Here is a 72,089-nt window from a genome sequence, read left to right on the forward strand (position 1 = left end):
GGTCCTAGCCTACCAGCAGTCAGAGAGGGCTCTCTCTTTAGGATTTAGCTTTGTTGATGATGATTTTAGGCTAGTTATTGAGTTCAAGGGGTTTTGTTTAAGTTTTGGTGGGAAGGATGATGCTTTCAAGTAAAGAGGCAGATATAATATGAGAGGTTTAAACCATTGGGCATGGAGCAAGCTAGCTGCACATGAAACAATGATACAAGCTACAAAGATGGAATGAAAGCTAAGGAATGAGAGGAAAATAAGAATCTCTCGTTCAGCTTAACAGAGGGAAGGCGAATGAGCTCTATCTAGGAGCAGTAAAGAATCCCTAGATAACTGTCAAACATGGGTGAATTAGGGTAAATATGAGCCAAAGGGAAATCATATTCATTACCAATTCAGTTCAGATGAAAACATAAAGAAACAACAGAAATTGAGCCTAGAGTGCAGTTAAACAAGTTCTAAGCTAATCTTTCTTTCTGCTATTTAGATGGTAATACATGTATGATATGAGCATACATCAATGAAAACAGAGGTAAGAGGCACTTATTGAGTCATGTTGCAACACAAGAATTCCATATTCATCCTTCAACCATTAAACACACAGCAAACAGTCATTCCTCCAAGCTTTTTAGCAGTCTTTGATTAAGTAAAACATCAAGTATACAGAGCGAGTCTCTCTTGGAGCTATACAACCAACCAACCCTCTAAACAGTAAATTAGGGTGGTTTTATAAGTAAAATATCTACAAAAATCAGATCATAGACAGATCTGCTGTAATAAGTGTCTTTAACCTAACATATGTCTGAAATAAATGCAACAAATATCTATCTAATGCGCTGGGGGCAACCGCCTCAAAAAACGAGTAACTATGGTGTCCTTTGGAGCTCTGTGCTGGCATTTGGCCATAACTGTGCTTTGATCTCTGATCCATTGCTGTTCGGTGGCTTTAAATGCTTTAACTGTGATCGGAGAGCCTTGATGGGCTTTCACCGCTTTCTTTGACTTTGTTGGAGGCCATTCAATGTTCACCTGCTTTGGGAAATAAAGATTTCCATTAAAAACATTTAACTGATACTCTTTGCCGCTTCCTTGATATGCTTTGGCACTGAATGTGCGCCTTTTCTCACCGCTGATACTCTTTAAACTGTCCCATCGACCTCTTATGGCTGCTGTTCGGCCCTCTGTTGCTTTAAAAACTATCTTTCCCACTTTTATGAATCCTGTGCGAAGAAATTCTTGTCATTTTGTGAATTTCGGGCCTGCTGGTGGCCGAGCCATGAAAGGGCTTTCCATTTTGGCCTATTTCCCTTAGCGATGCGCGATTAGTGCTTAGCGCTAATTGCGCATCAAAAATTGCCTCGGTTTTTCATTCCGGGCATCTGTTGGTGCAGATTTCGCACTTCGCGCCCTTTTTGATGATGACGTCAGCAGTGGGTCCCAGTGCGGCGGTGACGTGGCCGGGTGACATCAGCAGGGTGATGTCAGGAGTACAGCCGGGTGATGTGGTGGTACGGTAGGGATGATGACGTGGCAGTACGATGGCAGCTACGTGGCAATGACGTGGCGAGGACACGGTGGCAGGAGGCCGACGCAGGATGATGACGTCATGAAGACGTGGCAGTGACGTCACATAGGGGAAGCGGTTTGTGGTTTCATATCGCACCGCTTTTGCGCAGAAGCGGTTTCGGAGGAGGGGGCTCTGCCACAGCCGGGAGGGTGACGCATGGCGGGAGTACGACGGGAAAACCGCCCATCTCCCGGATGTTAACCCTCGGCATATCGGCGTATGAAAAGACCCGCCCACCGTTGATCTGTGGCGCGGTCAATCGGACGGATGACGGGACAGACAAGGCAGCGGAGGGTTAGGGACGGGGCCCACGCGCTTTTATTAATTGTTTTAATCTGGTGGGGGGAAAACTTTAGGAAAGTGGGTTTTGGGTTATATACAAGCGGGGTGAAATATATTTACATGCATGACCTTAGGATAAGGGCAGGAAATGAGTATTGTAGGGTTAGGACTTAGGGGAAATGGTTATTAGTGTGACCAGATGTTAGACTAACTCCAGGTTAGGACATGGAAGGGTTAGTAGGAGCCCCAGATGGACTACTATTTCCCGGACTTGATAAATATGGCTATAATGCCAAGGGGAGGGGAATATGTAATATTTTTGGGATTTTATATAGTTTTCGTACAATAGGGGATAAGGAAATGATATAGGGAGCTAGATAATAGAGTTAGTAGTTAATATGAAAATGACAAGAAAGTGCTAAGGTAAGGGATCTTAGGCTAGTTTTTGGAGGGGAAAATGACTCAAAGAGTGAATCAATAGTACTCCTAAGCAAAGTGGACCTTTACTTAGGCAAATATAGTGGAAGATGATGAATTCAAGAGTTTTCAAGCAGATCTTGACCTCTTTGGGGAGGTTAGTGAATGATTTGGGAAATAAGAAGAAGGGTAGTTAGAAATGTCTAGCTTGAGCTCCTCCAAAGGAAAATTGCCTTATAATTGTGATCTGAGTAAATATAACATTTGAAAACATGAAATGGATCACATAGCTTGATTCTGCAACCACAAAACTACTTACCCAACCTACTTACCTAACATTTTTTCTTCTTTTTGGTTCGGGTGCACTTGAACTTGCAAACCGTGATTATCCTTTTTTCTTTTGACTGCCCTCCTATCTAAATCAATCCTTATTTCTGTCGGGGCTCAGATTAAGCTGATGAGCGCCCAAGATTCTCTACCTATCTACAAATCTGCCAAGATTAAGTTGTTTGGACAGATATTCATTCTCTATATTCTAAAACAGACAATTGAAACCTAGGGAGGCCAAGATTGAGCTGTTTGGCCTTCCCTTAACTGAAAAAAGTCTTCAAAAAGTGGAATAACTCATCAAAATTGGGATACAGCAATGGCATTTAGACTAGCACACTTTCATGGCCTCTTCTTTGGCCTCTTAAGGAAATATGGAACATTGCAGCCTGCAAAGTATGACATATTTGGCATGTACAAATGTCAATCATGAAAGATGAACACCTGTTGCAACAAGAGGCTAACAAGCGCGATCAAAGATCCTTGCGATATTGCAATCTGCGATCCTTGCGATAGAACAACACGATGAGATTGCGGTAATGCGATACAACGAAATGCGATACTGCGATGCAGATCGCAGAAACATTCCATCGTAGATTTTCCTGGCTCAATATTCAAGAAAAAGTTTTCCATGAACCAAGGACTGGATACGCACTTTAATGATAATTAATGAATTATATGCCAGTTGTTACTAAACTATGGTTTTGTGTTGTTCGAAGAGCCAGTTCACGTAAGGTGGCATGTTTTTGCATATCCGTAGCATTTAAAGCTTTCCTGTCGTTATTTATTATTATTACTCTCTCCTCACTTGTGAACTGCAGGAACGAAAAACAAAAGTTACGCAAAGCAATGTGGAGGAAGCTATGAGGAAAAAGGGTAGAGCTCCAATATTCAAAGACAGAGAAAAGACGCCCTCGTAAACAGATACTGCATGTAACAGAGCCACAGATTCACTGAATGCTGCTGAGCCATCCATTACAGGTCTCTCATATACAACCATGATTAAATGGGTATTAAGCGATGTTGACATCAATAGGCAGTTTAATGCTCAGGGTCAAGAGCTCACGAGGTCATTATTTTTACAAATTTTTAAGCTTTATACCCGATAAAGATGAAGAGGCGCAAAAGGCAAAAGACACATCAGACAAGCCCGGATCAAAGAATGGAGGTAGTTTCCGATGCGCGATTCGCGCTAGGCTGAGAAAATTGCTCGAGAAGGAAAGCCTCTAACTGCTCAGTCACCTGTAAGCTCGAAAAATGCAAGAAGCAATGGTAAAAAACAAACTGGAAACAAAAAGCTAAAGAAAAGGCAGAAGCAATCCAAAAGGTTAACCAAGTTGAACAGAGATTATTACTGGGCATATGCGGTAAAGCCACATAGTCAGAGGATGACTCTCAAGTATATCATCGATTTTGATGAGAAGATGGTGCCAGCTCTTACCAATTTTGTTTGCTTAGCTCAACCAAAAGCGAAAGACAGTCAGCCGACTCTACTCAGGCAAATACTGAATGCTTGCAACATTAAGGAGCAAATGCAGAAATAGTTAGATATTAGATTTAATTTTTAGAAATAGTTTTGTTTTATTTTTGCTTAGAAAAAGGGCGGTCATTTAAACCATATCCTGAATCTGTGTAATTAAGTTATTTAGTTAGTAGTATTTAAACCCTTCTCATGCATTTAGAGAAGGGTCTAGAAATTTATCAAAAACTTGTCCTCAGAACATGCACTTTTGCACCCTCAGAGGAGGTTTTGGTGAATGAATGGAACAAGATTTGTTGATGTTTGCATTTGATATCTGTTACTGATGTTGCACTTTTGTACTCTTAGTGGATGTTAGAGAAAAGAGAGATAAATCATTGTCGCTTGAAGCTCATGAGTAGGACTAGTCATAAATGGTACTTTTATCTCTTGACCATTTCTGCTTATGTGTTAAAGTGATATACAGTTTTTAGTTGTTTATGTATTACTGCATGAATGCCTGAGTTATCATTTGGCACTTTTGTACGATGATAGCTATTTATTTATGCTTAATGTATGAATAGCTCATTATGCGATATGTTTTTCACAACTGTTTCGTCTAACTTTTTATACGAAGTGGTTCATCCTTATTGATTTCTTTTCTCATAATAGCTGAATGATCTTTATTACCAGTTGTTATTTGAAATATTTTTAAATCGCATAAAAGAAAAATTACATCCCGGGTTAGTATAGACTTAGATGTTGTTGCTTATTAGATTACAATAGCATAGCATTAGATTAAATTTAGAATTAGAATATCTTAATTAGGAACTGTTAGATCAGGAACATCAAAATCTACACACACACACACTCATAGATTGGGAAACTGGTCCCATATCCCCAGTCGGACCCGCTATACCAAACGGATAAGGAGCTGCCAACCAAGGTCCGGACCGGGCGGGTATCCCCCTTGTTGTAGACCCGAATGTCAAGGGCCACCCCACCCTTTGTTATAAATAGTCCCTCATAACTCATTGTATAGGATTTTGGTTAGCCAACCTTCCGACAAGACTATCTTGGAGAGAGCTTGGACAATATTTTAATGAGCCTTGGCTTCTCCACTGCATAGAGCTAGTACATCTCTTTGGAGGATCAGGCGGTTTTGGTTGTAACATTAAGTATTGGGAACTGGTGGTGGACATGGATGTATTGTATGACTGGAACTTACACTTCTTAATATAAAAAGATCCATCATGTTTCATGCATATGTTGTATTGTATTCTATGCTATCTAGTTTACTCTAAATGATATATGTATATGTTTACTTACGCATGCATGTATATCTATCTGTGTATGTATGTATGAATCTTTCTAAAATGTGTTGTTGGTTTAACCTGTTAGAGTCGGTCTTTACATCCCTCTGTTAAAGATCATTTCTCTTATTGCATTTCATTTTTTAGGTGTCTCATACAGTTCATTCATCTGCATTTCGTTAGGGGGCATGCCATAGTCTGACGGAAGGGCCTTGTCACTTATTCCCCTCATGTTATCTGCCTACTGGTTCATGTGTGTGTTCATTTAAAAAAAAAAAAACATATACAGTCTTTTTATTTTGAAAATTGCAAAAGTTGTCTTTAGGGTTTCATGGTCATTTAGGTCTAGGGTTTATTAGGGTTTCGTAAAAAAAATGTGTCAGAGTGTTCAAAAATTGCCAGCAGGCCATGAGGATGTTTCAACATCAATAAATTTCATCAACAAGTGTTCGAAAATGTGTTTTTCCTCAAAACTCTGTTTTGAGGAAAAAACAGAGTATTCAACTTTTATTGTACTAAAATCATGTAAATTTTGTTTTCTTCATTGCAAATTTCTTCATCTACACCCTGGTTTCTTTCCTTAGCCTAAGAAGCTCCGACACCTGCAAAATCAAGCAAAGATTAGGTTATTAAGTTCATCAAAAAGTCCAAAAGCAATAAAAAGTCCAAAAACAGAGGTTGAAATAAAAGCTATTTCCAAAACTTTATGAAAGTGGGTTTTGGAAAAATGAATTTGAAAAGCTCATGTATAAAATATGTCTCCAAGCGTTGAAGGCTCATTTTCATTCCAAGAGCAAAGAGGAGGCAATTCAAATCAGTTTTTGTGAACAAGTAAGGATATTGGGCAAAAAATCGTTGCACGTTGGAAGCGCGGCGCACTGAGCAGGAGGCGCGGCGCACTGGTGAGGCGCGGCGCACTGGGCGCAACCATTCAGTGCATTTTTACATAGGCACGACGCACTGGGGAGGCGCGACGCATTGGGCGTGCTGCGCGGCGCACATAGCAAAAGGCCCGAAATTGCTAAGAATTGTTCCCAATTGCCAATAATTCACACGGATTTGCCAGGTAGAGCCTCCATCTTGGTGTTTCATCCAATTTTGTGATAGGCTATGGTGGTTTATGGATGATAATGGTTAAAACAAAAACATCAAAACCAACCTCTTAAATTACCTCAAGGAAACTTGCTAGGGTTTCAAAATCACTGTTTTGTCACCAAAATTCACTCCCTCATCCCATTGGTCCCTTGTTTTCATCATTTCCTAAGTTTCCCTATCCCCCTAAGCTCATTAATTCCTTCTCCCAAATTCCCTTTCCCAAATTCTCAAATCCAAAACCTCAAACCCTAACCCTATGAAAAAATTCCCAACCCTATACATAAATTCCCAAACTCTCCCATATTTCCCTAACTGAGTTTATCCCAATAGTCCCTAACCCCTCACTGTTTTCCCCTCCCTTTGCAGTCCCTTGTTTCACCATTTTCCCCTTGGTGGCAGAGGTTAAGCACATCACTAAAGAGCAGTCCAACACAGTTTCATACACCAGCATCTATTTCTCTAAGGAATTTGTATAGCAGTAGTTATGTCATCCGGTCATTCATCTGATTATGGAGTGGAGACCCAAAGTGACTCACCCATGGAGGAACATGCACCCCGGAGGCCTCATAGAGGTGGCAGACATATCAGAGAAGAACCAACCACCCTTATTGAATTACAAGTCTTCCCTCTTGCCATCTCCTGTTTTCAGCATCAGTCATGTTATGAGTTTTGTGAGAAGGTTGCTAATGTTCAATTTCATCATGAGTTGGCTCGTCTATTTGTATTGCATTTACATGGTGATCAGGCCACTTTAGCTGGTGTCACTTTCACACTAACACCAGATTCCATTTCATTAGCAACCGGCATACCAAACATTGGAGAACCATGGAACAAGGGGTAGAAGATTGACCGGCAACATTATGAGCCATATATTAAACCCGGTTTCTTGAGGCAGCTCAAGAGAGTGTTTCCATTCCGATATCTTAAAGATGAATATGCTCCACTAATGAAATTAATCATGAAGTATTTCAACTGTGAGGGACGGTTCTCCCCCTTGTAATCTTATCACATCAGGTTGCTGACGTGTTTCACTCAGGTACGGATGATGAACATTCCTTATTTCATATGCCGAAACATAGAAAGGATGACCACCCTTGTGTAGCACAAGACAACATTGTGCCTCACCCAGACTCTGCCTCACCAAGACAACATTGTGTAATCCTGAGAGGGAAGGATCTATCTTCCTCTCAGGAAATGTGCATTTCTACCCAGTGACTATCCTCTAGTATTGCATTGCGCGATTCTAAGGGATAGTGATTGTTGGCCCAGAAAATTACGTAATGTAGTCACTGAGCCTGTAACCATTACCAGCTAATATTGTGCATTGAGAAATTCCAGCAGTCAGTAGCCCGACTGGACTGTGCATTGTGCAGTTCTAGCAGTCAGTCAACCTCCCGATTGCCTGGACTATGCCTTGCATAGTCTTGGCAGTGAGTCTCCCGGCGGAAATTGTACAACCTTCATGATTAGTTAAACAGGTATGTTGCAAGCTAGTTCTCAAGTTCATTTTGGCTTTCAACTGACAAATTACTTGCGATGAGTGTTTCCATGTATCCAGGCATCGCAGGTGTTCATATGCCTCTCAACAGCACAGGTACAATGGTTTCCAGGAGAGAAGGGTCGAAGACATCGTTCTAAGCACACTTGGGGATGCACTCGATCAAGTTTCTATGGACTTTCCTACCCACGAAGACATCAAGTTGTTTGTAGACAAGGACATCAAGATATGAGAAACATCATGAACAATAGTTGAAGGCAGCCTACCAGATGCAATGAATGCAAGAGGAAGGTTGTTCACAACATAGAGGCAGAATAAAGTTGCAAGCTGAAGCAAATCCACTTGTGGTGAAAGCAACTTTGGAGACATAGGCTATGAGATGGAAGCACGACATGAAGATCATGCGAAGGTAGAGAATGAAACATAGAAGGAGTTGCATGTGCTCAAGAAACAACTCAAGAAAGAATAGGAGATGCACAAATGAGAGAATGAGTTACACCAGGAATAGGTACAGTAGGGGGTGAAACATGCACAAACAAATGAAACTTCACCCATACAAGTTATAGATTCATCCCAACAACTGGCACAGAACAGACATGGTGGGAAGTGTTGTTGATCACATGTAAGGGAATTTAGCAGCATGCATGTCATTGTGCACACACATGCGATCTAACCCATTTGGCACACTCACCGAGGCAAAGACAAGAGGCAAGTCCAACTAGAGCGGAGCATGTAGTTAACAGTTGATGCACATGACCATTAGCACACACTGGAAGATCAGCACAGATACTATGCATCAGTATGTTGCTGGTTTGTTAGCACCTAGGAAGATTATGCGCATGCTAGTAGATGAGTTGGATGGAGGAACCATACCAATTCACCTAGATGTAACGGAGGCAAGAGTTCGCTTCAGCAAGATGTCACGCATGGAGTGCTTGCACACCATCATGGATGACCAAGTTTGGCATTAGCTCACCACCTTCACCATCACAAGCGTGTCAAAGAGTTGGTATCATCACAACAGACCATGTGTTAGTGATGTCTTGCATGGCTTGCTTAAGCCATTTTGTCTCACATGGGCACATGTGCATTGTAATGTAATGTCTTGTCAAGTGGAAGTTCAAGTCTCAATAGTTGGATGCAACAATCATAGAGTAGGTGAAGAGTCATGAGGGTAGATGTATTGTCACAAAGGGGAATGTCAAGGGTCACCCCACCCTTTGCTATAAATAGAACCTCATAACTCATTGTAAAGTCTTTCGATCAGCCAAGCTTCCGATAAGACTATCTTGGAGAGAGCTTGGATAGTATTGTAACAAGCTTTTTCTTCTCCACTGCATACAACTATTACATCTCTTTGGAGGAGCAGGCGGTTGTGGTTGTAATGTTCCGTTGTGAGAACTAGTGGTTGGACATGGATGTATTGTATGACTGGAACTTACACTTCTTAATATAACGAGAGCCAAGGTGTCTCATGCATATCTTGTATTGTGTTCTATGCGATCTGGTTTATTCTAAATAATATATGTATATGTTTACTTACACATGCATGTATAGCTATCTGTGTATGTATGTATGAATCTTTTCGAAATGTGTTGCTGGTTTAACCATCACTTTGGATTGCTTGTTAAGTTGCCTTCCATGTTGTGATGCATCTTTTCTCGTGTGTTCCCTTCTTAACTGCGTGCTATCATAGGTTTCCAAGGGGTGCACTCATCTCAACCCCCGTGTGTTATAACCTCTCATGCACCTTCCTTGGCTCACTGCAGTTGTCACAACCTTACTACTAGCATAATTATCTTACTTTCCTCTGTGCGAAATTGTGGTCAAGGCATTACCGTACGACCCACTGTTGGGACTCCTACACCAAACGGTCTAAGGTCTAATTGGGACTTCTTATCGGGGAGATCCCCTTACATGTTGGCGGGTTCAACACTGTCAACACATACTATGAACCAAACTCTATCAAATGTGATAATACAAGTGTAATAAGCATATTACAGAAACCAGTCTTTCACTCTAAAACTAAACACATTCCCATCAAGTATCATTTCCTTAAAGATTGGGTTGTTGAGCAGATTGTAAAGTTGGAGTATATATCAACTAAAAAACAAATAGTGTATATATTCACCAATCCTTTGGCAAGGGAGTCCTTTGAATATCTAAGGAAAAAATCGGGAATATCACCTTTTCCTTCTCCTCATTAATTTATTTTCAAAAAGGGCATCTAAATATAGTTGAATGATCTAAAAAGTAAAGAATAATCTAAGGGGGAGCTTCTATAGACAGTAGCAAGGACTTGTATATTTACACAAAAGCATATTAGTAATAACAACAATAAGTCATATTTAGTCACAGTGGGAGCATGAAAAATTCAAAGATAGATACAAAGGGAAGTAATGAACAACAACAATGAGCCGTATATATGTATCCATAGGAGTATTAAATTCAGTCATCATTTATGTATATATAAAAAGCTTGTACTATCACTTGATGAATCCGACGTGAATTTTCACACGAATAGCAACATCAACCACTACATGTGTATATAGCGCCAATAATTTGTGTATATATTTGTAGAGGGGCTTATATCATTCTTGTATATAGAACTCATATAGTCATACGGTCAACCTAAGCCTATAAAGTCATAATAACAATAGCCAATAAACAAATGAACAACAACAATGGCAAGGAATGCTACGAAAAGGAGAAAAAATCAATTAATAATAGCTATAATTCATACATAGCTTATAACAGTAAAATGAATCAGGGTAACCACAATGAATGAATACCAAAGGAAGAGATGTTTCCTCCACACAAAGTGACAAAATGAAAAACCAGGGAAACATCAAGTCTCTTTCCTTGTTTTATAGGTAGTATGTTTCTTCCTTTCATCATGCTTGAGGGCTCTTTGGTCGGCATTGAAACAAAGGATCCTTCCCCCGCGTTCAATAATTTCAAGAAATATTTGAAACTATAAAAGAAATTAGAAAAATGTGGCTCCTTCCAAGTCATTACCTTCTACCCATGTAGCATGAACCTCATCCTACGTTTATGTGCATGGATGACATCATTACATAGTCTGGTGGTTGTCATCACCTGTGTTCACGTGAGAATTATGACATCATGGCTGACTTATGGTAGACCTTTAGTTGTGACAGTAGTATGTGTTAGAAGGATATACATAGACCTCTTGCCAAGTTAGGGAATCAAGTGTGGATGTCGAAGTAGTTACAAGTCAAAGGAAATCTGAAGCAATTTCAAGTTAGAGGGAAACCAAATTTAAGTCCTAGACATGTAAAGCCATATTAACATCAACCTTTTTCTCATCACCAATTTTATTGGAAACCAACCCCTTGCTAATGATATAAAAGGGGGAGATAATAAATAAACATTGCAAACATTACAAACCATACGTAAGCATTGAAATTAAGATACATATGCAATGTTATAAGGAACAATAAGGAGAAATAATTCTTAGGATCAAATCAACAAAACAAGCAAGAAAAATTAAATGAAATTTCTTATCCAATGAAATTAAAAGAAGGATATATGACTAAGAAATGAAGAATCAATGTTTAGTGTTGACATCAATGCCAAAGGGGTAGATTGATGGAAAAGTTGTCATTGATGCCAAAGGTGTTTTCCTTGTATGAAAGATATTATTAATTTCAAAAGTGGTTTCAAGATGTCTTCATTGATGAGAAAAGTGGTGGGAGTGTTGCTTTAAGACAATTTCTATATTTGGGCCCTTTTAATATGGATAGGTAGCCTTTAATCATTTCTAAGTCTAAATATTCAAAAGGTTTCAATTCTTCTTCATTGTTGAATGTACTTTCCATTTTAATTTTCGATGGTGTTTGTGAACTAGCTGCAACAGGTGAGGATGAAATGAAAATGAGTGTGTGGACCTGAGGGTATGTCTAGAGGTGAAACCCTAGCAAGGTAATTTTTGCAGGATTTTTCCTCATTACATATTGATAAAATGGAATATGAAGCTTTTCAAGCAGTCAATAAATTGAATTCTGGCTTGGAGAAAGAAGTTGTTAACAATTCTTGGCTACAATAGTTCTTCTAGATATCTTAAATCCATTTGAATTTATAATCAGTGCCTTCAAAATGTGAATATTGTCATGGAGAATCATCTATCAATTTGGTAGTAAGAGATGGTATATATAGACATGTTTAAATTTTAATAGAAGGCTTGGAAGCTCTTACTAATTTTTTTTTGGATGGTGGGCTCATTGGAGAATTGTTTGAGGTATTTATTGGAGATGGACGTGTATATATTTCAGCATATCTATATATACATAGAAGTAGGTCGTTTTATGGAGATCCACATCCCAGGAACATTTTTTCCACGCTTAATGTACATATTACATATGTAGACTTTGGAGATTCTCCTACTCTGGTTTCTATATTTTTCTACAACTTCTATCCACCATGGCTCACTCTATACATTGGGGTACTTATGTGGTTGTAATATCCCTGGCCCTAGGCCGGGTGACGCTATGAAGCCAAAAACAAAAATTAACCCATGATACCTATGAAAGCACATAATACACTAGAGCATATAGAATAAACTATACAACAATGTATTATAAATTTTACAATAGAAATAAATATGCAATGCACACATTCATAAATTTACATATACAAATTTAGCCACAATAAACATTAGTATAGTTCGGCCCAACCCCAATCGCACAATCCCTAAGCAGTATAACTAATTTGTATGTAACTGAACATTATTATGGTGGCCAAGCCCTAAATGGGCCAAACCTTAAACAACAAAATCGATATGCATGTGACCAATTCCAAGTAGTTGACCTCTCTTTAGCTCATTTCAAGAAATACCAAGGAAACACACACATACACACACACACACACACTCACTCACACATATATCCGTATATGTGTATCAATAGCTATAGTATATAATTTCTACATACATGATATGTCGTGAAATACATAGTAATCAGATTAACCATTATCATTCATTCATTCACATATAAAATACACAACAAAATAAAAATACCAAACCCTAACTAGGGTTTTTAGTTAAACATCATGTAATTTTAATCATGGCACATAAATGCAATAACTATATAGTAGGCACTTATCTGTAATTGAAAAGTAAATTAGTTGCAGGCTCTCCTTTTCCACCAAGTCATAGATTATGTGGTTCATAATATCAACCCCAACATTAGATAAATTTTGAGGTCTAAAATGGGCCTCCTGAATAATATTATAAAATAATCACGTAAATAATAAAATAAGATTAGATTACGTCATCAAATTTTAGAGGGAAAAAATAAAAAATCTAATTTTTCAACTTATCTCCCTACGATTTTACTCAGATATTAAGTAGGAGCACTTGCTGGATGCAAAATTTAATTATTCATCCAAGGATTACCCATGTTGTATGCTTTTGATGGACCTTACTGGATGAAAAATGTGATTGCAGGTTTTTCATGTATTTCTCATTTTTCATGTAGCAGGGTCCATCGAAAGTATGCAACATGGGTAATGCTTGGATGAGAAATTAAATTTTGTATCCAATGAGTGCTCTCTCTTGAAATTTGAGTAAAATCGTAGGGAGATAAATTGAAAATACGAGTTTAAAAAGTAGTTTTTTTTTCTCTCTTTTTTTTTTTTTTTTACTCCAAAAATGGTGAATCATCTGCCATGGTTGACATCATATCTTGAATCCATTGGTTCTTATAAATTTTATTTTGGTTGCACATTTTTTTAGGCCAATTTTTTACTTTTTCTTTAATGGTCACCCTCAACCTGGGATTACAACTCCATAGGCAACAATTGTAAATTGAACAACCAAAACCCTGGACAACACACCTGTTATCACTCAAGTTTTCCTGAAAGTTGTAAGAAAGGGAAAGGAGGCCGAGGTAACCACAGACCAATCTTTTAGATACATAAATCTAGCCAATCTGTATCCAGAGAGGGCTCTCTCTTTATGATTTAGCTTTGTTTTAAAGGCATTAGGCTAGTTATGAAGTTCAAGGATTTTGTTTGAGTTTGGGTGGTGAGATACAATAGAGAAGAGAGGTAAGGCAGAGTAGTTCAGTCCATTGGGCTAATGGAGTCAAAGAAGATAGCTTTCTGGATTTGGTTTCTTAACAGAGGATGGTTTCACAGAGCAAGATAGTCAAACAGGGAACAAATAAAGACTTGAAACAGATGGAATGGGCTCAAATGGGGTGAAGGGCATCTAAGAATTCTTCAACCTATTTAAAGAGGGAAATTGGATGATTACTAATAAGGAGCAGTTAAGTATTCTTTAACAAATAATCAACATGAAAGAATTAGGAAACAGGAGCAATTAAGATTTCACTGTTTATCCTAATTCTGAAGAAAACATAGAGACCAATAATGATTGAAACAGAGTTTGTGAAACACAGATGATATAATAAACTAAGAAAACTTTAAGACACAAGATATAGAGGACTTATTGATCCAGTGTTTGATTCAAGAAGTCTGTGACAAGTCTTCTGCTTCAATCCTTCATCTAGTAAGCCATACAACAGTTGATTCCAACAGCTCTTTATTCCAAAAATTCAATATTACAGCAAAGTCTGCGAATCCACCCTCAATACTCCAATGGAGTGGGTATTTGTGCAACAAATTATAAAACAAATATCTCATAACAGCTGTGAGATAATATCTAGGACAACTAAAAATAATTTACAAGAAAATAGAAATAGCTAGCCTTGAAAATAGGGAAAAGATGAACTGATGTTGTGCTGGTCCTGTTTTTGTTGAATGTGCTGGAGGCAGGCCCTATAATTCGGTTGACAGTTGTCTTCTTCAGTTACTCTGTGTTGGCTACCTATCTTAACTGATACTCTTTGAATGTGATCTGATACTCTTTGACTGTTTTGACCCCTATTCATCCTGCTCTGGTAAAAAGCTCTGTCTGGTCATCTTTCCTCTGTCAATTTGTGCCTCTGAAGGTCCACTGGTTAGGGTAGCAATCTCCCTGTATCTATCTTTATTTCTCTCTTCTGCGAGCTTGGAAGTCCCTCGGTGTTGGTTCAAACTGTATTAAAGAGGAAGACCGCACAATGTAGGTTGAATGGCAGGCTGCAAAGCTTGCGCTATTGTCTTTCTGGTCAGGAGGTGGTCGAGAAACTGGAGCAGATCGTTTTTTGCACGAGAGCGTGGTATGCAGAAAACTGTAGCAAAAATGGCGTTTTATCGGTTTTATTTGACAAAACAAAGTTTGGCAGGATTTTTTTTCATTGGGCGGATGATGTGAGTAGTACGGTGGATGACGTCAGCGGAGGACAGATGGCATCAACAAACGACCTATGACATCAGCGGATGACGTGATAGGTGATGTCAGCAAAGGGTGGTAAGAATTTTTGCCCGCACCGCTTTTGGGGCTGAGCGGTTTCAGGTGGAGGGCGAGTGAGCACCCCGGATGGGCGACGTGTCGCAGAGTACGGGCACAAAACCGCAGGGCCCCCACGAGTTAACGCTTGGTCGCGAGGTGGGTTGCGATATGAATGTAGGTTGTTGGATGATAACGAGTTGATCGAACGGTGGATGGGCAGGGGACATGGCGGGGAGTTATGCAGCGGGGCCGGCGTGTTTATTAAATGTTTTTAATAGTTTCAAGCGCGTTTGATTGGTGGGGGGGATGGTTTTTAATTAACCCAAGTGGTTAATCAAACCCATTATCGCGCGGCGGGGAGATTTTTAATAAATTTCAAACAAATTTATTAATTCTCATTAAATAGTGTTTATGGTCGTATTTCGACCGGGGTGGGAATATATTGAAATTGGGGTTTTTTTTATGTAGTTAAATAATACGGGAAGGGTTGAGGTTTATATGGGATTTACATAATAATTGTTTAGAAGTTAATATGAATTTTGAAATGGAAAGCGCTAAGTTATAATGTTAAAAAACTTAGGCTAAAGGGGGGAAAAAGGGGTTTTGAGGTGATATTATGTATTTTCCTAAGTAGGAATTTACTTGAGAAATCTTTATAAAATGAGATGAAGTGGTTTATGAGTGATATTAAGAACAGATATTAATACTTTGGGGAAATTAGTGAAATTTTTAGGGAAAAGTATGAAGGGGAGTTAGTTATGTAACCTTGCCTCGCTTGAGCTGCTTCAAGTATATTGTCCGCCTTGCACTTGTGATAGAGATAAAGATTAACACTTTTAGAGATATATCCTATCACAAGTATCATTCTACAACATCAATCTACCTACCCTGCCTACTTTAGTCCTAGCATTTTTTCTTCTTTATTTGGGTGCACTTAGACTGGCAAACCCTTATCAACTTTCCTTTTCTTTTCATGGTAAGCCTACCTAATTCTGTACTTATTACATCCAAGGGCTCAGATTTAACTGTTGAGCTCCTTTTTATTTACTCTACCTATCTACTTATCTGCCAAGATTAAACAGTTTGGTCAGATTTTATTCTCTATCTCTAAAACATGAAATTCAAAATATGAATGAGCCAAGTTTAAGCTGTTTGACTCTTCATCAATTGTGGCATAAATTTAACAAGCTACACACAATTGTTTATTACAGAAAATGAAAAGGTAGTGGCATTTTGGACTTGCACACTTTCTTGGTCTGTTTTTCTTTGGGGTTCATTTATTTCACTTTTTTAATCATTTTATTCTTTTTTTTACCCTTTGATTTTTCTTTTAGGGCATACCCTCTTTACATTTTTTACATTTTTTTTTGAAATTTTTGATAATATGGAAACCTTTGCAACAAGGAAAGGAATGAACATATTACAGAGCTAAACAAGTCAATCACGAAATATGACACCTATTGGTATAGGAGTATAACAGTGGCTCCACTTGGGGATGGCTTTCCCTGGTGGAAAGTCAAGAACAACAGGTCAGATGGCCTTCTGAATAACTTAGATTATGCTCTGAAATCTCCTTTTGTTGGTTGCTTTATTGTATATATGACAACACACTTGTGAAGCTTAGGGCCTTCTCTTCGGGCTTCAACTGCAGTAAGTTACTATCCAATCCAAACTGTGACATTATTAAGGATATAGTATGTACATGTTAGAGTCAGAATACATTAAAAAACTAGATCAAAGTAATGTTTCAGCATTCGACCATTCACTGGTCCTTCTTTTGTTTTTGTACCATCTAGGCTCTTCAGAAAGTAAGTATTGTTCCCTTGCAATGCCTGGATGATAAATGGCCCTTTCCATAGGGAGTCAAACTTCCCATGTTTTCCTTTGTCTTCTCTCCTGGAATCCCATATTAGAAATTTGTCTCTAAGGTAGAAGTCTTTTGCTTTGGTCCTTTTATCAAATATTTTCTTGAGTTTTTCTTGTAACACTTGGGATCTTTGATGTACTTCTTCTCTGGTCTATTGTAAATATGGTCTGATTTATTCTCTTTTGAATGTCATTAGGTTCCACCTAAGCTTCTTGCAGTAATTTCATTACAGGAACTCCTAAAGATGAAGGAAATAAAACTTCCATGCCATAAACTAACTCATAAGGGCTAGTTCCAATAGATCTCTTTGTAGTAAGTCTGTTTGCCCATAGTGCATTTGTAAGTTTCTTGTGCCAGTTTTTCTTGTTCTCTTCCAACAATTTCTTAATAATATTAATCAGGCTTTTATTGGAAGATTCAGCTAGACCATTACCTTGAGGGTAATAGGTTGTGGAATGGCCTAAAGTGATATGGTATTTGTTACAGAAATTTATCATTTTCTTGGACTTGAAGGCAACAACATTATCGGTTATGATCTTTTCAGGATAGCCAAATCTAGACAGTATGTTGGTTTCTAAGAATCCTATAATCACTGTATAATTGGCTTGTCTAGAAGGAATGGCCTCTTTCCATTTGGTGAAATAGTCTGTGGCAGTGAGGATCCATTTATGTTGGCCAGAAGAGGAAGGATGGATTTCTCCAATGAAGTCCAAACCCCATTGTTGAAAGGGATTTTTAGTGGAAATTGGTCTAAGGGGTAGAGGTAAAAGCTTTCTCTTGCCTTCAAAAATTTGGCATTTGTGGCAAGTAGTGACAAACTTCTTTACATCAACGAACAAGGTTGGCCAATAAAATCCAGCCCTTAGGATTTTGTCTGCAGTTGATTTCCAGTAAAGGTGTCCACCGCAGTCCCCTACATGAAATTCTTTGAGAACCTTGTCAGTTTCTTCTTTTATTAAACCCTTCAATAGAATACCTTCATGATTTTTCCAAAAGAGAGCATTATCTAAAATACAGAGTTTTGAAGCTTTCATCTTTAAAAACCTTTTCTTTGTTCTGGATAACCCTGGAGGAGCCTGCAGGTCTAATAATACATGAGTTATATCAGCATACCAAGGTGATTCTAAGAAGGCATGGCTGATTTGTGGAGTCGGCATCTCCTGTTCATTATCCAGTTCATTAATATCCAGGGCTTGAAAGTTTGTTTCAATCATGAGTTTAGCTAATCCCTGTCCTTTTATAAGCTTTGTAGGTTTTATTTCAATATCATACTCCTATATATTAGCTATCCATTTACCTCATTTGCCTTTAATTCCACCCTGAGTCAGGATGTCTTTGACAATAACATTTGGTACATAAGTTGTTACATGGGAGTACAACATATAGACTCTGAAGTCTTTAATAGCTTTCACAAGTGCAAAAGCCTGTTTTTCCATGATTTTGTAATTTAGAGGTGCATCTCTAAGTGCTTTACTAGAAAAGGCTATGGGTTTTTCACATCCTTGATCATCTTTTTGCAGTAAAACAGCTGCTATAGTGTGTTCTGATGCAAATGAAAAAATTATGAAGTCTCTATCGAACTTTGGACTTGTAAGGACTAGTGTTCTGGTCAAAGCCATTTTAATTTCTTCAAATGCTTGTTTGGCTTCTACTGTCCATTTAACCTTTGAACCCTTTTTTAACATATTGTTCAGCAATCTATTTAATTCAGCCAAATTAGATATGAATCTTCTTAAAAATTTAATCTTTCCTAGGAAAGCTTGAAGTTCTTTGAAATTTCTGGGGTGGGGTATTTGCAGAATAGCTTCTATTCTAGTAGGATCAATTTTGATGCCATCTTTGGAGATGATATGGCCTAACAATTTGCCTTCTTCTAGACCAAACAAAGATTTTTTAGGATTTAACGAAATAACATACTTTCTCCATTTTAAAAACACTTGTCTCAGATGATCTAAATGTTGCTGATCTGATTTGGAAAACACAATCAGGTCATCTAGATATATAACTAGAAAATCATGAATTTCTTTTGCAAAATCTATGTCCATTGCTTGTTGAAAGGTTGCCCCTGCATTCTTAAGTCCGAATGGAATTTTAACATATTTGAATGTACCCCATGGTGTTGTAAATGTAGTATTTTACTGGTCATCAGGATGAACCAGAATCTGATTATAACTTGAAAACCCATCCAAAAGTGAAATCCTAGAAGCACCTACTACCCTTTGTAAAATATGATCCATCTTAGGTAAAGGGTAATTGTCTTTCAAAGAAACCTTGTTTACATTTCTTAATTCAACACATAATCTGATTTCTCCTGTTTTCTTCCTTGTAGGCACTAAATTAGACACCCACTCTGAAAATCTGACTGGAGCAATTATCCCTGCATCATGCATTTGTTTGATTTCTTTTTCAATTAAAGGACGCAGTATAGGGTTAATTCTTATGAGCTTTTGTTTGAATGGTTTTTTATTTTCCTTGAGGGGTATTGTATGTTGAATTACAGAGGTGTCATAAGACTTCAAGTCTTCATAGCTCTAGGCAAAAACATCCTGGAATTCTTTGATTAGTTCAACATACTTAAGTTTTTTATCAGGGGGCAAAGATTTGGATAATTTTACCATTTTTGGCATTTCTTTAGTTCCTATGTTATAGTCTTCAATGTCTGTTTTCAGAGGTTCCATCTTGGGTTTCTTTGGAATATCGTTGAAATCAAAGAGATCTTCCAAAGGAGTTAATCCTTTGGGCAAATGATTGTCTTTCAAATTGATAACTTCAGATTCTCCTTCAATAATCTCATCAATGTCTATTTCTTTAAGATCCTGTATTTCCTTTTTGGTAAATTTCGTTGGATGAAGCATTTGAGTTGCATTTTCTACTGAAATGTTTGTTTCTATCTGATTTGTTTGATCAAATTCACTAATTGTATCTACATCTATGTTAGTGCTAGAAAATTCTTCTTCTAGGGTTAAAAAATTGTTGATCTGATTATCATTGTCAAACACTTGCCAGTTCTTTACATTATCAGGTATGGCAGGCCTATGCCTAATTTCAACTGTGAATTGATGATTTGGTTCAAATGGTAATTTACAGGTGTTGGCAAACATTCCTAGGCTATGAGCTTGCAAGTTATGTTTTCTCGGGATTTTGGCAAGCTAAGTTTCTAGAAATGTATTGAGGATCTCTATAATTGTTCCTCTGTACTCTCTTAATCTAGGATCATTTGTTAAGAACTTCCCTTTTATCTGTTGAATGATTAAATCAGAATCTCCTAGGACTGACACTCTAGTTGCTCCCAATTTCTTGACCAGTTTAAGACCTAGCAATAGAGCTTCATATTCAGCCATATTATTAGTGCACCTAAAGTTTAATCTGTAGGCATGGCCTTCAGCATGATTGTTTTCAATATTGTGCACCCAAACTCCTGCTCCTGCTCCTAATTTGTTCACAGAACCATCAAATTCTAAGTACTAAAGGATTTCATTTTCATAATTAGTATTTGGAGTTTTAGGGATCTGTTTAATAGGGAGATCTGGTTTTTTAGTTTCTTCTGGTTTATCTGATGTTTCATGATTCTCATAAATTTCTTGTATTCGAACACTAGACTTTTGATTTGCTAATTCTTTTGTTTCATCTGCTAAAACTTTAATTTCATGTGGGGGATCAATTTCAGAATTGTAAAGGATAAAAGAATCCATATCTGAATGTACTGAGTAGATAGGGAAATTTTGAGGTTTCTCTTGACTACTTACTACATACTTCATTAAGGTTTCTCTATATAGTTTCTTTGGTTGACCAAACACTGAAATGGTAGCGTAAGACATGTCTAACTGTAGAGATCCTTGAAGCTTTGCACCCCAAGATCTAGACAATAACATGCCATACTTTGGTGGAATATCAGCCACTACTATGTCCATTAAGATGGTTTTGCCAGGATATTGGACTAGTGATACACATAAGTCTTTGATTAAACCTAAACATTTGACCTAACTTGAATCAAATGAGAACAGGTCTTTATATGGCCTGGTGATGTCAAGGTCTAGTTTCTCCATTATAGATTTAGGCATTAAGTTATGAGAAGCACCAAAATCAAACATGGCATTATGAATTATTTTATCATGTATGTCTAAAATTACATAGAAAGGAGGAACTTCTCCCTCTATTGCTTTTCCATTTACTCCAAGGCCAAATATCAATTCAGGCTGGTCATCAAAAACATTTACTGAATCTTCGTTCACCGAAATTTTGAGTGACCTGCTGATTTGACTTCTGTAGACGTCATGTTTAGCTAATTCTGATAATGGAACAACTATCTTTAGTTTGCCTACTTCTGTCTCAAGATTAAAAGGTTTTTTAGTCTGAGTTCTTGTATTTCGGACAACTGGATTTTCTGCATTTCTCTCCTCTTCAGGAGTGGGATTATGGGCTGAAGTTGTTTCCAAATCAAGTTCTAGAGGCTCTTCTACGTTTCCTTTAGAAGGAATAGAAGTGGAAGGTTGTCTGTTAGGTGGTTGATTATCTGATACATCTTCAACAATTGGGTTATTTGGGTTAGGACCTGTTCTAGAAAGAATATGTACAGGGGGGGCACTGATCTTACCTTTATTAGACTGCTTGGTATCTTTCTGTTTACTAGTTTCAGGGACATCTATCCTTCTGCTCCTTAGATTGTATTGTTTGTGGACTTCATAAATGGTTGTATCATATCCCTCCCTAAAGTCAAATGATTCACCTGACTGAGTTTGGAATTGTTTAAGAATTTGAGCTTCTTGATCCTCTTGGGTCAAGAAAACTTGTTGTTCATTGTTGAGTCCCGTCAAATTAATTTGAGTGTCTTCTGTTGGTTCATCAAAAGTTGAGGCTTCAGCATAATTTTCTTGAAATGGGGGCCTAATATTTTGGTCAGGCTCTGTCTTTCCAGTGTTAGGATTTTGGTTCTTCCTGAAATTTGGATTTCTCCCAGTATTGCTTGGTTGACCATCCCAATGGGATTTTCTCTCGATTGTTTCTACTTTATCTCCAAGGCTATCCATTCCTTTAATAATAGCATCTAATTTCTGTTCAAAGGAAAAAGATTCTTCTTTGAAACGTGTCCTCCTTTCAGCTCTGACTCTAGATCGTTTAGATATCAGGTTGGCCTCAACACTGACAACTATACTTTGCATCTCTTCTAAGTTTCGAGGAGCTCTTTCCCTAAGTTGGTATGCCATATCAGAATCAAATGCATCAGGGAATTTGATCAAGGCCAAATCTGGAGGAGGTCTAAGATTTTGAGGAATAGCATTGTAGATATTATTGAATCTAGTACAGTAATCTTGGACAGTTTCTTGTGTGCCTCTTCTGAGGTTTTCATATTCTGATAAAATGTGGAGATGATCTTTCTTCTTTTCCCATCTGTTCAAGAAGGTCCGATAAAGATCTTGTGGGTCATTGATACTGTTTGCAAGGAGGGCTCTAAACCATGTTCTAACATCTCCAGTTAAACTTTGAACAAGTACTTTCATTCTAACATCATCAGCATCAACCTCATATATTTCAAAATAGTCAGTCATTTTCTTGGTATGTTGTTGAGTTGTGTAAGTGCCAGTACCTTCAAAAGAATTGATTTTACTTTGATAGTCTTGGGGCATAGCCCCTGGATTGGCAGGTAAGTGCAGGGGAGTATATCAGTTTGCCATGGTTGCAGAAGTAGATGTAACAACTGGAGGAGCAGGGATAACAATGGGAATGTGTGTTGTAGATGGAGGAGTGGAAGGGGTAGCTTGAGGTTTGGAAGTCTGAGGTGCTAATGGTGAACTTGGAGAAGCTGTAGTAATCAGAGAAAGGTTTGGTGTTCTTTCAGAGGTAAGGTCAGATTGAATGGAGTTCTGCAAATGTCTATCAAGATGTGAAGTAACAACTTCCATCTACAAATTTTCAATGAATATTGGATCTTGAACTGTGTGGGTTAACCCAGATTCTAAAAAGGTCACAAATGAAGAGCTTTCCAAATACTCATCAAAAGGTTTGTCCTCAGGGTAGACCCACCTCACAGGACAGGATCTTGATCTGTATAGAGGTTGAGAACTAGCAGAATTTTCTTGGCTCTCTTGTCTTCTAAGAATCCTAGGAATTAGATTAGGATTTTCAAACACAGGTGGGGGATTAGGATCAGGATTTGATCTGGTGTAATGAATCCCTTCTGAAGCCAGGTTTCTAGGTGTGTTTTTGGTTTTTTCTTGAAATAGGTTTGATAATACAACTTTAACAGTCTCTTTAAGAGGTTTTAGATGTGGGAATTTTGAACTTTCTTAAAGACTTATTTGAAAGGAGGAACTGATCAAGTATTTGAAACCAATTGTCCAATCTATAAGCTAGACCGGAGATAGACTGAAGTAACATTCATTTACTTCTGCAATTGCAAAGCAAAAGCATTTCAAAGGCTACCTGGCTAACTTCAGGCTCCGTCTGTAGCTTATACAGAAAACAGTAGTAACAAACAAATTATTCAGTTCCCCAGTGGAGTTGCCATTGATGTTACCACTCAGGTTTTCCCGAAAGTTGTAAGAAAGGGAAAGGAGGCTGAGGTAACCACAGAACAATCTTTTAGATACATAAATATAGCCAATCTGTATCCAAAGAGGGCTCTCTCTTTATGATTTAGCTTTGTTTTAAAGGTATTAGGCTAGTTATGAAGTTCAAGGATTTTGCTTGAGTTTGGGTGGTGAGATTCAATAGAGCAGAGAGGTAAGACAGAGTAGTTCAGTCCATTGGGCTAATGGAGTCAAAGAAGATAGCTTTCTGGATTTGGTTTCTTAACAGAGGATGGTTTCACAGAGTAAGATAGTCAAATAGGGAACAAATAAAGACTTGAAACGGATGGAATGGGCTCAAATGGGGTGAAGGGCAGTTAATAATTCTTCAACCTATTTAAAGAGGGAAATTGGATGATTACTGATAAGGAGCAGTTAAGTATTCTTTAACAAATAATCAACATGAAAAAATTAGGAAACAGGAGCAATTAAGATTTTAGTGTTTATCCTAATTCTGAAGAAAACATAGAGAACAATAATGACTGAAAACAGAGTGCAATCAAGCATATTCTGAAATTAAATCTTTTCTTTATCATTTAGATTGTGAAACACAGATGATATAATAAACTAAGAAAACTTTAAGACACAAGATATAGAGGACTTATTGATCCAGTGTTTGATTCAAGAAGTCTGTGACAAGTCCTTTGCTTCAATCCTTCATCCAATAAGCCATACAATAGTTGATTCCAACAGCTCTTTATTCCAAAAATTCAATATTACAGCAAAGTCTACGAATCCACCCTCAATACTCCAATGGAGGGGGTATTTATGCAGCAAATTATAAAACAAATATCTCATAACAACTGTGAGATAATATCTAGGATAACTAAAAATAGTTTACAATAAAATAGAAACACCTAGCCTTGAAAATAGGGAAAAGATGAACTGTTGTTGTGCTGGTCCTGTTTTTGTTGAATGTGCTGGAGGCAGGCCCTATAATTTGGTTGGCAGTTGCCTTCTTCAGTTACTCTGTGCTGGCTGCCTGTCTTAACTGATACTCTTTGACTGTGATCTGATAATCTTTGACCATTTTGACCCCTGTTCATCCTGCTTTGGTAAAAAGCTCTGTCTGGTCATATTTCCTCTGTCAATTTGTGCCTCTGAAGGTCCACTTGTTAGGGTAGAAATCTCCCTGTATCTATCTTTATTTCTCTCTTCTGCGAGCTTGGAAGTCCCTCGATGTTGGTTCAAACTGTATTAAAGAGGAAGACCGTACAATGCAGGTTGAATGGCAGGTTGCGGAGCTCGCGCTATCGTCTTTCTGGTCAGGAGGTGGTCGAGAAACTGGAGCATATCGTTTTTTGCACGAGACCGCAGTATGCAGCAAACTATAGCAAAAATGGCATTTTATCGGTTTTATTTGACAAAACGAAGTTTGGCGGGATTTTTTTTCATTGGGCGGATGATGTGAGCAGTACGAAGGATGACGTCAGTGGAGGACAGATGATGTCAGCAAAGGACAGATGACGTCAGTGGATGATGTGGCAGGTGACATCAGCAAAGGGTGGTAAGTGGTTTTGCCCGCACCGCTTTTGGGGCTGAGCGGTTTCAGGCAGAGGGCGAGTGAGCACCTCGGATAGGCGACATGTGGCAGAGTACAGGCGCAAAACCGTTGGGCCCCCATGAGTTAACGCTCGGTCGCGAAGTGGGTTGCAATATGAATGTAGGCCGTTGGATGATAACGGGTTTATCGAACAGTGGACGGGCAGGGGACATGGTGGGGAGTTATGCAACGGGGCCGACGTGTTTATTAAATGTTTTTAATAGTTTCGGGCGCGTTTGATTGGTCAGGGGGATGGTTTTTAATTAACCCAAGTGGTTAATCAAACCCATTATCGCGCGGCAGGGAGATTTTTAATAAATTTCAAACAAATTTATTAATTCGCATTAAACAGTGTTTATGGTTGTATTTCGACCGAGGCAGGAATATATTGAAATCGGGGGTTTTTTTATGTAGTTAAATAATATGGGAAGGGTTGAGGTTTAAATGGGATTTACATAATAATAGTTTAAAAGTTAATATGAATTTTGAAATGGAAAGCGCTAAGTTATAATGTTAAAAAACTTAGGCTAAAGGGGGGAAAAAGGGGTTTTGAGGTGATATTATGCATTTTCCTAAATAAAGTAGGAATTTACTTGAGAAATCTTTATAAAATGAGATGAAGTGGTTTATGAGTGATATTAAGAATAGAACTTAATACTTTGGGGAAATTAGTGAAATCTTTAGGGAAAAGTATGAAGGGGAGTTAGTTATGTAACCTTGCCTCGCTTAAACTGCTTCAAGTATACTGTCCGCCTTGCACTTGTGATAGAGATAAAGATTAACACTTTTAGAGATATAACCTATCACAAGTATCATTCTGCAACATCAATCTACCTACCCTGCCTACTTTAGTCCTAGCATTTTTTCTTCTTTATTTGGGTGCACTTAGACTGGAAAACCCTTATCAAATTTCCTTTTCTTTTCATGGTAAGCCTACCTAAGTCTGCACTTATTACATCCAAGGGCGCAGATTTAACTATTGAGCTCCTTTTTATTTACTCTACCTATCTACTTATCTGCCAAGATTAAACAGTTTGGTCAGATTTTATTCTCTATCTCTAAAACATGAAATTCAAAATATGAATGAGCCAAGTTTAAGCTGTTTGACTCTTCATCAATTGTGGCATGAATTTAACAAGCTGCACACAATTGTTTATTACAGAAAATGAAAAGGTAGTGGAATTTTGGACTTGCACACTTTCCTAGTCTGTTTTTCTTTGGGGTTCATTTATTTCACTTTTTTGACCATTTTATTCTTTTTTTTACCCTTTGATTTTTCTTTTAGGGCATACCCTCTTTACATTTTTTACATTTTTTTTGAAATTTTTGATAATATGGAAACCTTTGCAACAAGGAAAGGAATGAACATATTACAGAGCTAAACAAGTAAATCATGAAATATAATACCTATTGGTATAGGAGTATAACAACACCAACCCCAAAAACCTCAATCTCTATCCATAGGCTCACATTCCCTTGAAAAGCACCCAAGTGGTGCAACCTGAGTCCCTAGATGGACCCATCTTTCAAGGCAACTTATGGCTTGTTGTTGGGAAAAGTATCTATTCAGAACGCCCCTATCCCACTCTAAGGTGTGATAGTGCCTTAGCAACAAACAAGGAAAACTACTTGAGTATTCTTCTTTATGAAATGTAAATGGAGAGGAAGGATGTAACTAACCTGTGTCTTTCGCTAGTTTGTTGATCCAATCGCTCCTCTCTTCAATAGCTCCCAGCTCCCTACTCCCTTACCGGCCCAGCTTCACCGAATTCCTGCAAGATCACAAGAGAGAGAAACTACACGAAGATATAGATATACATTCATAATAAGCTCAGGATCAGATTAAGCTAAACATGCAAGTATAGCAAAACATCATTGATACACAGAGTGTAGGAGAAACTCAAATAGTTTATTGATAGAATAAGAAAGTCCAAGAGGAGATACAACCAAGCGAGTCTCGATCCAGCATCTACCTCCCAGCAAAGGAATCCCTTCCTCTCCTCCAACAAAGCATAAATCACCCAATGCACTAATCTCAATCTCAAACCAACAGCAATTCTCTGCAAAGTACAAAATTCCAGCCTCCGGATCTCTGGGATGAGGGATCCATATATAGATGTAAGCAGAGAGGATGAGTCAGCTTATGTTTTGACTTGTGGCTTCTCTCTGTCAGTTCTTGCTTCCACTTGGAGACTGAGAGCCTCTTACTCATCACTTGGTCGAATTCAGTGAGGCAAGTGTCATTGGAGAAGATTCTGGAAGCTTCCATGGTCTTTCCACCTCGTTGAATGAATCTGCCACTTGTCATTTCCCGCTCAACGCACCTGGGTAGTGCATTCAAGTGTGTTGCAACGCACCTTGCTAGTGTACTGGGGTGCTTTGCAACGCAGGCAGCTAGTGGAGCTTCTGAATTGATCCTGATTTGACTAGTTTTGAGTAGTTTTTGGTGGAGAACTTCTGGGAGAAGCTGTCATTGGTTGACCTTGTTCCTTTAGGAGCTGTAACAACATCTTTAGGGACTTTGGATCCCTTGGATTATGGAAATTTCATGCTCAAAGCTGTAAGGCACAAAAATGTCTATAACAGTTGCCCCCTAAAGTATGAGGCTGTTTATCGGGTGAAATGCTTTATTAGGAGGATCCGAAGTTCTTTCAATGCTGGGAGGAGACCTGTAATAAGATACAATACAATACATTATTTTTCATACTGTTTTCATGATCTAGCTGAGGCGGGCATTCCCATGCTCAGCTTTATAAATTCATTTTTATGTACATAGGACAGACAATCGTCTGATGGTAGATCGATGATTCTGATGAAATCATCATCCTTTTGGTAGGATGATCATCTGTTCTGCAATGCTGTACATGTCAATGTCTTTATTTTTCCTGAATATATATCGCAGCCCGAATGGATGGAACTAGATCCGGGGTCTTCAATCTCATCCGATCTTCACTCTAAGTACAAGTCGATCCATGTGAGAAATGTTTTGGAGTCGAACATGGAAAGACATCGCTTGATTACCAGTCAATGATGTAAACTGTTAACAAGCGCGAGAGGAATCACCGATAATGATAATGACCCTCAAGGTACTGCAGTACAATTCACGTGGTGTGAATAAAGGACTTGGCGTTGAACACCACGCAAAATCTTTCGGTCGAAGGTCATTGATGTATACCTGTCGCCGAAAGTGAGAAACCTGCCATTGAGGCATGCAAGCTTCAAAGCACTGAAGGGGTGTTCCTAGATCAACTTCTTGGATAATGAGCTGATGTCGACAAGAAGCGATCCGTCAAAGGAGGGCCTTAATGTATCCCACATCAGTGACACGGAACGGAGCAAATGATGTTGATGGAGGTGAAAACGATCTGATAATATATGGTTCAGGGTGGCGGTCATGAAAGAATGAAGTATAATGTATGGTAGTGGATGGGACACGGTTGACTTCTCTGGATGACTTCTCTTGAACATATCGGCGACACTTATATGATGGATTGGTAGCATTTACCCCGAAGATGGATGGTATGGCGAGACCATGGTGATGTGACCTGTGAATGAAACAACCCAACCCGACTCAGGCACGGAGCGGAAGTGTCATGTTCAAGAGCGACTTGCTACCAATAAAAGTTCTTTGAGTTTCTCCCCAATTTTTCCCCAGTCATTGCTGACCAGTACATCTTTATTTTTGTCAAGCTTGAGGAGGATAACATATGCTTGTTCTATAATTTACCCTTCGGGCAAACCCATCGCTATGTTTTAACGAGCCTAGCGATAGTGAAACTCGTTCTCGTCTAAAGACAAGTTTGTCGCTATTAATCTTTTTAACGAGTCTAACGACAAAGATAACTCGGTCCTTTTCATTTTTAGAGAGTCTGAAAAGGTACGTAAAGATAAATCCAAAAGTCCTTTTTCGTCATCTAATCCCTTAAGTCCGAAAAAGTATAAAACAATACAGAGGGGATGAATTTTCGATAGTTTTAACGAGCTGAACAAAACAAGCGCTCGATCTTTTTGTGCAATAATCCCTCAGGTCCAAAAAGATTAAAATTTAGAGGAGGGATAGCTCTTCCGGTCGCTTTAACGAGCTGGAAGGCCAAAACTCGGCAATCTTTTCATATTTTACGAGTCAGATGAAGAGAGCTTAAAGAAGACTCGTCTTTTGAGGAACGAGTGATAAAATGGGTAGCAGCTGATTCCAGGTAAGGGTTGGAATTTTCCAATCACGGCAGTGTCACAAGGATGGCTAGTGAAATCACTCTTCGCAGCTATTCCTCAAAATGGGTAAACAATCAAATGTAGGTGAATGATCGGCCAATGGAAAAGTGGAGGTGACGGTGCAAACACGACCAAGGCTTTAATGGCTGATAATGTTACATTCACGGTGGTTATTTACCGGAGGATAGTTCATTTTTTTAACGAGCTTAAACGCGGATTGAAACACTTGCTCGATCTTATGTTTATTTTTTAACGAGCATGAACTATGTGCTAAAACTGCTCGATTATCCAGTCATATGATAAGAATGTCTCATGTAAGATGCCATTTTTTATGGAGCTTGCGCCTTACAAAGCTATGCCCCGCATCCTTTCGTTATGCAAGTTCGGAAACGACTAATCCTACGAGTTTAAAGGGTTAGAGGTCCTAAAAATTTAAAAAATAAATAGCCGCCCCTTGCTTGCACTCCAAAAGGTTTGCATGCCCCCAGGTATAAAGTACGATTTCAAGGTTACCCCTCAATTTGCAGATAAAACATTTGTTCTACCAGGAAAGGCCTACCTCTTTCAGGTTACCAAAGATTGTTCTATTAATCTTTCAAACAAAACACTTCTTCGGCGATGTCTACCGAGATAGACAAAGGTGAGTGACAACGAGCGCCAAACACATAACTTTGACAAAAGAATCTTATTCTAGAACAACCCCTCTTCCAATCACGGACGGGGTACGGACTAGTCATATTCTCCCGCGGAAATCTACCTTATACCCAAAGTTTTCCTGCCGAAGCAGACCAGGACGCATGCCCCCTGGGTTCCAGTCATATCCCTCCGAATTACTCGCGCTCATCGGGAGGACGGACCGTGGGTTGAGACATTTCTTGCGTGAAGAGACCATTTAGGGACGGTATATGACTATTTGTGATGCGTGATCTGGGAAATGAAAGCTGGTCCATGAGCTTGACCACTCTTCCTTCGTGTGGAAAACACATTACTCTAAAGAGTGAGGAGACGATGGCTCCCATGCAATAAATATAGTCTCGTCCAAGGAGTAGGTTATAATCCAAGGGTCCTTGAACGACAATCACGTTCATTTGAACGGTCTTCCCTTTCAATGTTATGGGCACATTGGGGAGGATCCCTAAAGGTCGACTGGTTCCTTTATCGAAGCCTGTTAGATTTCTCATCTCAGGAAAAAGCAATGGCGAACCAAGCGCTTTCCAAGCAATAGAGGAAAGGATACTCACAGATGCCCCTTCATCAATGATGGTGCCAGCCATGACCATTCTGTATATTTGGACGATAATTCTGAATGGTATGCTTGCTGGTAAACGGGGTCTGCCTAGTTGATTCCAGTCGAAGGATACAACTAGGTTACTTGGTGGTGGGACCGAGTAGACGGCCGGGTACGGCTCTGACGAACTTCCTTCCTGCGATAAAGGAATGGGTGGATTGCCCCCGTGTTCGTCGGAGTCTGTGTTGATGAAGAGAATTTGGATGGTGTCATCCTTATCCTCTTCAGTGACTGTATCATTCGAAGATAAAACCTCTGAAGGCAAGACCGGGTCAACTGCCGCCTCGACCTTTTGACTTTCGTCGGGTATGGATTCAGCTGGTTCATCTTCAATGACCGGCGCTTCAGCTGACCACTTGAGCGGGCCAGCTGGATTTTCAACTAACGAAGGACTCGGCAAGAGTTTTTTATATCCAGGAGGAAGTCGTAACGGTGAAACCAGACGATCATCCAAAACTCTTTTAGCTTCATCTAAGAAGGGACAACGGTGGATGGCGTGATTTCCTTCGCACAGTTTACAAGGAGATCTAGCTCTCCCTTTTTGTCCTGGGACTTCACTTTCGCTAGTTGACGGTGTGCTTTCAACATGGCTATCAGAGGTTGACGCCACCGGATTGTGCAAACGGGGAGACCAGTCCCTTAGTATCCGAGGGATGCAGGGACAATCTCTGTGAAAGTGGTCTACCTTGCAAATGACACATGGCGATTTAGGCCTGGTCAGTGTTGTGTGTGGATTTTCATTAGACGACACTTGTTTTCCCTTATTTGCCTTTGACTCCTTCTTCTTTTTCTCTTTCTTCTTCTTTTCCTTCTTCTCCTTAGGAACTTGGTTTTTAGTTTTACCAGTTCCGTCAAGCGAAGAGGAAGGGAGAGAGGAAGAATTAGAGGAAGTAGAAGGTTGATGGGAAACTCTGGACTCGTCTAACTGCTGATTTGACTGTTCAGGAATAGTGGTGTTCTGAACGACATTGGTTGAGAAGAGCCAGACCGGCAAGCCAATTGTCAGTCCTGGAAGCGACAATGTGGCCATATGGGGCGCACCAACATCTCCCCAAGAGGAGAAGGGACTAGGATTTCCACCAAGGGGAATTCCTTGGTTGGTAGGCTCCATTTTCTCAACCTAAAGATCAACGCAGGAAAAAGGGTATGAATATTCCGTTTAAAATAAATTTTAACGACGCTTGGACACAACTTGCTTTTTCAATTTTAAAGAGTCGAGAAAAAGCAAAAGATGACTCTAGTCTCCTTCGATTTTTAATGAGCCAGAAGTGACAAGTGCTCAGATGGACCTTTTTTGTTAAGGAGTCTAAAAAGGAATGAAAGGGACTGCTTTGGAGTTCTAGGTAGAGGGTGTGCCAAACCAATCGCAAAACCGCAGAATACTTTTTAAGGTACGGGCGGTCAATCTTCCCGAATGCTGTGTTCAGTGCATTGCGATCAGTAGGGCGGCCGACACGGCTTCCTATGGATAAAGGTTTTATGCCTATAGGGGTCTCCCAATATATACTCGACGGTACGTGGGAGCACAATTCGTACTGGTGCTTATCGTCTCTCAGGAGGAATCACCCAACCATCAGTGAGGCCGACAGTCACCAGGTTTTACGACGTCGGAACACGTCTCTAGCCTAGACCTCTCTGTTGTGCGTTAAGTTACAAAGAGTTGTTAAGTTCATTCAATTTATTTTAGGTTGATCTTTCTTAGAAGTTTGCCTTTTTGGATCACCATGAGATGTAGATACAATTCCTAAATGCAGTCTAAAGATGATAAGCAAGCTTTTATCTCTTTTCAACAATGAAAATCCTAGCTACAAGGGGAAAAGAAAGACACAATCTTTTCTCAAAGAGCATAGAGCACACTGTAAATGCACTTTTCCTAAATCAAACCATACAAACTATCAATATGAAAATGCACAAATGCATGTATTTGTTTTCACTTTCTTAATATTGATGCCTAAAAAGAAAGTTGTTGTACAAATTTGAATTCGATTTCAAGTGAAAACACAAACAAGTTTGTTTTTGAAATAAAAAAGATGATTACGACACTTTATGATTTTGAAGTAAACACTTGTTTCGACACTAGAAATTCACAAATTCAAACCAAAAGACAAAATTAAAAGCGCAACCAACTGTCAACAACAAACAAACTTACTCCTAAGATCAAAACGACACTTACGACAGGTCTAGATCTAAGGGCGACAATATGACTAGTTTACTTTGTAATGGGAAACTGCAAATGATGTAACAAATACACAAAAACAAATACAGTTTCTTTTATACAACTGAGGCGGAATTAAGGCAAAGAAAAGGGGTTTCCAGACAGGTACACACACTGATAACAGGCTGCAAAAATCAGAGATAAAACTGAACACAAGGAGGAAAAGAACCACAGCTGCACAGGGCAAAGGCTGATCAGCGCACCTGTTGCACAGAGAAACTGAATTGCAGCGTAGGTAGCCCTCTCGGGACCTGCGTTGTGTTGGCTACCTATACCAATAGGTTTCATATTTCATGATTGGAAATGGAAAGGTCCAAATATGCTCTGCTTTGATGATGCAAAGATCACATATTTTCAAGAGAATACAATTTGTGCTTATAGCTTGTTGTGGACTCAATTTTGATGGATGGTCCAACAGCCTAATCTGGATCATGCCATGTTTTATATTTTCAGTTGTAGAATAGAGAAAGAAGTCTGTCCAAACTGTTTAATCTTGGCAGACAAGTAGTTTAGGCAGAGAAGAAAGGCTCCCAACAGCTTAATCTGGGACCTTGGAAGAAATAAGGGTAGAAGTAGATAGACCATCAAAAAAATAAAAGCCAAAGAAAAGAAAAGGCAGGTAAGGGTCTGCAAGCCTAAGTGCACCCTCCAAGAAGAAATAAAAAATGCTAGGCAAGTAGATGGGTAGACAGATGGGGTTGCAGAAGTATCATTCCTTATAATTGAGGGTATGCTAAACTATTTCACAAAAGCAGAATCAATGGATTGAAAAGTCCTTCTGCTCTATCAGGTTGCAGCAAAGCAAAGAAGCATGTCTAACTTCCCACTTATCCCCTTTCCATTCATTACTAATATCCCCTCATCAGTTGTGATTCATGGAAGAATCGATGGTTTTATGGTGGTTTTTAGTCCCTTAAAAGCCACATTTCTTGTCTAAAACTCTTTTCATTTTGCTCTACTCCCTAAGCTAAGTTATTTTCAAACAAACTTAGTGGTATCTCCCCTCATCCACTCCTTTCATCCATATTAACCCTAACTCTATTATATAATTCCCCTATATTACCCTGTCCCTAGTATTATAACACCATGGTGTATAAACCCCAAACATTGTATAAATATCCCTCCCCTTGGCATTATAGCCATATGTTCTCTGTCAGGGATCAAAATGACATCTGGTCACTTTGATAAACCTAAGTCTAACCCCCCTCCTCTCTTCTGAATCCATTTGGCCCATTAAAACCTTCATTTGCTAAGAAAACCTTGGAAAAAACCCTTTACCCATAACCCGCTTTGTATTATGAAATAACACAAAAACCCACTTTTTGCCATTTATCCAAAGTCTCCGCCCGCATTATTTCATTCCGAAAAAATACATTGAAAAACATTACAAAACACCATATCCCTAAGTTTTTCCACCGGGCGCAAACTCCAAAAAATATGTTATTTTAATCCTTCCCCCGCGTCCGTATCATCCGATCAAATCATCAACCCGTCAACCATCCGATCGGGCACTTTTGATCGGACGGCTATTATGAATATCGGGTTGGGCCCGAGGTCCGACGTTTAGCACCCGAGAAACTGTCAGAGGGTGACGTCAGGCCTCTGCCACGCGTCGCCCTCACAGCTTCTCGGGTCGGCCTTTGACAAAACCGTCGCCGTATTGTAAGCGGTCCGAGAAAACCATTACCGCTATTCCGCTTACCACCTGTTTTGCCGGGCTTGCGTCATCCCCACGTCAGAGCCACGTCACTGCCACCTCGCCGTCGCATCAACTCCTTCGTCCGCCCCCGCGCTGATATGGCCACCACCTCACTATCCCCGTGGACCAATCGCAGCCTGCCACATCACCCGGTGACGTCATGCTGACGTCATCCGACTCCGACCCCACCCGATGACGTCATGCTGACGTCATCCCAAAAACGCGCCAATATTGCCAAAAATCCATATTTAGGCCAAAATGTCATGTTTTTTCCACTTTTGGCAAAAGAAACTCTAGCTATTTTTGCATGCTGCTCACGTTCAAACCAGCGCCAACCTGCTAAAGCTGATTCCAAGACCGTCGGCGCCTCCATTGCACTTGCATTTGCAACTCTTACCGGTGAAATTACCAGGTATTCCTCAAAATCATTCCATGAGCCTAGTTTTATCCGTATTTCCTCAAGCAAACTGTTAAGAGACTGTAAAACACTGTTTTCACCATCAAATACACAGTGACTTGCACCCATTTTCAACCAGTGAAGCCATAAACCTCCTGCAGAGCCGCATTTGACAAATTAAGCTGAATTCACAGCTAGTTCGTGCAGTCGTGAACTAGAAATTTCAATTGACCAGATTCACCACAGAAAATACTCCTGGTCAGTCCTGCTACTGTTTTATCAATCCTTTAGACAGTATTTCAACTGTTGTTTATTCAATTTGCCTTCTGTTTCTTACAATTCACTTCCATTGCAAGAAAACATTCCTCTCTGTTGTTCTGCTCGATTGAAACCGGTTCACCTACAGTTCAAAAGCTTCAGTAGCCATGGAGACACCAATAGCCCTGAATGTCCAGCCTCTGAATGCCCCTCATAGGGAAATAGCATGGAAAGCCCTGGGAGATGTGGATTATCAGATGTTAGATTGGTTTCCAATGGGTTCCAAGTTCAATATTCACATGCTCAATGAACTAAAAGCCCAACACCTTGGTGGAGCTGATATTTTAGGGATTTGGGACTCAAATTTGCCCATTTACAACCTCCCTCAAGTAAATGCCCTCCCAGATTTGATCCACAAATGCCAGGAATGCTATGATCCTTGCCAGAGAGCTGTTCTCAGTCCTACAGGCTCAGTTTTGTTCTTCATCACCCCAGAAACCATAAATGAGATGCTACATTTCCATACTGCAAGGCCATTAACCCCTCTTTCCATGTTGGATTTAATAAAGAAGGGAAATAATCTGTCAAGTTCCCAGATTACCAAAATTAACCAATTATTTGTGCAGCCAAGCTCTGAAACTATAAGGACTCCTCCTATTGGATATCACTACCTGAATGACCTGGGCAGAATGCTAGTAGATTTGATCAGCTATGTCCTGGGATACAAGGGAATTGAGGATGTTGATGGCACTATAATGGCAATGTTGTCCATGTTTTCTCCTGGAAAGCCTCCAGCTGTACACTATGACTATGCCACCTATATTGCAGAAAAGATCCATGAACAGCTGACGAATCTACCAAGGGAAAGGGTGTTCAGATACACCACATACATCTACCACCTGTTCTTGTTTTATCAGCCAGACAGTTTCTCCATTCCCCTCAAGAAACTTAATGCCTAGGGAAATCCAAGGTCAGTTGTGTTTTGGACTTCAGTTTTCCATGATGTTTCTCAATCACCATACACATACTGTGAGTTTATAGACCTGTTCATTCACCCAGCTATGACATTGTTGTATGGTGTCCCTCCTCCAAGGTTAACCGATGACATGCAGAGAATTCTCCATCTCTCCAAATCCTACAGCATTGGTGATTGGTACTTTTACCAACACCACACAGTGATAAGAGTATATGGCTGTGAATTGGACCCTTACAGGCTGCCAAGATATGTCCCTATGAGACTGTTTGCCCTAGAATACTTCAGGCAATTTGGATATACTGACTACTTCCATTTCCAAAGCAAAAACAAGAAGGTACAACTGAAGGTAAGGAGCCAACTAGGCCCTTTTTTGTACAACAAAAGAGAGGAGGGATGGAAGGAGGCAGATATGATCTTAGAGGGTTTCAAATTGCAAACCAGTTTCAAATGGTCACCTTATGACCGTAATCATTTTATTTCCCTCAGGAGGATAAAACACAAATTGGGTAACTATTCACATGTTAGGCTGCCTCATATTGAAAAGTATGCTAATGCTTTAGGCTGGAAAGAGGGCACTCTAGAAGAGCCAATCTCTAGAGAGCAGATACTAGAGAGAGAGGCTAGGAATATGCAAAAAGAGGCTGACTTGGAAACTTGTGGGCAGGTTTCCTTATCATATCAAAGGCAACTTGGAGCAGCTGCCTCTTCTTCAACAACACATCAGCAAGCTGCCATGGACACTCAACAAACAAGCAGCAAAGGCAAAGAAAAACAGGTGGAGAAGGAACAGCCACCTCCCATGACTGAAGGGGAAGCAGAAAAAGAGACGGAGCAGCAAGAAGAAGTGCAGCAGCAGGTAGAGCAACAGCAACAACAGGAATCATAGCAAAGAGAAGGGTAGCATGACAGAGAGCAGCCCACACAGCAAGAAGGGGCAGTTGAGGCCCCAATTCTCACTGAGCAGCAGGCTCAAAACATAGTGCCTCCTAGGCAAGAGGCTGTTAGTGAAACCGCAGTCCTCCAAACTCCCCAAAAGGAGGATGTAAGCAGGAAAAGGGATAGAGAGACTCCCTTGACTACATCAACAAGTCATGGTGAGAAGAGGCACAGGATGAATCCCCTTTCAGAGGAAGAGATGCCTATAGGGCAATCTTTGGGTATGGGCCCGCCCAGTTTGGAGGCATCTGCAAGTTCCTTCCAACAGGAACAAGAGAGGACAGTGGGAGGAGAAGTCAGCTCCTCTAGCCAGCAGAGAGAGGGTGAACTGAGCATTAAACAGCAGTTCATCGAAATAAAGAAAAGGAATGAGCCCATAAAGATACAGCTGTATAACCATTTGTTGAAAATGGCTCCCACCAACCAGCAGCGACTAATGTCTGCATATGATGTCCAGGAGGGCAAGATGATAATGAGTCACCTCATACCAACTACATTGCAGCCACAGTCCCCTTCAGATTACTTAAGGACCAATCTTGAGGTCCTGGCCAAGGACATCCACCCGATGGATAAAATTGAATTGCATAAACAAACAGGTGAGATGGTCTATGCTTCCTTGGCAGACAAGACATTAGATAACTACAGGCTAGAAAATAGCCTTAATAATATAGCTGCCCAGCTTGAGTTGGAAAGGGCTTCCTCACAAGCAAAGGACAACAGAATAAGGTCCTTAGAAGACATAATTATTGAGATTGGGCATGATCCCAAATATATCAAGGGCATACAAGAAATATTAAAATTGAGGGATGCAGATATGGCAGCTTTGAGGAGAAAGATCAAACTCCCAGCCACAATTCACCCTCAAACAGATGAAGTAGCTCAACAAAGGCATGATAAAGATGCCACAGCTTTGCTGGTGCCTCTCTACAAGCAGCTTATCCAGACACAAGAAAAGCTGGGAGAATCAGAGGCTGCACAGGCAGCATTACAAGCAACTCTGAAACAAAAAGAAGAAGGTCAGACCTCCCAGCCTCCTCCTCAAATCATTAACCTTGAGGAAGCTGCTCCAATTACTGTTCCTCCTCCTCAACAAACAGAAAAAGCAGCACCATCTACTTCAGCACCACCAACAACAGAGTAGGCCCCTAGCTTGGATATGCAAAAGCTAAGAAATGAGATTCAGGCCCTGGAAGCTCAAATGACAGAATTGAATGAGACCAGGGAGAAATTGGCCAAAGTAAATGATAGATATGACAAATACAAGCAGTCTGTGGAAGAAAAGGGCAGGGAGATAAAAGCCCTCAAAGACAGGATCAAAGAGCTAGAGAATGAGCTCAAATTAGATAAGGTTGTGGTTGAGCTTAAAATAGTGATGTGGGCTAACATTGGCCAATCTATTAATGAACAATGGCAATATATTGAAACAATCCATGAGCAGTTAGAGCTCATTCCAAAAGCACAGACTGAAATTCAAAGATCAAGAGCTGCTCTAAGCAACATGCCTGAAATTGCCACCAGGATGATTAATGTGCTTAACAATAGAACAAGTACTCAGTTGGCTGCCATGGGAATTTCAAACAGAACTGAGCACATTTAGTTAATCAAGAGGGTTCTTACACTGAGAAACTTGGTGCAGACATTAGAGAGAAGAACCCAGGACATGCAGACTGAGGTAAACAGGTTTATGGAGAAGTTTCAGGTATTAGAAAACAGAGGGCTCCCTAGCTTACTGAACAGCGCAGGGAGACTGTTCACTCATGAGCAGTATGCCAAAAGGGTTAATACATTTGCCACAAGTCAAATCAATGAGAAGCCCAGCACCTCAGAGGAAACAGGGCCAGCCACAGGACAGACTCTCTACAATAGAGTAGAAAGTTTATTTTTTATAATGAATGAAATAAAACACCTGTTTGAGGTGCCTCCCAATTTTTACAAATATAAAGAGGCAGAGGAGACTATGGATGCAATTCTCAGGCATCAACTACCTACACTAGAATGGTGGACTAAGGCCATACAGATGATTTTATAAACAAGAAGCCATTCAATAAATTTTGTTCATGGAAAATGCAAATGGTCATACACAGGACAGTTTAAAAGAATCAGCATGCATTAAAGATTAAATCTGAGCCAACTCAGCAGAATTTGCGGCCAACAAAGCAAGATGAAAAGCTACAGGTGTCCAGGTCGAGAAGCTACAGCAGAGCAGCTCCAAAAGTGCATTTCTCAGCATTAATGCAGATCACTACAACCGACTCAGTGGCCTCCAAAGGCCAAAATATCTTCTGACAAGCATAAAGATGCATTTACTTTGTATTCAATGACTTTCTGATCTAAATATCTTGAAAAGTTGGTGAAGATATTCATTTCTGAGATAACTTAGCACTCAGATATTTTGTACAACCGATTGTATATATTTGCCCCTCGCACAAGCTTGCAGGGGTTGTTGTTGATTTCTCTTGAAGAAGTTCTTCTGCTGTAATCCTTTCAGAGTTTAATAAAGAAAGTGATGGAATTTCTTGGAGTTCTGAAGTGTTGAATGCGTTCTGGTGCTTGTTGAAAACTGTAGGATTCCTGCGTACTTCACAATACAATAAGTTCTTCTGTAAACTCTCTTTGTCATGTGTTTCAATCTGTTACAATCCATATATGTTCCTAATTTCTAAGTGTTTAGCAACAAAGAAAAAGAATAACCTTCAGGACTTATTCATGCAATACCCTGAGTTCAATCTGTGTTGTTAATGAATGTCTTCTTCAGCTATAATCTTGATAAATGTAATTCTTAATTGCTGCACTTTCAGAATATATCTTTCACAGTGACCTTTGTTTCAGGAATTCAAGTTTGCTCCTGAGCATCATGTTTCACTTTCACATCACCAGCTTAATGGAGAATTCTTAAATGCTTTCTGTTGGCTGACCATACATCACCATTTAAGTTTAAATTTTGTTTGTTTGAGATACTCAATAGGCCCTGCAGTCTGAACATCATCACTCCAGCATTTCAAAACATTTCACAGCTCTAGACTCCATTGCCCAATGATATACTACTGTCTGAACACTACACCTTAAGCACTGAAAGAAATCCTTCAACCAAAACATAAACCAAAACCTGAGCATAATAACTAGCCTAAAATACTATCAAAATAGAGACAAACTATAAAGAGAGAGCCCTCTCTGATTACAGTTTGGCTAGAAACTGTGATCCAAAGATTGGTTAGTGGTTACCCCGGCCGTATTCCCTTGGGAGTCATGGGGAACAACCTGGGTGTTAACATAATTGGCCACTCCACTGGGGATTTCCTCAAGATTTTCTAATTTCTGTTTATCTCTTGAAAGCTGCTCATTCCCTTTGCTGCTAGCTTTGGAAAATACACAGTAAGTTCAAAATCTTGTCTAGCCTCCGTAGACACAAAAATATCCTGCAAAATACCAAAAAGAAGTTCAGAAGCTGGCTCCTAAAAAGGAAACCAGGCACACTAGGTCTAACCCTAACCCAAATACAGCAGTTTTTGAGAATCCTAATATAATCCCTAGGATCATCAGGAAGCAGCAGGGACAGCAAACTCTTGCTGACTCAACTCCTGAAACAGGTTATCCAAACCTTGTTCCAACTCCAATCAAGGTTTTGTTTCAATCTACCCTTGATTCCCGCAGTTCCCCTTCTACATCTCACAGCCCTCCTATCACACCCACATCCACTGCACATACTCCCTTAACCAACATTCTAGTTTCTACCCCTCCCATTAACCCTTCTATACCAGTCACCCCGGTCCCATTCATCCCTGTCAACCCCTTAAACCCTGTGAATATGGCTAACCGGTATGCACCCTTGCAAATACCAGCTAATGCTGCAGCTCTACCCCAGGACTACCAAACCAAAATCTCATATTTTGACTCCAATGGCCCTTTGACAGCCATTCAGCATGCCAAAAGGATGCAAGACCATTTTGAGACCTATGAAATAGATGATGACAGTGTCAGAATGAGGATGTTTGTCCAAAGCCTAACTGGGGATGTAAGAACTTGGTTTAGATCCCTGAATGCAAATTCCATCACAACTCCTGATGAACTGTATCAAGCCTTTACTAGCAGATGGGAGAAGAAGAAGGATCCTCTGCACATACTCGGGGAATATGACACTATCAAAAGAGGTCCCCAAGAGACTGTTTTGGAGTATTGTGCAAGATTCAACAATGTATATAACGCAATCCCACAAAATTTAAGACCCCCTCCTGATTTAGCTTTGTACAAATTCCCGGATGGTTTTGACCCTGATATGGCCTATCAGTTGAAGGAAAGAGACCATCAAACCCTTGCAGAGGCCCAAAGGGTTGCTGTCACAGTGGAAGCCAACCTGATTGCCAAAAGAAATAGAGCAAGGTTGGAAAAGAGGACTGTTTTCAAAGAGGAACCCTCTGCTTTTGATCAAAAGTTGGATGCAATACTCAATGGAATGAAAAGATTGGGTGATAGAGTGGAATCGATTGAGAGAAAATCATCATGGGAAGCACCACAAAACAACCCTCCTAGGAATCCAAATTTTAGGAGAACTCAAAACCCAAACGTTGGCAAGACCAGTGCTGACCAAGACATAAGACCCCCTTTCCAGGAAAACTATGCTGAAACTTCCACATCAACTAAACCCAATGAAGACTCTCAGATTAATTTAATGGGTCTAGATGGTGAAAGTCAAGTTTTCTTAACACAAGAAGATCATGAGGATGATGAAATCAAACTGTTCCAAACTAAATCAGGTGAATCCTTTGACTTTAAACAAGGCTATGACACTGCTGTTTATGAAGTCCATAAACAATACAAGCTAAGGAGCAGAACTGTGAATGTAAATCAGCCTGAAAAGATAAAGGATAATCAGCAGCCTAAAAGAGCCATAGTCACAGAGCCTAATGACAAAACAAATTCACCTGCAGAAGAAGTAATTATTGAAGAGATCACTGAACCATTGTCCTTAAAACAACAGCCTATGGCTACTACATCCTCTCACCCTAATTTAAATATTACTCCTCAAGAGATGGGTAAAAAGGACAACTCCCACAATCAAGATAAGAATCAACAAGAAGATTTAGTGAACAAGGAAAGGGCTGTTATCCACAACCCTAAGACCCAATTTGAAAAACCCTTTGACCTAGAAACTGAAATTGGCAAACTAAAGATAGCAATTCCTCTCTCAGAACTAGCCAAGCATGACATTTATAAACTACAGATCAAGAAGTCCCTTCAACTCACTGGCAACAAAGATGATGTTAATGTGTTGGATGATACCCCAGAATTACTGTTTGGCCCAGAAGTGGATGGAAAAACAGTAGTCACAGGGGTATTACCTTTCTATGTCAGCTTACATATTCATGATAAAATATTACATAATGCAATGTTTGACTCAGGTGCCTCTCACAATCTCATGCCAAAAGCAGTCATGGAGAGATTGAATCTAGATATAACAAGACCATACAAGGACCTGTTTTCCTTTGACTCCAGCCAAGTCAAGTGCTTAGGTCTCATAAAAGATTTATGTGTGTCTCTGGTTCAGTACCCAAACAAAACAATCCTGATGGATGTTGTAGTTGCTGATATCCCACCTAAGTATGGGATGTTGTTATCAAGATCATGGGGAGCTAAACTCCAAGGTTCCCTACAATTAGACATGTCATATGCCACCATCTCTGTTTTTGGGCAACCAAAAAGACTATACAGAGAAACACTCATGAAATACATGGTCAGCAGTGAAGAAAAGCCTCAAAACTTTCCCATATATGCTGTCCATTCAGACATAGACTCATACATTCTCTTCAATGACAGCACAACTCTCTCAAAAAATGATGTTGAAACCAAAATACTCATACAAGAGGAAGACTCTAATGAAAGAATTACCACCCATGAAACAACAGTCAATCAAACACTAGACACTGCTGCTGCCCTAGTTGTCAAGCATATCCAATCAAATGATGAGACTGTCCTAGAAGACAAGCCAGATGAAAAACCAGAACTTCAACTTACATTGCCAGCCCATGAACAGATCATTAAATCTCCTTCACAACAAGATATTCTATGGTTCCTTGAATTTGATGGCTCAGTCAACAAATTAGGGGCAGGAGCTGGAGTTTGGGTACACAATAAAGAAAACAGTCATGCAGAAGGCAGAGCCTATAGATTAAACTTCAGATGTACTAATAACATGGCAGAATATGAAGCTCTTTTACTAGGCCTCAAGTTAGTAAAGTTCTTGCAAGCTGCCAGGGTTTCAATCATGGGTGATTCAGATTTAGTTATCCAACAAGTAAAGGGAAATTTTGTCACCAATGACAAAAGACTAAGGTCTTATAGGTCTGTTGTTGCTGAGGTACTAAACTTTTTCTCTGAATTCCAAATCACTAAAATTCCTAGAACCCATAATCTACATGCTCATAGTTTGGCCACATTTGCTAGTACTTGCAAATTACCATTGGAACCTAACAATTGTTTCACAGCTGAGATAAAACACAGACCCTCCATTCCAAACAATGTTAAAGATTGGCAAGTATTTGAGGATGATATGCAAATAAACAATTTTTTAACGCTGCAACAAGAGTTTGCAGGATTAAATATTGACACTGACAAAGCAAGTCAATCACAAATACTTGACAAAGCAAGTCAATCACAAATACTTGAAGGAGAAAGTCCATCACAAATACAGTTTCAACAGATTACTCACCCAATATCACCTAGAACAGCAAAACAAATGCTAAATCCAACTATTTTCAACAAGGAAAACATTCAACAAATTCAACCAATCAGTTGTGAAGAAGTGGCCAATGCTGAAACTGACATCATAGAGCTGAAAGACAATTTTCTACCAACAGGCCTAACTCCACTAGAGGACATCTTTGATTCAAATGATATTCCCAGAAAACCAAAAATGCAGCCCTTAAATGCAGCCATTGAAGAATGCAACATTGGTACCATTGACAAACCCAAAATAATAAAATTGTCTGCATCTCTACCTCCTGATCAAAAGCCTAAATACATTGACCTCTTTAAAGAGTTCCAGGATGTTTTTGCATGGAGTTATGAGGACCTAAAGTCCTATGACACCTCTGTTATCCAGCATACTATCCCTCTCAAGCCTGATCAAAAACCCTTTAAACAAAAATTAAGGAGGATCAATCCTATGCTTCTCCCAGCAATGGAACAAGAGGTACAGAAAATGTTCAAGGCAGGCATCATAGCACCTATCAGATTCTCTGAATGGATTTCAAACTTAGTCCCTACAAGAAAGAAAACTGGTGAAATAAGGCTGTGTGTGGACCTAAGAAATCTGAACCAAGTATCCCTCAAAGACAACTATCCCTTACCCAAGATGGATCACATTCTCCAAAGAGTGGTAGGGGCCTCAAGGATCTCATTACTTGATGGATTCTCAGGATTTAATCAAATCTTAGTACACCCTGATGATCAAGACAAAACTGCATTCACAACCCCATGGGGAACTTTCAAATATGTAAAAATGCCTTTTGGATTGAAAAATGCAGGGGCAACTTTTCAAAGAGCAATGGATATTGCTTTTGCCAAAGAGATTCATGACTTCCTTGTCATTTACTTAGATGACCTTACACCTTTCTCAAAATCAGATCAAGAACATTTAAAACACTTGAGGCAGATTTTCTTAACATGTAGGAAATATGGAATTTCATTGAATCCCAAGAAATCCCTGTTTGGTTTAGAGGAAGGTAAACTCTTGGGCCACATCATTTCTAAAGATGGCATTAGAATTGATCCAGACAGGATACAAGCTATCTTACAAATGCCCCACCCAAGAAATATCAAAGAGTTGCAAGGATTTTTGGGAAAAATCAATTTCTTGAGAAGGTTTATCCCAAACTTAGCAGAACTAATCAGATTACTAAATAACATGCTAAAGAAAGATTCAAAAGTGAAATGGACAGTTGAAGCAAATCAAGCCTTTGAAGGTATAAAGCTGGCCCTTACCCAAACCCCAGTCTTGACCAATCCTCAATTTGACAGAGAATTTATCATTTTCTCTTTTGCCTCCCAGCATACTATTGCTGTTGTTTTGTTACAGAAAGATGACCAAGGAAATGAGAAGCCAATTGCTTTCTTTAGCAGAGCTCTTAGAGATGCACCTTTAAAATACCAAATCATGGAAAACAAGCTTATGCTTTGGTTAAAGCCATTAAGGACTTTAGGATTTACATCCTTTATTCACATGTTATAGCTTATGTACCAAGTCCTATTGTCAAAGACATTCTCACCCAAGAAAATTTAGAGGGCAGAAGAGGAAAGTGGATTGCCAACATTTTGGAATTTGATATTGAGATAAAACCTACAAAACTAATAAAAGGGCAAGGTTTGGCCAAACTAATGACAGAAGCAAACTTCCAAGCCTTAGACATAAACCAGCTGGACAGTGAACCGGAGCTGGCGACTCCAAAGATCAATGTAGCCTTTGAACAATCCCCTTGGTACTCTGATATATGTTATGTATTGCAAAACCTGTGTGCTCCCCCAGGATTGTCCAGAACTAAATGTAGGTTCTTAAAAATGAAAGCTTCTAAATTCTGTGTTATGGATGGGAATTTATTTTGGAAAAACCATGAAGGGATATTGCTAAACTGCCTAATTGAGAATGAAACTGACAATATCATAAAAGAATTTCATGCAGGTGACTGTGGTGGACACTTGTACTGGAAGTCCACTATGGATAAAATACTAAGGGCTGGTTACTACTGGCCCACCATGTTTTCTGATGTCAAGAAATTCACCACCTCATGTCATAAATTTCAAGTGTTTGAGGGAAAGAGACAGTTGCTGCCACTTCCCTTGAGGCCTATTGCAACAGAGAGACCTTTTCAACAATGGGGCTTGGATTTCATTGGGGAAATTCATCCCTCATCTTCAGGCCAACATAGATGGATCTTAACAGCCACAGACTACTTCACCAAGTGGATTGAAGCTGTTCCATGCAGACAAGCAAATGATTCCACTATCATTCAGTTCTTGGAGAACAACATATTGGCTAGATTTGGCTGCCCTGACAAAATAATAACAGACAATGCTGTTGCTTTCAGATCCAAGAAAATGGTGAATTTCTGCCACAAATTTCACATTACCTTAGGCCATTCTACTGCATACTATCCCCAAGGTAATGGCCTTGCTGAGTCATCAAACAAAAGCCTAGTAAACATTATAAAGAAAGTGCTAGAAGAGAACAAAAAGAATTGGCATAAGAAGCTTGTGAATGCTCTATGGGCAGATAGACTAACAACCAAGAGATCAATTGGGACCAGCCCATATGAGTTGGTTTATGGATTAGAAGCCAAATTCCCTTCATCACTAGGGGTGCCTGTTATGAAACTTCTTCAAGAAAGCCAAGCTGAACCAAATGATATGCAAAGAAGGATCAATCAAATAATATGTTTACAGCAAACTAGAGATCAAGTTTTCAGCAGAGTTCAAGTTCTACAAGAAAAATTAAAGAAGGCCTTTGACAGAAGAACTAAGGCAGAAGATTTCAACATTGGGGACAAAGTCCTCAAGTGGGATTCAAGAAGAGAGGATAAGGGAAAACATGGAAAATTTGATTCCCTCTGGAGAGGACCATTTGTTGTCCAAGTAGTACAAGGAAACAACACTTATTTCCTTAAAAGTCTTAATGAAACTGATTTGGATGAAGGTCCTGTGAATGGCAGGATGCTCAAGCACTATTTTGACTACCACCCATAAGTGCAGCATGAGTTTTCCCTTGTACATATCCAGATGTATATATTATTTTCTGTTAAGATGTAAAAATGCAATTTCTCAAGTTTTCTTAACTACTAGCAAAAGGTAAATAGGATCAAGAGATCTACCAAGAAGGGAAGTACACAATTTTGGCATTTCAAGCAGCATACTTCAAGTTTTGATAAAGGCAGTCAAGGGGCCAAGGCAATCTGACCTGCTGTTCTTGGTCTTTCAAATGAAAAACCATCCCCATGTGGAGCCACTGTTAGCTACCTATACCAATAGGTTTCATATTTCATGATTGGCAATGGAAAGGTCCAAATATGCTCTGCTTTGATGATGCAAAGATCACATATTTTCAAGAGAATACAATTTGTGCTTATAGCTTGTTGTGGACTCAATTTTGATGGATGGTCCAACAGCCTAATCTGGATCATGCCATGTTTTAAATTTTCAGTTGTAGAATAGAGAAAGAAGTCTGTCCAAACTGTTTAATCTTGGCAGACAAGTAGTTTAGGAAGAGAAGAAAGGCTCCCAATAGCTTAATCTGGGACCTTGGAAGAAATAAGGGTAGAAGTAGATAGACCATCAAAAAAAAAAAAAAGCCAAAGAAAAGAAAAGGCAGGTAAGGGTCTGCAAGCCTAAGTGCACCCTCCAAGAAGAAATAAAAAATGCTAGGCAAGTAGATGGGTAGACAGATGGGGTTGCAGAAGTATCATTCCTTATAATTGAGGGTATGCTAAACTATTTCACAAAAGCAGAATCAATGGATTGAAAAGTCCTTCTTCTCTATCAGGTTGCAGCAAAGTAAAGAAGCATGTCTAACTTCCCACTTATCCCCTTTCCATTCATTACTAATATCCCCTCATCAGTTGTGATTCATGGAAGAATCGATGGTTTTATGGTGGTTTTTAGTCCCTTAAAAGCCACATTTCTTGTCTAAAACTCTTTTCATTTTGCTCTACTCCCTAAGCTAAGTTATTTTCAAACAAACTTAGTGGTATCTCCCCTCATCCACTCCTTTCATCCATATTAACCCTAACTCTATTATATAATTCCCCTATATTACCCTGTCCCTAGTATTATAACACCATGGTGTATAAACCCCAAACATTGTATAAATATCCCTCCCCTTGGCATTATAGCCATATGTTCTCTGTCAGGGATCAAAATGACATCTGGTCACTTTGATAAACCTAAGTCTAACCCCCCTCCTCTCTTCTGAATCCATTTGGCCCATTAAAACCTTCATTTGCTAAGAAAACCTTGGAAAAAACCCTTTACCCATAACCCACTTTGTATTATGAAATAACACAAAAACCCACTTTTTGCCATTTATCCAAAGTCTCTGCCTGCATTATTTCATTCCGAAAAAATACATTGAAAAACATTACAAAACACCATATCCCTAAGTTTTTCCGCCGGGCGCAAACTCCAAAAAATATATTATTTTAATCCTTCCCCCGTGTCCGTATCATCCGATCAAATCATCAACCCGTCAACCGTCCGATCGGGCACTTTTGATCGGACGGCTATTATGAATATCGGGTTGGGCCCGAGGTCCGACGTTTAGCACCCGAGAAACTGTCAGAGGGTGACGTCAGGCCTCTGCCACGCGTCGCCCTCACAGCTTCTCGGGTCGGCCTCTGACAAAACCATCGTCGTATTGTAAGCGGTCCGAGAAAACCATTACCGCTGTTCCGCTTACCACCTGTTTTGCCGGGCTTGCGTCATCCCCACGTCAAAGCCACGTCACTGCCACCTCGCTGTCGCATCAACTCCTTCGTCCGCCCCCGCGCTGATATGGCCGCCACCTCACTATCCCCGTGGACCAATCGCAGCCTGCCACATCACCCGGTGACGTCATGCTGACGTCATCCGACTCCGACCCCACCCGATGACGTCATGCTGACGTCATCCCAAAAACGCGCCAATATTGCCAAATTTCCATATTTAGGCCAAAATGTCATGTTTTTTCCACTTTTGGCAAAAGAAACTCTAGCTATTTCTGCATGCTGCTCACGTTCAAACCAGCGCCAACCTGCTAAAGCTGATTCCAAGACCGTCGGCGCCTCCATTGCACCTGCATTTGCAACTCTTACCGGCGAAATTACCAGGTATTCCTCAAAATCATTCCATGAGCCTGGTTTTATCCGTATTTCCTCAAGCAAACTGTTAAGAGACTGTAAAACACTGTTTTCACCATCAAATACACAGTGACTTGCACCCATTTTCAACCAGTGAAGCCATAAACCTCCTGCAGAGCCGCATTTGACAAATTAAGCTGAATTCACAGCTAGTTCGCGCAGTCGTGAACTAGAAATTTCAATTGACTAGATTCACCACAGAAAATACTCCTGATCAGTCCTGCTACTGTTTTATCAATCCTTTAGACAGTATTTCAACTGTTGTTTATTCAATTTGCCTTCTGTTTCTTACAATTCACTTCCATTGCAAGAAAACATTCCTCTCTGTTGTTCTGCTCGATTGAAACCGGTTCACCTACAGTTCAAAAGCTTCAGTAGCCATGGAGACACCAATAGCCCTGAATGTCCAGCCTCTGAATGCCCCTCATAGGGAAATAGCATGGAAAGCCCTGGGAGATGTGGATTATCAGATGTTAGATTGGTTTCCAATGGGTTCCAAGTTCAATATTCACATGCTCAATGAACTAAAAGCCCAACACCTTGGTGGAGCTGATATTTTAGGGATTTGGGACTCAAATTTGCCCATTTACAACCTCCCTCAAGTAAATGCCCTCCCAGATTTGATCCACAAATGCCAGGAATGCTATGATCCTTGCCAGAGAGCTGTTCTCAGTCCTAAAGGCTCAGTTTTGTTCTTCATCACCTAAGAAACCATAAATGAGATGCTGCATTTCCATACTGCAAGGCCATTAACCCCTCTTTCCATGTTGGATTTAATAAAGAAGGGAAATAATCTGTCAAGTGCCCAGATTACCAAAATTAACCAATTATTTGTGCAACCAAGCTCTGAAACTATAAGGACTCCTCCTATTGGATATCACTACCTGAATGACCTGGGCAGAATGCTAGTAGATTTGATCAGCTATGTCCTGGGATACAAGGGAATTGAGGATGTTGATGGCACTATAATGGCAATGTTGTCCATGTTTTCTCCTGGAAAGCCTCCAGCTGTACACTATGACTATGCCACCTATATTGCAGAAAAGATCCATGAACAGCTGATGAATCTACCAAGGGAAAGGGTGTTCAGATACACCTCATACATCTACCACCTGTTCTTGTTTTATCAGCCAGACAGTTTCTCCATTCCCCTCAAGAAACTTAATGCCCAGGGAAATCCAAGGTCAGTTGTGTTTTGGACTTCAGTTTTCCATGATGTTTCTCAATCACCATACACATACTGTGAGTTTATAGACCTGTTCATTCACCCAGCTATGACATTGCTGTATGGTGTCCCTCCTCCAAGGTTAACCGATGACATGCAGAGAATTCTCCATCTCTCCAAATCCTACAGCATTGGTGATTGGTACTTTTACCAACACCACAAAGTGATCAGAGTATATGGCTGTGAATTGGACCCTTATAGGCTGCCAAGATATGTCCCTATGAGACTGTTTGCCCTAGAATACTTCAGGCAGTTTGGATATACTGACTACTTCCATTTCCAAAGCAAAAACAAGAAGGTACAACTGAAGGTAAGGAGCCAGCTAGGCCCTTTTTTGTACAACAAAAGAGAGGAGGGATGGAAGGAGGCAGATATGATCTTAGAGGGTTTCAAATTGCAAACCAGTTTCAAATGGTCACCTTATGACCGTAATCATTTTATTTCCCTCAGGAGGATAAAACACAAATTGGGTAACTATTCACATGTTAGGCTGCCTCATATTGAAAAGTATGCTAATGCTTTAGGCTGGAAAGAGGGCACTCTATAAGAGCCAATCTCTAGAGAGCAGATACTAGAGAGAGAGGCTAGGAATATGCAAAAAGAGGCTGACTTGGAAACTTGTGGGCAGGTTTCCTTATCATATCAAATGCAACTTGGAGCAGCTGCCTCTTCTTCAACAACACATCAGCAAGCTGCCATGGACACTCAACAAACAAGCAGCAAAGGCAAAGAAAAACAGGTGGAGAAGGAACAGCCACCTCCCATGACTAAAGGGGAAGCAGAAAAAGAGATGGAGCAGCAAGAAGAAGTGCAGCAACAGGTAGAGCAACAGCAACAACATGAATCACAGCAAAGAGAAGGGCAGCATGACAGAGAGCAGCCCACACAGCAAGAAGGGGCAGTTGAGGCCCCAATTCTCACTGAGCAGTAGGCTCAAAACATAGTGCCTCCTAGGCAAGAGGCTGTTAATGAAACCGCAGTCCTCCAAACTCCCCAAAAGGAGGATGTAAGCAGGAAAAGGGATAGAGAGACTCCCTTGACTACATCAACAAGTCATGGTGAGAAGAGGCATAGGATGAATCCCCTTTCAGAGGAAGAGATGCCTATAGGGCAATCTTTGGGTATGGGCCCGCCCAGTTTGGAGGCATCTACAAGTTCCTTCCAACAGGAACAAGAGAGGACAGTGGGAGGAGAAGTCAGCTCCTCTAGCCAGCAGAGAGAGGGTGAACTGAGCATTAAACAGCAGTTCATCGAAATCAAGAAAAGGACTGAGCCCATAAAGATACAGCTGTATAACCATTTGTTGAAAATGGCTCCCACCAACCAGCAGCGACTAATGTCTGCATATGATGTCCAGGAGGGCAAGATGATAATGAGTCACCTCATACCAACTACATTGCAGCCACAGTCCCCTTCAGATTACTTAAGGACCAATCTTGAGGTCCTGGCCAAGGACATCCACCCGATGGATAAAATTGAATTGCATAAACAAACAGGTGAGATGGTCTATGCTTCCTTGGCAGACAAGACATTAGATAACTACAGGCTAGAAAATAGCCTTAATAATACAGCTGCCCAGCTTGAGTTGGAAAGGGCTTCCTCACAAGAAAAGGACAACATAATAAGGTCCTTAGAAGACATAATTATTGAGATTGGGCATGATCCCAAAGATATCAAGGGCATACAAGAAATATTAAAATTGAGGGATGCAGATATGGCAGCTTTGAGGAGAAAGATCAAACTCCCAGCCACAATTCACCCTCAAACAGATGAAGTAGCTCAACAAAGGCATGATAAAGATGCCACAGCTTTGCTGGTGTCTCTCTACAAGCAGCTTATCCAGACACAAGAAAAGCTGGGAGAATCAGAGGCTGCACAGGCAGCATTACAAGCAACTCTGAAACAAAGAGAAGAAGGTCAGACCTCCCAGCCTCCTCCTCAAATCATTAACCTTGAGGAAGCTGCTCCAATTACTATTCCTCCTCCTCAACAAACAGAAAAAGCAGCACCATCTACTTCAGCACCACCAACAACAGAGCAGGCCCCTAGCTTGGATATGCAAAAGCTAAGAAATGAGATTCAGGCCCTGGAAGCTCAAATGACAGAATTGAATGAGACCAGGGAGAAATTGGCCAAAGTAAATGATAGATATGACAAATCCAAGCAGTCTGTGGCAGAAAAGGGCAGGGAGATAAAAGCCCTCAAAGACAGGATCAAAGAGCTAGAGAATGAGCTCAAATTAGATAAGGTTGTGGCTGAGCTTAAAATAGTGCTGTGGGCTAACATTGGCCAATCTATTAATGACCAATGGCAATATATTGAAACAATCCATGAGCAGTTAGAGCTCATTCCAAAAGCACAGACTGAAATTCAAAGATCAAGAGCTGCTCTAAGCAACATGCCTGAAATTGCCACCAGGATGATTAATGTGCTTAACAATAGAACAAGTACTCAGTTGGCTGCCATGGGAATTTCAAACAGAACTGAGCACATTCAGTTAATCAAGAGGGTTCTTACACTGAGAAACTTGGTGCAGACATTAGAGAGAAGAACCCAGGACATGCAGACTGAGGTAAACAGGTTTATGGAGAAGTTTCAGGTATTAGAAAACAGAGGGCTCCCTAGCTTACTGAACAGCGCAGGGAGACTGTTCACTCATGAGCAGTATGCCAAAAGGGTTAATACATTTTCCACAAGTCAGATCAATGAGAAGCCCAGCACCTCAGAGGAAACAGGGCCAGCCACAGGACAGACTCTCTACAATAGAGTAGAAAGTTTATTTTTTATAATGAATGAAATAAAACACCTGTTTGAGGTGCCTCCCAATTTTTACAAATATACAGAGGCAGAGGAGACTATGGATGCAATTCTCAGGCATCAACTACCTACACTAGAATGGTGGACTAAGGCCATACAGATGATTTTATAAACAGGAAGCCATTCAATAAATTTTGTTCATGGAAAATGCAAATGGTCATACACAGGACAGTTTAAAAGAATCAGCATGCATTAAAGATTAAAGTTGAGCCAACTCAGCAGAATTTGCGGCCAACAAAGCAAGATGAAAAGCTACAAGTGTCCAGGTCGAGAAGCTATAGCAGAGCAGCTCCAAAAGCGCATTTCTCAGCATTAATGCAGATCACTACAACCGACTCAGTGGCCTCCAAAGGCCAAAATATCTTCTGACAAGCATAAAGATGCATTTACTTTGTATTCAATGACTTTCTGATCTAAATATCTTGAAAAGTTGGTGAAGATATTCATTTCTGAGATAACTTAGCACTCAGATATTTTGTACAACCGATTGTATATATTTGCCCCTCGCACAAGCTTGCAGGGGTTGTTGTTGATTTCTCTTGAAGAAGTTCTTATGCTGTAATCCTTTCAGAGTTTAATAAAGAAAGTGATGGAATTTCTTGGAGTTCTGAAGTGTTGAATGCGTTCTGGTGCTTGTTGAAAACTGCAGGATTCCTGCGTACTTCACAATACAATAAGTTCTTCTGTAAACTCTTTTTGTCATGTGTTTCAATCTGTTACAATCCATATATGTTCCTAATTTCTAAGTGTTTAGCAACAAAGAAAAAGAATAACCTTCAGGACTTATTCATGCAATACCCTGAGTTCAATCTGTGTTGTTAATGAATGTCTTCTTCAGCTATAATCTTGATAAATGTAATTCTTAATTGCTGCACTTTCAGAATATATCTTTCACAGTGACCTTTGTTTTAGGAATTCAAGTTTGCTCCTGAGCATCATGTTTCACTTTCACATCACCAGCTTAATGGAGAATTCTTAAATGCTTTCTGTTGGCTGACCATACATCACCATTTAAGTTTAAATTTTGTTTGTTTGAGATACTCAATAGGCCCTGCAGTCTGAACATCATCACTCCAGCATTTCAAAACATTTCACAGCTCTAGACTCCATTGCCCAATGATATACTACTGTCTGAACACTACACCTTAAGCACTGAAAGAAATCCTTCAACCAAAACATAAACCAAAACCTGAGCATAATAACTAGCCTAAAATACTATCAAAACAGAGACAAACTATAAAGAGAGAGCCCTCTCTGATTACAGTTTGGCTAGAAACTATGATCCAAAGATTGGTTAGTGGTTACCCCGGCCGTATTCCCTTGGGAGTCATGGGGAACAACCTGGGTGTTAACATAATTGGCGACTCCACTGGGGATTTCCTCAAGATTTTCTAATTTCTGTTTATCTCTTGAAAGCTGCTCATTCCCTTTGATGCTAGCTTTGGAAAATACACAGTAAGTTCAAAATCTTGTCTAGCCTCCGTAGACACAAAAATATCCTGCAAAATACCAAAAAGAAGTTCAGAAGCTGGCTCCTAAAAAGGAAACCAGGCACACTAGGTCTAACCCTGACCCAAATCCAGCAGTTTTTGAGAATCCTAATATAATCCCTAGGATCATCAGGAAGCAGCAGGGACAGCAAACTCTTGCTGACTCAACTCCTGAAACAGGTTATCCAAACCTTGTTCCAACCCCAATCAAGGTTTTGTTTCGATCTACCCTTGATTCCTCCAGTTCCCCTTCTACATCTCACAGCCCTCCTATCACACCCACATCCACTGCACATACTCCCTTAACCAACATTCTAGTTTCTACCCCTCCCATTAACCCTTCTATACCAGTCACCCCGGTCCCATTCATCCCTGTCAACCCCTTAAACCCTATGAATATGGCTAACCGAGATGCACCCTTGCAAATACCAGCTAATGCTGCAGCTCTACCCCAGGACTACCAAACCAAAATCTCATATTTTGACTCCAATGGCCCTTTGACAGCCATTCAGCATGCCAAAAGGATGCAAGACCATTTTGAGACCTATGAAATAGATGATGACAGTGTCAGAATGAGGATTTTTGTCCAAAGCCTAACTGGGGATGTAAGAACTTGGTTTAGATCCCTGAATGCAAATTCCATCACAACTCCTGATGAACTGTATCAAGCCTTTACTGGCAGATGGGAGAAGAAGAAGGATCCTCTGCACATACTCGGGGAATATGACACTATCAAAAGAGGTCCCCAAGAGACTGTTTTGGAGTATTGTGCAAGATTCAACAATGTATATAACGCAATCCCACAAAATTTAAGACCCCCTCCTGATTTAGCTTTGTACAAATTCCCGGAAGGTTTTGACCCTGATATGGCCTATCAGTTGAAGGAAAGAGACCCTCAAACCCTTGCAGAGGCCCAAAGGGTTGCTGTCACAGTGGAAGCCAACCTGATTGCCAAAAGAAACAGAGCAAGGTTGGAAAAGAGGATTGTTTTCAAAGAGGAACCCTCTGCTTTTGATCAAAAGCTGGATGCAATACTCAATGGAATGAAAAGATTGGGTGATAGAGTGGAATCGGTTGAGAGAAAATCATCATGGGAAGCACCACAAAACAACCCTCCTAGGAATCCAAATTTTAGGAGAACTCAAAACCCAAACGTTGGCAAGACCAGTGCTGACCAAGACATAAGACCCCCTTTCCAGGAAAACTATGCTGAAACTTCCACATCAACTGAACCCAATGAAGATTCTCAGATTAATTTAATGGGTCTAGATGGTGAAAGTCAAGTTTTCTTAACACAAGAAGATCATGAGGATGATGAAATCAAACTGTTCCAAACTAAATCAGGTGAATCCTTTGACTTTAAACAAGGCTATGACACTGCTGTTTATGAAGTCCATAAACAATACAAGCTAAGGAGCAGAACTGTGAATGTAAATCAGCCTGAAAAGATAAAGGATAATCAGCAGCCTAAAAGAGCCATAGTCACAGAGCCTAATGACAAAACAAATTCACCTGCAGAAGAAGTAATTATTGAAGAGATCACTGAACCATTGTCCTTAAAACAGCAGCCTATGGCTACTTCATCCTCTCACCCTAATTTAAATATTACTCCTCAAGAGATGGGTAAAAAGGACAGCTCCCACAATCAAGATAAGAATCAACAAGAAGATTTAGTGAACAAGGAAAGGGCTGTTATCCACAACCCTAAGACCCAATTTGAAAAACCCTTTGACCTAGAAACTGAAATTGGCAAACTAAAGATAGCAATTCCTCTCTCAGAACTAGCCAAGCATGACATTTATAAACTACAGATCAAGAAGTCCCTTCAACTCATTGGCAACAAAGATGATGTTAATGTGTTGGATGATACCCCAGAATTACTGTTTGGCCCAGAAGTGGATGGAAAAACAGTAGTCACAGGGGTATTACCTTTCTATGTCAGCTTACATATTCATGATAAAATATTACATAATGCAATGTTTGACTCAGGTGCCTCTCACAATCTCATGCCAAAAGCAGTCATGGAGAGATTGAATCTAGATATAACAAGACCATACAAGGACCTGTTTTCCTTTGACTCCAGCCAAGTCAAGTGCTTAGGTCTCATTAAAAGATTTATGTGTGTCTCTGGTTCAGTACCCAAACAAAACAATCCTGATGGATGTTGTAGTTGCTGATATCCCACCTAAGTATGGGATGCTGTTATCAAGATCATGGGGAGCTAAACTCCAAGGTTCCCTACAATTAGACATGTCATATGCCACCATCTCTGTTTTTGGGCAACCAAAAAGACTATACAGAGAAACACTCATGAAATACATGGTCAGCAGTGAAGAAAAGCCTCAAAAATTTCCCATATATGCTGTCCATTCAGACATAGACTCATACATTCTCTTCAATGACAGCACAACTCTCTCAAAAAATGATGTTGAAACCAAAATACTCATACAAGAGGAAGACTCTAATGAAAGAATTACCACCCATGAAACAACAATCAATCAAACACTAGACACTGCTGCTGCCCTAGTTGTTAAGCATATCCAATCAAATGATGAGACTGTCCTAAAAGACAAGCCAGATGAAAAACCAGAACTTCAACTTACATTGCCAGCCCATGAACAGATCATTAAATCTCCTTCACAACAAGATATTCTATGGTTCCTTGAATTTGATGGCTCAGTCAACAAATTAGGGGCAGGAGCTGGAGTTTGGGTACACAATAAAGAAAACAGTCATGCAGAAGGCAGAGCCTATAGATTAAACTTCAGATGTACTAATAACATGGCAGAATATGAAGCTCTTTTACTAGGCCTCAAGTTAGTAAAGTTCTTGCAAGCTGCCAGGGTTTCAATCATGGGTGATTCAGATTTAGTTATCCAACAAGTAAAGGGAAATTTTGTCACCAATGACAAAAGACTAAGGTCTTATAGGTCTGTTGTTGCTGAGGTACTAAACTTTTTCTCTGAATTCCAAATCACTAAAATTCCTAGAACCCATAATCTACATGCTCATAGTTTGGCCACATTTGCTAGTACTTGCAAATTACCATTGGAACCTAACAATTGTTTCACAGCTGAGATAAAACACAGACCCTCCATTCCAAACAATGTTAAAGATTGGCAAGTATTTGAGGATGATATGCAAATAAACAATTTTTTAATGCTGCAACAAGAGTTTGCAGGATTAAATATTGACACTGACAAAGCAAGTCAATCACAAATACTTGACAAAGCAAGTCAATCACAAATACTTGAAGGAGCAAGTCCATCACAAATACAGTTTCAACAGATTACTCACCCAATATCACCTAGAACAGCAAAACAAATGCTAAATCCAACTATTTTCAACAAGGAAAACATTCAACAAATTCAACCAATCAGTTGTGAAGAAGTGGCCAATGCTGAAACTGACATCATAGAGCTGAAAGACAATTTTCTACCAACAGGCCTAACTCCACTAGAGGACATCTTTGATTCAAATGATATTCCCAGAAAACCAAAAATGCAGCCCTTAAATGCAGCCATTGAAGAATGCAACATTGGTACCATTGACAAACCCAAAATAATAAAATTGTCTGCATCTCTACCTCCTGATCAAAAGCCTAAATACATTGACCTCTTTAAAGAGTTCCAGGATGTTTTTGCATGGAGTTATGAGGACCTAAAGTCCTATGACACCTCTGTTATCCAGCATACTATCCCTCTCAAGCCTGATCAAAAACCCTTCAAACAAAAATTAAGGAGGATCAATCCTATGCTTCTCCCAGCAATGGAACAAGAGGTACAGAAAATGTTCAAGGCAGGCATCATAGCACCTATCAGATTCTCTGAATGGATTTCAAACTTAGTCCCTACAAGAAAGAAAACTGGTGAAATAAGGCTATGTGTGGACCTAAGAAATCTGAACCAAGTATCCCTCAAAGACAACTATCCCTTACCCAAGATGGATCACATTCTCCAAAGAGTGGTAGGGGCCTCAAGGATCTCATTACTTGATGGATTCTCAGGATTTAATCAAATCTTAGTACACCCTGATGATCAAGACAAAACTGCATTCACAACCCCATGGGGAACTTTCAAATATGTAAAAATGCCTTTTGGATTGAAAAATGCAGGGGCAACTTTTCAAAGAGCAATGGATATTGCTTTTGCCAAAGAGATTCATGACTTCCTTGTCATTTACTTAGATGACCTTACACCTTTCTCAAAATCAGATCAAGAACATTTAAAACACTTGAGGCAGATTTTCTTAACATGTAGGAAATATGGAATTTCATTGAATCCCAAGAAATCCCTGTTTGGTTTAGAGGAAGGTAAACTCTTGGGCCACATCATTTCTAAAGATGGCATTAGAATTGATCCAGACAGGATACAAGCTATCTTACAAATGCCCCACCCAAGAAATATCAAAGAGTTGCAAGGATTTTTGGGAAAAATCAATTTCTTGAGAAGGTTTATCCCAAACTTAGCAGAACTAATTAGATTACTAAATAACATGCTAAAGAAAGATTCAAAAGTGAAATGGACAGTTGAAGCAAATCAAGCCTTTGAAGGTATAAAGCTGGCCCTTACCCAAACCCCGGTCTTGACCAATCCTCAGTTTGACAGGGAATTTATCATTTTCTCTTTCGCCTCCCAGCATACTATTGCTGTTGTTTTGTTACAGAAAGATGACCAAGGAAATGAGAAGCCAATTGCTTTCTTTAGCAGAGCTCTTAGAGATGCACCTTTAAAGTACCAAATCATGGAGAAACAAGCTTATGCTTTGGTTAAAGCCATTAAGGACTTTAGGATTTACATCCTTTATTCACATGTTATAGCTTATGTACCAAGTCCTATTGTCAAAGACATTCTCACCCAAGAAAATTTAGAGGGCAGAAGAGGAAAGTGGATTGCCAACATTTTGGAATTTGATATTGAGATAAAACCTACAAAACTAATAAAAGGGCAAGGTTTGGCCAAACTAATGACAGAAGCAAACTTCCAAGCCTTAGACATCAACCAGCTGGACAGTGAACCGGAGCTGGCGACTCCAAAGATCAATGTAGCCTTTGAACAATCCCCTTGGTACTCTGATATATGTTATGTATTGCAAAATCTGTGTGCTCCCCCAGGATTGTCCAGAACTAAATGTAGGTTCTTAAAAATGAAAGCTTCTAAATTCTGTGTTATGGATGGGAATTTATTTTGGAAAAACCATGAAGGGATATTGCTAAACTGCCTAATTGAGAATGAAACTGACAATATCATAAAAGAATTTCATGCAGGTGACTGTGGTGGACACTTGTACTGGAAGTCCACTATGGATAAAATACTAAGGGCTGGTTACTACTGGCCCACCATGTTTTCTGATGTCAAGAAATTCACCACCTCATGTCATAAATGTCAAGTGTTTGAGGGAAAGAGACAGTTGCTGCCACTTCCCTTGAGGCCTATTGCAACAGAGAGACCTTTTCAACAATGGGGCTTGGATTTCATTGGGGAAATTCATCCCTCATCTTCAGGCCAACATAGATGGATCTTAACAGCCACAGACTACTTCACCAAGTGGATTGAAGCTGTTCCATGCAGACAAGCAAATGATTCCACTATCATTCAGTTCTTGGAGAACAACATATTGGCTAGATTTGGCTGCCCTGACAAAATAATAACAGACAATGCTGCTGCTTTCAGATCCAAGAAAATGGTGAATTTCTGCCACAAATTTCACATTACCTTAGGCCATTCTACTGCATACTATCCCCAAGGTAATGGCCTTGCTGAGTCATCAAACAAAAGCCTAGTAAACATTATAAAGAAAGTGCTAGAAGAGAACAAAAAGAATTGGCATAAGAAGCTTGTGAATGCTCTATGGGCAGATAGACTAACAACCAAGAGATCAATTGGGACCAGCCCATATGAGTTGGTTTATGGATTAGAAGCCAAATTCCCTTCATCACTAGGGGTGCCTGTTATGAAACTTCTTCAAGAAAGCCAAGCTTAACCAAATGATATGCAAAGAAGGATCAATCAAATAATATGTTTACAGCAAACTAGAGATCAAGTTTTCAGCAGAGTTCATGTTCTACAAGAAAAATTAAAGAAGGCCTTTGACAGAAGAACTAAGGCAGAAGATTTCAACATTGGGGACAAAGTCCTCAAGTGGGATTCAAGAAGAGAGGATAAGGGAAAACATGGAAAATTTGATTCCCTCTGGAGAGGACCATTTGTTGTCCAAGCAGTACAAGGAAACAACACTTATTTCCTTAAAAGTCTTAATGAAACAGATTTGGATGAAGGTCCTGTGAATGGCAGGATGCTCAAGCACTATTTTGACTACCACCCATAAGTGCAGTATGAGTTTTCCCTTGTACATATCCAGATGTATATATTATTTTCTGCTAAGATGTAAAAATGCAATTTCTCAAGTTTTCTTAACTACCAGCAAAGGGTAAATAGGATCAAGAGATCTACCAAGAAGGGAAGTACACAATTTTGGCATCTCAGAGCAGCATACTTCAAGTTTTGATAAAGGCAGTCAAGGGGCCAAGGCAATCTGACCTGCTGTTCTTGGTCTTTCAAATGAAATACCATCCCCATGTGGAGCCACTGTTGGCTACCTATACCAATAGGTTTCATATTTCATGATTGGCAATGGAAAGGTCCAAATATGCTCTGCTTTGATGATGCAAAGATCACATATTTTCAAGAGAATACAATTTGTGCTTATAGCTTGTTGTGGACTCAATTTTGATGGATGGTCCAACAGCCTAATCTGGATCATGCCATGTTTTAAATTTTCAGTTGTAGAATAGAGAAAGAAGTCTGTCCAAACTGTTTAATCTTGGCAGACAAGTAGTTTAGGCAGAGAAGAAAGGCTCCCAACAACTTAATCTGGGACCTTGGAAGAAATAAGGGTAGAAGTAGATAGACCATCAAAAAAAAAAAAAGCCAAAGAAAAGAAAAGGCAGGTAAGGGTCTGCAAGCCTAAGTGCACCCTCCAAGAAGAAATAAAAAATGCTAGGCAAGTAGATGGGTAGACAGATGGGGTTGCAAAAGTATCATTCCTTATAATTGAGGGTATGCTAAACTATTTCACAAAAGCAGAATCAATGGATTGAAAAGTCCTTGGGCAACTCGAATTTAACATCAAGTTTTAAAAAAGATGATTTACCAGTTCCTTTTGAAGAATGATGATGAATATGTGTAAGGGTTGTGTTAGTGGAAGAGTGTGAAGATGCTTGTGAAGAAAAATATGAAGAAGATGGTGGAGAGGCTAAAGGTTTGTCTCCATTCCCATTTCCTCCTTTTCCATTACCTCCTCTTGAAGAGACTTCTCCTTTGGGAGGTTTGGAACTTTATCCTTGCAACTTGCTATTCCTCTCTCCATAGAGGACCTTCGCCATCTTTGTCATATCAAAGAAATCCTTTCTGAAAGACTTCTCATCTTCTTTCATGTTTGTAGGTTCTCCTTCATGAGACATGATCTCCGGAGTCTCAACTGCAACTTACAATTGAATTGGTGTTGGAGATTGTGGCAACCTTTCTCTTCTCCCCCTTGACCCAACTTAAGGGCTTCCAACCAACATTCCTTCACCTCTTTTGAGTTTTAACCTTGTAAGCATGACATGAACTTGCTAACAATTAAATCCTTCTTTCCCAAAACAAAACCTAGTAATTTGATACCAACTTTGATCTGATTTAGCATATTAGTTTGTAATGATAAGATCTTCCTCAGATTATAAACAAAATGGTTTTATTGTGCTTAAGGATTCATCAATTTTTACAAGTAAAATGAAGAGTTTTTATGTTAATTTTATGAGAAATTTAACATAAACCAGAAACTGAACAACAACATAAACATATACAAAACATCATCAAAAACACATTACAACAAGCACATGATAAAGGATTTCACCCCTCCTAGGCTCTGTCTCCTAAGTCCAGCTTCCAATGGCTTGGGCCTCTCTAGTATGCTCAAAAGTGTAAAAATATGTGTTTACAATGCCCAAATTCTTTTGAGACCTACTTCAATGAGTCCAGAATGCTAAAAAATGGCCATCTAGCCTCTTTTTGCATCCAATTTGGTGGAAAATTGAAGAAGTTATGACTATTCCTAGCTCTCCCACTATTTGTTCCACAAATTGATCCAAAACTGACAGGTACCCACAATTTCTCTCCAAAAATCTGCTAACTAAGTGAGAATTTTGCCGCATGGTGGGGCAGAATCTATCAACACCGACTTTCTTATCACGAATCACAATCGTCGAATAACCTGGGGTCTTGTATATGTTGGACTTTGTAGCGTGTTGCAATTCGTGATTGCGAGATCGCATCACAACTGGGTACTTGCCAGGGGCCGATTCTGTAACGTCGACCCTTCGCTGATCTACGATTGTGATTCATCACATTGAGCCTTCAATCGTTTCTTTAAAACCTTCCTACCTACCTTATCGCATCGCACCCTTCCCTGCTCGGCAATCGATTTCTAATGCCAACTTGCTTGAGATTTTGATTTGTGACATGCGAGGGCCAATGGTGGCTTGCCACTTGGCAACTCCTCATTCGTTGAAGGACCTTGCCACATCATCCAATCTTGCCATGTGAGAAAGTCAAAACTGAACTTTTACTTTCTATAACTTCTGCATATGAGCTCAGATTTGAGTGTCGTTCACACCGTTGGAATCAGAATGACGAGCTTTTCTATCTGAAGCTAAGTTTATTAAGATTCTAAAACTTTGATTTTTGAGCCTAATTTTGAACACTCGATCAAGAGGCCAGAATGGTCTCAGCGTGTAGCTCCAGGATCTCTACTATTCTCCGGTGTCCAAATTCCATCAATTGAAATGGAAATAGTCCCATAGTTGATGCCACAGTCCAAACCAAGACTCATTGACTATCACCGAACTGAGTTCCACCAAAACTTCATGGCCACAAAGCCATAATCGAAGCCACCAGGGCTCATACAACCAAGATGCATCCAATTTAGTTTGATTATCTGAATAACCGCACCTTAGCTAGTTCCAAAGTCTAATCCCAAGACTCACTAGCTCATTATTAAATTGAGTTTCGCCAAAAATTCATGGTCATAGAGCCATAACCGGAGTCACCAAGGCTCACAAAATTAAGATGCATCCAATATGGCATGATTAACTAAATAATCACACCCCAATCAATTTCATTTTCCAACCTCCATGACTCATTGGCTCCTCTCCCAAACTAAATAACTAACTCCCCCATAAGTATCATAGGCACATACACTTCTTTTTAACTACATGGATTTTCTTCTCCATGTGGCACTCTCTAGAGCCATGTGGGCGTTGGGTGCACTTTTTCACCAAACCACCTAATTATTTCCTTGTCCCTGGAGTTGCATCCCCCATACTCTTTTCCTGTCAAGTGGGATCCATAACCAACCTATTTTATTAATATAAAAATATGTACAATATTTTCAATATTTACACCTTGGCTCCCCTGACCACTTAGCCAAAACCGACATAGAAGTATTTGGACAACTAGCCCCAATATTTATCTAATATAACTACATGGGTAGGAAGTGCACATAATATTACTTAGATCACCACCCTAACTATTATATACATCTGTCTCACCATCCTAACAATTATGTACATCCATTTCACCAACCTAAATATCAATGTACATATATTTACATTATATACTAGCATGGTAATTATATTCCTCCCACCCTTATTTTATGCATTTCCCTCAGTGCATCATATGTTTGTAATCTACATCCACTACTTCATACTGACTTTAGCTCACATTATGTGGTTGCAAGTCCATATCCTCATGCATGACTTCCTCATGGTGCCTCCTCCACACTTCTAGTGTCGTTTGCATATCAATAGGCTTTGGAGGTCCTTGCCCCATGTTGACAAGCGTGTAATTCAAAAACCATCATCATTATACTTAGGGGACATCAAACAAATAACATTAATGTGTACAACAATTAACTTTCACACACACACACATAAGTACATATACATTTTCTTTCTTTCAAAGAGCAAGAGAAACACTCATGCATGCAATCATTTATCTAACCAAACACAAATTTACAACTTTCATGCAATGTAATAACTATGCAAATATTCATTCCATGCTAGAATTCATGTGCCTAAACTATGAAACAATGTTCTTACATGCTAACACTATATACCATCCTTGTATACAACTTTTGTAGTTAATTGAAACATATAGTCACCATGCAATCTCATTAACTACTGTTGTTATATACAATTCCTACATGAAAATAATATCTTTTCCTACATCTCTAATTGATCCAGGTGGATATTCGTGGCTACCCACCTATTCCACTTAGACCCCCACCATTGTTTCTTTCAGTTTTTTAGTTTCCTTAATTGTAACACAGTTTACTAATTTTAGCAGTTTTTCGAGTCCTAAACTTCCGGAGCCGTTTTGAGGCCCTAAATGACGTTTTTTTGGCAAAGTGATAATAACAATTTTCTACCTAAAATCATCTCTCCCATCATAGTCCTCAGAGAGATCTTTCCAACGAGGTATCATGCACGTCAAACAGAGATAATATGATCAAGTCACGACCCCAAAAAATTGGCAGTCCAATTAACCTTAACGGGGCCCATAAACTCTTGGTGTTACATCTCCTCGGGCTGGGGTTTTGGTTGTTTAGGGTTTTCTCTTATTTTTCAATAATAAAAAGGCCCTTGAGCCTCATTGTAACACAGTTCAGAGGCATGTAGCCGCCATATCTCTTCTCAGAGATAAGCTACCATCGCTCGAGCTAGTCTTATTTCCATTCTGTTTGTAAGCATATTTCACTATTTGATATTAATGAAATGAAGTGTAATTGCTACTGCATCTTTGTATTTATGGTTATATCTATAATTTGTTGTGTTCTTGTTTAAGTTTATATCAGTGGTATAAGAGTGGTATGCTCTTTCTCTGTTTTTCTTTGCATGTCCCCAACGAGGTCGGGATATAAGGAGTTAGGGATTGAATTGGTCGAACCTTTGCAAGACCAGCCTTGCAAATCCGGACGACCTCCCATGGTGGATGAAAAGAGAGATGAGGGGGAAAGAGATCCTATCAAAATCTTTCTCGAAGAAGCCCTTGAGCGACAAAGGAACACGATGATGGACAACTTTTCCCAGATCCTTCAGCGGATACCCAAGGGCGACGCATCTACTTCCGGCAGCTACTCTGAGAGCGCCACACCCTTTAAGGTACAAGTTAACTTTGGCATTCCCATATTTGAGGGTCATATAGATGAAAACGTTGTAGATAAATGGTTAAATTTGATAGAAGGATATTTTTCCGTTCATGATTTTTCCAGCCAGGAAAATATCACTTTTGCACTTCTCAAAGCAGCCCCCCACATCAAAGACTGGTGGGAAACCTACTATGAGCAGAAGGATGAAAGTACAAACTCATTGTTTTCAGCCACACCCACTTCGAACTCATTCCGGGATGCTATCAAGGAGCAGTATTACCCTGTCGGGAGCTGTGAGGCTAAATACATAAACTGGACAACGCTGTGACAGGGAAGGGACCAAGATGTGTTAGAGTTTACCAATGTTTTTCATACCCTTCGAACGAAGTTGGGTATCAAGGATTATGAGAAGCATTTGGTTCTCAAGTAATGTGGTTGCCTGCATAGGTACATCCAGGACGAGGTGGAATTCCTAGACATCTCCTCGCTCAACACGGCATACCGATATGCCATCAATATTGAGAAAAATTTTAAACAGAAGAAGTGAGACTTTGGATTTGTGAATCTAAAGAAAGGGAAAGGTTCCCCTAAACCACATAACAAAATAAAAAGCCAAGGTGGGGCGGCCCAGGAAAACCCGCCAAAGCCACAAGCAAAGAATAATGTCACGAAGCAGAAGAAGGACACAGGAAAGTGGTGTGAGTTCCATAAGAGCTCCACTCATAACACAAGTGAGTGTCGGGACAAGCAGTCACTAGTGGCTGAGCTAAAGGCTTCAGAATTAGATGCATGTTCCGAATTTGAGTTAGAACCCGACAAGGGGAATGACAAAGGGAAGCAGATTATCGATGCAGAGCCCAATGCCACTGTTGCGACCACAAAGATCTAGAAGGAGGAACCCTAAGATCCAGAGGAGGAGCACCTCTTCCACTCCTAGATGTGGGCAAAGGGCTCCCTACTATAGTTCATTGTCAACAGCATGAGCCAAAAGAACCTCATTTCGGCAGAGGTCATGAAGCAGTTGGGCTTATCGAGCACAACACATCCACAACTGTACACCATTGGGTGGCTTCACCAAGGATTGGATCTTTGCGTGAGCCAGCAGTGTCGCCTTCCATATAACATCAAGCCCTTCACGGATGAGGTATTATGTGACATTTCTCCCTTTGATTTTTGTGATGTATTATTAGGCCAACCATACTTATGGAAGCGACATGTTACATATGATTTGAGGCCTCGTGCTATTATTGTTAATTTGGGAAATAATTTGTATAGGATACATGAGGTAGCACCGCCTACCGCCATCTCTTTGGTTACTGCAAAACAATGCAGTAAGCTCATTTCCAAAACTAAGAATTTTTTTTCCTGGTGATACGCCCTCAGGGAAAGAAGTAGACGGTGGCCATGGCCTCTAGATAGGGCCCCTCCACATGTCAACAACAAATGGACAAGGTCATGGAGGAGTACAAGGACATCTTCACCTCCCCCACAGGGGTGCCTCTTCACTATCACGTCAAGCACTCCATCAATATGACCCCAGGTGCGTCACTAACCAGTGGACCAATCTATCGGCATTCCATTCTAGAGAATGACAAAATCAAGAGGTAGATTTAGGAGCTGTTGTAGAAATATCATATTTGCCCAAGTTCATCGCCCTGTAGACTCTGTATTGACTATCGGGTGCTGAACAAGATCAATTTTCGTAATAGGTACCCGATCCCATGGATTGATGACCTTCTAGACCAACTAAAGGGGGGGAAATATTTCAGCAAGATTGAATTGAAATTGGGATATCACCAGGTACCAATCGAACCCTCTGATGTGTGGAAGACTGCCTTCAAAGAAAAGGAGGGCCTTTTTGAATGGTTGGTTATGCCTTTTGGGTTGACGAATGCTCCTGAAACCTTCATGAGGCTGGTGGATGACATCTTGTGGCCATTCACCAACTCATTTGTAGTGGTATACTTGGATGACATCCTAATCTTGAGCCACAGTTGGGAAGAGCACCTCCACCCCATTCGACAAGTTCTCTGAACACTGCGGCAACACAAGCTATGTGCCAATTTGGAGAAATGAACTTTTGGCATGACCCAGGTTCAGTATCTGGGATACATTATTGATGAGAGAGGAGTGCATGTGGATCCAGCTAAGATCCAAGTCATTCGGGATTGGCCATCTCCAACCACTCTGATAGATCTTCGTAGCTTTCTGGGTCTTTCCAATTTCTACTACATTCATGTTGGGATTCTCTCATGTCACTTGGCCCTTGAGTCAAGTCACCAAGGGAGGAGCAAAAGCAATTTTTTTTTGGTTTGAATCTCAACAGAAGGCATTCATAGAGTTGAAACATCACCTCTACTCTACACCAATGCTCACATTACCAGACTTGCAATAGCCATTTGAGATTGAGACAGATGCCTCTAACTATGCTACTGGGGAAGTCCTTACTCAACAGGGGCATCCAGTGGCATATCACAGTGAGACACTTTCAGACACAGTCGGGAAGTATCCCACTTATGACAAAGAGATGTATTCCATTGTGTAGGCTTGTCGAAAATAGAAGCATTACATTTTGGGGAAGGGAACGTTCATCCACACAGACCACTAGCCGCTGCAATTCATACAAATGCAAGGGAAGTTGCAAAATGATCGCCATCAGAAATGGTCCACATACTTGTAACAGTTCCATTTGAATATCAAGTATAAGAAGGGTAGCATTAATAATGTTGCATATTGCCTCATCCGACCACCGATCATGGTGTTAACCACAATTCTCAACTCTTGTGGGCACGAGACTTTTGATTGGCCACTTCTCTATAAAGGCGACCCAGAATTCGGCCACACGTACCCGACGCTCTTTGAGGGTCAGCAAGTTCCATATTTTCACCTCCAAGTTGCCCTATTATGCCACCTGGGACACCTTTGTGTTCCTTCAAGTGAGTGTGCCAAGATGATTTCGGAAGCACACTACAGTCAAACCATTGGGCATATCGGGGTCGAGAAAACGGTGGCAGTACTGCAGAAGTATTTCTATTGGCCGAATCTTTGACAGGATGTCGGGAAGTACATCAGATCCTGCGTTGCCTATGCCATTACCAAACTGACCATCAAGAAGCAAGGCCTCTATACTCCGCTACCTACCCCTAGTCGACCTTGGGAATCCATCTCCATGGATTACATGTTGGGCCTTCCTTCTACTAAGCATGGCAACGATTGTGTTTTTATGGTCGTCAATAGATTCTCAAATATGGCCATTATGGTTGCCTGCAAGAAGAATATCACAGCGGAAGCCAACGCTAAAATATTCTTTGAATGAGTGTGGGTACACTTTGGTATCCCACAGTCTATCATCTCAAATCGAGACAGTAGGTTCCTCAGTACATTTTGGTCTAGTCTTTGGTCGATGTTGGACACCAAGCTCACTAAGTCCATAGCTTTCCATCCCCAAACTGATGGAAAGATAGAGGTCATCAATAGGATGATCCCCCACTTGGACCCCACCATTTTTTCCTTCAGTATTTCAGTTTCCTTAATTGTAGCACAGTTCACTATTTTTAGCAGTTTTTTGGGTCCGAAACTTCCGGAGCTGTTTTGAGGCCCTAAACTGTTATACAGGAAACTAACCTCCTCATCAACTCAGACGATGAAGACATGATGATTAAAGGACTGACCAAGTTCACAGGCCCAGTTGTCAAGCTAATGTTGTCTAGACACTAGCAACCTGCTTTATAAAGCTTCTCAACAAGCTTAAGGGTGCGTTAGTGCCTAGGGTAACTCTAGTTGCTACCTCAGGAACAACGTTAGTGAACCTACATCAAGTTCTATGGGTCAAAGGAGCGAAGAAAACGGGAAAGAGCATTGAAGCAAGAAACATCACTGCTTTTGCCTAATGGAACTCATGAAGGACTTGGCAACCCTAAACCTAGATGCTATATATGCAAGGCTTGGGCCATTGTGAAATAGGTACAAACATTTGAAAGTATTGCCTATTTGAATGTCAAGCAGAGTCTTAGACTAAGGCATCGGAAGAGGTTAAGAAGGGAGAGAGAGAGAGGAGCTAGAGGGGTAAGGGAAGGCTGATGCAACTGATGGTTATAATCACTCTTTCTACATCAATATAGAACTGATGTTGTGTTGTCCACTCTGTGATGTTGGTAGTATAACTTGTTTATATGTTGATCTGATATCTTCTAGCATGAGTGGCTTAGTTATATGAAACTAGATATCTTTTATATGTTCATGCATTTGTTTATCAAGGTTTTATGATGTGATATTATGCTTGTCTTTGCTTTGTGCAGGTTTTGATCTGGAGCCAGCTTAGGGGTCTTCTGCCTAGTTGCATTGCACTCTCTAGCAACACCACACTAATACTCGAGATAATAATTCCGTCTCGCTTTGATATTTGTTTTTTAAACATAGATATGCATGTATATTTGTGACTGTTGCAGCTAATATGACTGTCTTCGGAGGATCCCAGGAAGTTCCTTGAGGGTTTTCTACATCACCAAACACCCATGCATTAATCCCTATAGAAGAATTGGCAACTCCACTAGGGACTACACTTAGTTCCCAGTTTTTCCTAGAAAGTTCCTAGATCTCTCTTTCTTCCCAGACCTCCTGTACTTCTTCATTTCCTTTCTGACCACTCAGGACCATAACAGCACCCTTCTTTCAGTGCTCAGCCCTAGATCTGATCCCCACAACCTAATTTTTGAGTTTTTTTTCTTTACTAACGCAGGTTACTAGTGAAAAAATTGCTTTATAAAGCACCGTGCCCTCACAAATAGAGTGTTAGTGCTGAAACTAACTCTCTATAGCCTCTAGTACAGAGCGTTAGTCAGCCATTTCTTGATAAACAACTTACCTTGTGAACTCATGGGTTGGCAAGTCTGCTTACAGACTGATCAGGGATATGCAGCTGCACTTGTTTGACTGATATCTGTCTTGAACAATTTTTTTTTTTAGAAAATAGCTTTACTTCTTAAAGTTTTTATTTTCATTAAAAGAAAAAATACAATTTTTTTTTACTGTTTTTTTGCTTAGCTGGTTAAGTTATGCATTATTTGGTTACAATATTTGTTAGTGAGCATTGAATTTATGTCAGTTATGAGAGTGTTGTAATGAATAGGATGCATGGAATGAATATTGATATATGAATGACTCTCCCTTTGTAGAAGCAGCTTATTCATCGAAAGTGAAAATTTACAAGCATTGTTTTTGCATGATTTGAGTCAGAGTCCCATATAATTTCATACGTCAACACCCCTACTGAAGACTCTAACGAAGTACATTTAAAATCTACCTAATAAAATCAATCAAAAACTCTTTTTAGAGTAAACACACTCTAGTTTAGGCTACGATCTTGGGATAGGCAGTGTGAGATAATTTCCCAAGATCATACACCGAAACTAGTGTCATTAAAAGAGAAATCCTTTTGCACTCATACTATCCAGGACCACTCCAGTAAAAGTGGAGCTAAATACGAGACAACATCGGACTGTAAGTGAAGGTAGCCCGCCCTTGCTTACATCTCCTTTAGGTATTTTGTGTATCGGGGATCCCTTCAGGGATATCGGAGCTGAATCAGGGACTTAGGTATCCTGCCCACACAACACACTATCTGCGACTCTGTCCCCCTGGTAGTGTCTATGATTTGAAGTATCCTTAGTGGCCATACTTTTAGGTAATAACACAAGGTGACTAGGGCGGGCTTCCTTAGTACTTAACACAAATGGACCTACTCTGTCTTCGGTTTTTGGGAGGGTGCTCGTCTTCACGAAAGTACTTGGCCCCTTAATTTGAGTTTCGAGCAAAGCTCTAGAGTAACCGTAACTATACATTTGGCCAGTTCTCTCTGTTATTCATTATGATACTGGGTTTCATCTCCAGTGGTCGGTGCTTATCAAACAGGGTCATTTCGCTCTGCTTGTTGATTTATTTACTTAGGGTATTTTTTATTTTTATTTTTTAGGTGCTAGAGTGTTATCATTGAGACTTTAATAAACATCACTGTAAAATTTACTGATAAAAATTATCGGCCACTGTGGCTACATCCGGTCCTCGTCGTCAATCTAGATGGTTGTTAGGACTTCCTGCACTCACTGTGGAGGATCCACTGAGCTCTAATGAACTGGGTTCCCCGTCTTTGGGAAATCAGTCTCCGAGATCTCACACAAAATTATTTTGGACATCCCATGATTCAAGCTTACCGGAGGATTCCTTTACTGAAGG

The sequence above is a fragment of the Pinus tabuliformis genome, chromosome 4_1, assembly GCF_031772625.1.
Source record: "Pinus tabuliformis cultivar Carrire ecotype Pingquan chromosome 4_1, CPIR1, whole genome shotgun sequence".
NCBI lineage: Eukaryota > Viridiplantae > Streptophyta > Pinopsida > Pinales > Pinaceae > Pinus > Pinus tabuliformis.